This window comes from Delphinapterus leucas, chromosome 6, assembly GCF_059928025.1.
Source record: "Delphinapterus leucas isolate spDelLeu-1000000601 "Yukka" chromosome 6, BTC_Dleu_Yukka2, whole genome shotgun sequence".
Classification (NCBI taxonomy): Eukaryota; Metazoa; Chordata; class Mammalia; order Artiodactyla; family Monodontidae; genus Delphinapterus; species Delphinapterus leucas.
The window spans coordinates 12,669,222-12,741,310 of record NC_143134.1 but is presented as its reverse complement, the minus strand read 5'-3'; the positions used below and the strand labels follow the sequence as shown (position 1 = coordinate 12,741,310).

The 72,089-nt window shown below is 37.2% G+C and overlaps 1 protein-coding gene across 1 annotated transcript; it reads right to left on the bottom strand.

Annotated features, from left to right (window-relative positions):
• Nucleotides 1-15,193: 15,193 nt before the first annotated feature.
• GALNTL6 (polypeptide N-acetylgalactosaminyltransferase like 6) lies at nucleotides 15,194-52,640 on the bottom strand. The gene is made up of 2 exons (XM_022594886.3): nucleotides 52,174-52,640; nucleotides 15,194-15,986 (listed from the first exon to the last, which is right to left on the bottom strand). The coding sequence occupies exons 1-2, from the start codon at nucleotides 52,356-52,358 to the stop codon at nucleotides 15,770-15,772; spliced, it is 402 nt and encodes a 133-aa protein (XP_022450594.2). The 5' UTR covers nucleotides 52,359-52,640; the 3' UTR covers nucleotides 15,194-15,769.
• Between the last annotated feature and the right edge of the window lie 19,449 nt (nucleotides 52,641-72,089).

Sequence of the window (72,089 nt, the reverse complement as noted above, 5' to 3'; positions counted from 1 at the left end):
GAGTGAATTACAGCTACTTTGAATGGAATTAGAAGACAGGATGGCTTGAAAAGTACTCAGGAGGCACTCTGGGCAAGATTTGCTCCTTGACTGGATGTGAGATGTGGGCAAGAAAGAGACTTCACAGGAATAATTCTCAACGATTTAGAAGAGTTTGGATGAACAATGATGTCATAAACTGAGAAGAAAGAGAGAATTAAAATTGGGAGAGTTCAGACACATTGAGTTTGAGACACCTGTGGGTCATTGAGGCCCAGAGGTCCAGTAGTTTTTGAATATTCAGGTCAGGAAACCAAGCAGGACCCATGGGGCTCCTGGGCACAGAAGCATTTCTGTCCCCCGCTTCTTATGTCTAGGGAATAGACCCCAGCCTCCATGACCTTCCCTGAGTTCCAAAGGGCAGATTCGAATGGTTGCTGATCACGGAAGGAAGGGGATACAGAGATAAGGGAGGCGCAGCCAAGACACAATAGTGCAGCCTTGGGGCAGGTCCCGGTTCCCCCTCAAAGGGTACACAGAACAATATCTTTAAGCTCTTTTTTTTTTAACATCTTTATTGGAGTATAATTGCTTTACACTGGTGTGTTAGTTTCTGCTTTATAACAAAGTGAACCAGCTATACATATACATGTATCTCCATATCCCCTCCCTCTTGAGCCTCCCTCCCACCCTCCCTATCCCACCCCTCTAGGTGGTCACAAAGCACCAAGCTGATCTCCCTGTGCTATGCAGTTGCTTCCCACTAGCTATCTATTTTACGTTTGGTAGTGTGTATGTGTCCATGCCACTCTCTCACTTCATCCTAGTTTACCCTTCCCCCTCCCCGTGTCCTCAAGTCCATTCTCTACGTCTGTGTCTTTATTCCTGTCCTGCCCCTAGGTTCTTCAGAACCTTTTTTTTTTTTTTTAGATTCCATATATATGTGTTAGCATACGGTATTTGTTTTTCTCTTTCTGACTTACTTCACTCTGTATGACAGACTCTAGGTGCATCCAACTCACTTAATAACTCCATTTTGTTTCTTTTTATGGCTGAGTAATATTCCATTGTATATCTGTGCCACATCTTCTTTATCCATTCGTCTGTCGATGGACACTTAAGTTGCTTCCATGTCCTGGCTATTGTAAATAGAGCTGCAATGAACATTGTGGTACATGACTCTCTTTGAATTATGGTTTTCTCAGGGTATGTGCCCAGTAGTGGGATTGCTGGGTTGTATGGTAGTTCTACTTTTAGTTTTTTAAGGAAACTCCATACTGTTCTCCATAGTGGCTGTATCAATTTACATTCCCACCAACAGTGCAAGAGGGTTCCCTTTTCTCCACACCCTCTCCAGCATTTATTGCTTGTAGATTTTTTGATGATGGTCATTCTGAAGGTGTGAGGTGATACCTCGTTGTAGTTTTGATTTGCATTTCTCTAATGATTAGTGATGTTGAGCATCCTTTCATGTGTTTGTTGGCAATCTGTGTATCTTCTTTGGAGAAATGTTTATTTAGGTCTTCTGCCCATTCTTGGATTGGGTTTTTTTTTTGATATTGAGCTGCATGAGCTGCTTGTAAATTTTGGAGATTAATCCTTTAGCAGTTGCTTCATTTACAAATTTTCTCCCATTCTGAGGGTTGTCTTTTCGTCTTGTTTATGTTTTCCTTTGCTGTGCAAAAGCTTTTAAGTTTCATTAAGTCCCATTTGTTTATTTTTGTTTTTACTTCCATTTCTCTAGGGGGCGAGTCAAAAAGGATCTTGCTGTGATTTGTCATAGAGTGTTCTGCCTATGTTTTCCTCTAAGAGTTTGACAGTTTTTGGCCTTACATTTAGGTCTTTAATCTATTTTGAGTTTATTTTTGTGTATGGTGTTAGGGAGTGTTCTAATTTCATTCTTTTATCTTCTACCTGTAGCTGTCCAGTTTTCCCAGCACCACTTACTGAACAGGCTGGCTTTTCTCCATTGCATATTCTTGCCTCCTTTATCAAAGATAAGGTGACCATATGTGCGTGGGTTTATCTCTGGGCTTTCTATCCTGTTCCATTGATCTATGTTTCTGTTTCTGTGCCAGTACCACACTGTCTAGATTACTGTAGCTCTGTAGTATAGTCTGAAGTCTGGGAGCCTGATTCCTCCAGCTCCGTGTTTCTTTTTCAAGATTGCTTTGGCTATTCGGGGTCTTTTGTGTTTCCATACAAACTGTGAAATTTTTTGTCCTAGTTCTGTGAAAAATGCAAGTGGTAGTTTGATAGGGATTGCATTGAATCTGTAGGTTGCTTTGGGTAGTATAGACATTTTCACAATGTTGATTCTTCCAATTCAAGAACATGGTATATCTCTCCATCTGTTTGTATCCTCTTTAATTTCTTTCATCATCGCCTTATAGTTTTCTGCATACAGGTCTTTTGTCTCCTTAGGTAGGTTTATTCCTAGGTATTTTATTCTTTTTGTTGCAATGGTAAATGGGAGTGTTTCCTTAATATCTCTTTCAGATTTTTCATCATTAGTGTATAGAAATGCAAGCGATTTCTGTGCATTAATTTTGTATCCTGATACTTTACCAAATTCATTGATTAGCTCTAGTAGTTTTCTGGTAGCATCGTTAGGATTCTCTATGTATAGTACCATGTCATCTGCAGACGGTGACAGCTTTATTACTTCTTTTCCGATTTGGATTCCTTTAAGATCTTTATAGAATTAAAACCCCCAACAAATGGAAGATGTTAGCATTCTTCATTCCAGATTAAAGGAACCAGAGAAGCTCTTCAAGAAGGCCACGTGAGGCCAGATTAAAGGAACCACAGAACCTCATCAGAACACCTGAGACCAGATTAAAGGAGTGCAGGCCCTGCACACAGCCTAATCTTATCAGCAACTCCACCCTTGAACTTGCTATAAAACTCATCAAATCCTCCTGGGTTGGGAAGTATAGTGTTTGAGGGCACAAGCCCGCTGTATCCCCCTTTACCTGGGAAAGCAATAAAGCTCTTCTTCTCTACTTCATCCAGAACCCTGTCTCAGAGAGTCAATTTGGGACCAGTGCACAGAGGCCAAGCTTTTGGCATCAGAAGCAAGAGAAGAGTTTACTTGTATAGAAAGTGGGAACAGATCACTCAAGCTTAGTGCACACAATGGCGTGAGCTGTGGGTGGTGAGTAGGGCCCTGAAGATCACCAATGTTCAAGGAGAAAGTTGAGCAAGGGACATCCATGAAAAATCCTGAGAAAGAATGACTGTAAAAGCAATCCCCAGATAAGAAAGAGGAGGTATACAAAGAATATCAAATGAAGCAGAGAGGTCTGACTTTAAATTACTAGTACATGATTGAATTGAACTAATGTACTTTCTTCCCTAAGTAAAATTATTTATTTAATCAAATTTTAAAATATTTATTTACTTAAAGTATTCAATTAATTATTCAATTCTCATATACGGAGCTCAATGGATTCTGCAATACTCAGAATTACAATTTTCAGTGGTAGTTGTATAGCTTCAAAATCCTCTTGATGAAATCATAGGGATACCAGAGGCCCCTGAAGACAGTGCGTTTGTCCTTTGTCGAGGTTTAGGGACTCTTCCCACCACTGTGTTGCAGCTATTCTATGTGTCCAGTTTTAAAGGAAACAATTACTTGTTTAATATTTTTTTAATAACCTATAAAGCATAGATACTAATTCTGTACTCAAAATTCTTTGAGATAGATTTAGAAGTCATCTAGTTCAATTCCAGCATTTTATAGCAAAAACAATAATAGCCTAAATTTAATAAGTGCTTACTTTGTACCCATCAAAGTTCTAATTGCCTTATATGCAGAAACCCAATTTCCCAACATGGATGGGACAAGTGAGATAAATAGCTTGTTCATGGTGACAACATCAGTAAAGGTAAAGCCACGATTCACACCTACGGTGATGCCCAAATCACCTACTTAGCCGCCCACTCTTGTGGCAGAGGAAGGAAGGAGGCGGCACTGGCTGATATGACTAGTTGGTTATCAGAGTGCAGCGTAGCCCAGGGCCCTTCCTCAGACGCGATGCCCTGTCGTCTGCCCCTTCTGACTCATTGTTGATAATGTAAGAGAATTAACCACATTTTCAGAAATTGAAATGAACAGGAGATGCTGATACTACTCACCAAGCATTGTCTTGGCAAAAGCTTATCCTGGGTTCAGTGTTTAGGCCAAGTATGGAACCCTAATCCATAAGCATCCTTCAGTTCCAGCGGGGATGAAGCCCAGCATTCATGTGAGGCACTGTGGCAGCTTTCTCACTGGACGCTTTAGATTTCAGCTCCCTTGCAGATATTCCCTGATCCTCAAAGGGACAGTGGCTGAAGGAATTTGAAAAGACCATTTGCTATATCTGTTACTAGTGACACCCTGTAATTGACATCTCTCACCAGAAAAGCCTTCACCATACTGAATCATCAGAAGCTCTCAACCTACAGTGCCAAGGGATTTGAATTTACTATAAAATATTAACTAGTCTGTAGTAAAGACTAAGAGTTTTCCCTAAAATTACCAAAATAGATAACCCTTTTGAATTCTGAAAGAGGCTAAAAACACATTTTAGAGATATTAAGTGGCCAGCATTCCTAAAACTTGAAACATACGTTTGACATGAGACATTCACTTGCTGAATTATTTTACACACTACCCTTAACCAACAGGTGTCAAAACATGAAACCACAGAGTACGTTCATTCCTTTCAATTACAAGGAGAGACAGAGGAAGAAAATTAGGAAACGAGCTGAAGATACTGAATGCAAACTTCTATTCAGGGCTTGAAAGTAATTGCCTCTGGCCTGCAGAAGAGTTCAGTCTTTGATACCTGGATTTGAGCTGAATAATTACACATAGTAGATTTGCCTTTGGGACGACAGTCTGACATGAAGGAACTACATCTTAATTGAAAGTATCTATTGCTATTCTCTTTCAAGTTCTACCAACTAGTAATATCTTACAATTTTTACCAAGAGCAGTGCAATCATTGGCAGTTCTGAAATAGGTTATACAGTCAAGTGCGATAGTATTTTGATTTTAGTCCCCTCCTTTTCCTAAGTGGTGTCTACTTCGTGGTTCCCCTGTACTTGATGATTCAATTTTAGGAATCAATCCTCAGTTCCCTGATCCCTAGTAAGTGTCGCCTTATTAGACTTGGCAATAAAGCTGCTCATTTAGGAGGAGCAAGACATCTGCACCCTAGAAATTAAAAGGATCGGCATTGGCTCCTTTGACTTTTTGACTAACTCTACAGTTTAACTACACTGTGTGCTTTTGAAATGTGTCATATCTCTGCAGATGAATATGTAGTTCCCAGGATACCATTCGGCGAAAATTAAGGTAGTCATCATAAAGTGTACCTTATGTATTAGTACCACTTGCCAGTTATGAGAAAGTGTTCCTGCAGGAAGAAAGTACACACCTAAGAATACATCCCTGATGCGCTTATAGCTTTTAGTATCTCCTATTAAGCTGACTGTCCGCTATGTAGAAGCTACAGATATTTAAATGAAGATCTGGTTTATACGTCCCTGAATCTTTGTCCATCACAATGACTTCTCCTTTGGATTCATAAATCCTTTTGCAATGAGGGACCTATGGGAGTTTATAAGACAACCCTGTCGCCTATGGTCTTAGGTAAGTTGTCAGGACTGCCAAGCCATTTGGGTCTCCTCAGGGCTTCATACTGATGTATAGGGTAAAGGAAAACGCAAAGATTATGGCCAGCAAAAATATGTCCAGGGATTCCCAGGAGCTTATGGTACAACCAAGAGTCATCTTACTAGGGCATCTTGGGCTCAGTCCAGCTTCTATTTCCATGGAGACACCTCCACTCGTGTATGTTTCAGCTTTCATAGAGAAGCGTGAAAAAGTGGTTTAGTAGGTGAGCATGCACATAGGCTGCTTGGTGCCATGCGATCTGGGGTGACTCCAGATGATTATAAGAGTGGTCTAGGAAAGCTATCTGATGCACCTGGGAGCCAAGGGACAGTTTGGTCCATTCGGTCTCAGGAGATATTATATTATGGTCACTCCTGGGGGTGGGGAGGAAGTCCCAGGTCTAAGAGAATCTGAGCTTGGAAGTCATACCCGCCTGGGGATGATGTCTGACTGAAAGTTAACAAACTTGTACTGACTCCTAGTGCTTCATGCTACTATGGGTATTACTATGAGCATTACTATTATCCAGAAATGTTACTTAAAAAGCACTGATGCAATTACTTTAAAAATTTTGCAAAGATCAAAAACAAGTGCACTGAACTTTGGAACCTGAAATGTGCCCTTTTATCGATACAGACACTATATTTATCTGACTCCAGTCTTGGGAAGTTATTTCCTTCATCATCATTTCATGAAGATTATTCACGGTTAAAAGGTAAATTTTGTAATTTCTCCAAGCACATGGCAATCGTTTAGACCTTCAAGCACGAACTTATTTGAAGTGGTCACGGATTATCCTGCTATCTCCTCTCTATAGTGAGCGACGTGTTTTTCCTAACCTTTCAGTTTAGAGAGATTTTTTTTTTTGAAAGTGAAAAAAAATAGTGAAATTGCGTCTTGTTGTTTCTGAAATCTAGGGTCACATCAATCCTTTCTAAGGTCTCCAGGCCTGAAGTGGCAGAGCTGAGACTTGGATTCAAGACTCTAACACATAGGTTGTTAACTGCTCGCAGTATTTGTATCTGTTCCATGAGTCCATAATTTTATAACAGTACTATAAAATAAACAAATATCTTTTCTTCATAGAGCCTTTATTTTCTAAGAAACAGTGCTTAAACTGAGCAAAACTAGAGGAAAAAAAATGTACCCAACCTGAAAAAAATCAATTGCTTAAATTTTACTTTAAACCCTAAGTGTATCTCCATTAGGTTGGAGGTGGCCTTAATTTATCCTGCAGAAATATGCAAAACTCAAAATTATAAGTTACGGAGCTTAAGTTTATTCAAGACATAAAATTAAGCTTCCCTTTTCACTGTCCCCCTACAGTGTTGGGGTCAGTGTTTTCTGAGCTATGAGGCACCTACTAGTTTTCCAAGTGGCTTGTAAACATAAATATATTCCACTTAGAGTTTTAGTAGATAAGACAAAAATAAATAAAGGGAAAATCAACAATGTGTATCTAATGAGTATCCAATGTTAGATATTTGCCCATTCACCGCTACCCCTTCACCCCCAGCCCAGCTGCTCTGTCTCAGAAACACTCTCATTTTCTGGGGACATTTTACACAAGAGTGGCCCCGGCAATGTCAGAAGTGTCTTGGTTTCTGTGAAGTGAGGCTGCCTAAATCTGGAACAGTACATCCAGAGTAAAGACAGACTCAGATGATCTACAAGAGGACAGCCTAAAATCCATTCACTTACCTCAATAAATTCTACTTTGAATCAGCCTGGGAAGCCACATGAAACATGTCTAACTATGTTTTATGCCCTATTTCATTACTTTGTGAGCCTTTCAGAATGTTAGAAACACTCTTTTCTCCAGGAGGAAAGCCCTGATTGGCCCCCTGCAGGGCTAAAAGGCCATTTGGACACTGGGATTTGTGTGCTCAAGTCATTACTTTTCTCATGAATTCTTCATTCTACTATGTGTGTGTACACAGTGAAATGATGGTTTCTATTACGACCCTGCTCCTAAGGCGAGAAAATGGGTAATAAATTAGATTCAATTATCTAGAGTATCTATGTAACTGTAGTACAGTTTTATCAAATTGAAGATAGTATCAGAATGGTTCTAGCTTCTCAGAATTAGATGTCTGAGAAAACTACAGAGGAGAGGAACCCTGCATGTCTAAGCAGAAAAACCATCCATTTGAGGTTAATCTAGCATTTATCTCAGCATATTAAGTTGACCTAGTGTGTGACCTAGGATGTCACCTCCCCGAGTCTCCATTTATTCATCTATAAAAGGGTACAAATGAGCCAGGTCACCTGCAATTTCCTTCATCTCAAAGATCTTACCAGTCTAATGTGGAATTGTTCCTCAGTTGACATAAAAGACAATTCTTATTAGGAGAATTTTGTTAAAATGTGTTTTATCAATACAGATGCACTTGATGTTTAAAACTTGTCAGCTTATCAAAAACCCTGACTGATGAGAGTCTGATCATTTTCTAAGGAAGTGTTATAATTCAAGATAAAGGAGGAAACATTTGTGTTTTTTTTCATTGTGTCAATGCAGTGATTTTTTTAAAAAATTAAGAGCAGGTGGATCTTTAGGCATCAAAAAAGGATTGTTTGAAATACAAAACATTTTATTATTAAAGCTCACCAGCTGAAGTTTGCTGACAAGAGAAATCATCATACAACATAACCTTTTATTTCATCAGAGGAAGTCATCCCTACCCAAGGTCTGAAGCCCCAGATCCACAAAATGGTTTCATATGAGTGACAATCCTACTCAAAACAGCTGTCTGCAAGGAAAATAAATGGGATTTAATCTGCCATAAAATGAACTGCACAATTTATTTTTCTTGAGGAAGTCATGCCTTGTGACATTGGTGAGCTGTAACAGTTTTGCTTTGAAAAGAAACATCCCCTTCTATGCCAAACCCATATGAATTCATCCATGTGGAGTTTTCATCCAGAAAAAGCAACTGGAAAGCCAGATGGGCTTACCCACCACCTGAGGATGGGAGCTGCCCTTCCCTATCTTTAAAAGGACTGATTTCAAACATGAGCCCTAAATAATTATTCAATTCAGAGAGAGGTTTTAAGATGGTTGGTTATTAAGGTTGAAATATATAAAATGATCAGCCAGCCATTAATGTTCTACAAAAAATGACCATTTCATATGCCTCAAGCTAATATTTAAAGAGAACTGTAAAATAGCAAAATGCTAGTTAAAAAAATGACAATTAGATGAGATTTATCATTTCTTCAAAATGAAAATATTTTTTAAAAACTTAAAAGCAACCAATAGAAGAAATATAAATACTTACAACCCCTAAATTGACAAAATTTTCTGTGTGGGCATTTTTAAAGACCTCACAGGAATTAACAGTATTTTAAATTTATCTCATTCATTCAAGTACACAAAATATTTTTTAAATGATAAAGAAAAAGAAAGCAGTAACAAAATTTTTCAACTGTGAAATATGCTTTAATATTATATATGATACCTAACTACAGCCCAACTAGAAAACAGAACTTAAGTGTGCCTCTTCATTCTATTTCCCAAGATACTTATTTTTGTGTTCAAAATTCATCTAGAACTGGTCCATTCCAACACTCTAGTCTCAAATTCTACATTAGAACATTTTAAAAAGTTTCTAACACCACATAAAAATGTCTATTTGTGTGGAAGTTTCAGCACATGTATCTTTATTCAATTAAATATAAATTTTACTGAAATTGAACTGAAACAAATAAATTTCATCAAATTTGATATATTAGGACTTTATTGAGAAGACAGAGAATATAATCCCCAAAATTCTGAACCTTCCAGTGCCAGTCTTATAGAGGCTGATTCATAAAACAATTCATCAAGAAAAACATATACCTTTACAGAATCTGAAGACCTTTTACCCTAATCTGCAAAAAAAGGATCTACTTAAAATAGGCTGTTTCTACCAGAATAAAGAAAGTGGTATTCATGAGGATCGTGACCCTCGCGATTGTGTGTAATGCTCAGTAACAGTCCTGAAAACTGCAGGGATTATTCACATTTGCTCTACAGAAGAAAAAGGAGAAAGCAAAGTGCTGGTCTAAACAATATGGCAAATATCAGGCTCAGCAAGGACGCATAACTCGTTATTTTGTCAGATACGGTCCTTTGTTTACACAGACATTTACAACACGTGAGACTGGAGTTTTCGTTTAAAAGTAAGAGGGAGAGAATTCCAGGAGTGCTTTGCCTTCCGAGACAGCTTCTATTCAAAGCATATTCTGCTACTGATGAGTAGGACTCATATTTTACAAACACATAAAGACATTTTTATGAGTTGATTTTGTGTTTTGGAACTTGCAGAATGTACGCTTTATAAATTGTCTTCCTTATTTTCCTCTGACTTTGAGAACATATAACTCTTCTACGTTCATATTTACGACTCTATGCCCTGGACTCCCTTCGGCGGCAGACACAAAAATAATTGCTAAAACAGAACAGTTTTATTAAAACTGTACATTTCATCCTTATGCGGCATGATATGCAAATTTATCACCAGAAATCAATCAGCTTTCTTTCACTTCTATAGCAGGTGATGATAAATTTCTAAAAGTGTACAGTTGAATTTTATAATATCTTCTTAGTTCCTGTTACTTATTAGTATTTAATATTGTATTTTGATTTTAAAATGCAATTATCCTTACAACTTGAAATCTGAATAATATATCTAAGCAATTCCAAGATTTACTTAGAGTGACCGGCGCTCAATAAATCTGAGACATAAAAATGGCTTGTCTTACGGTCTAGTGGCCTGAGGGAAAACCAGCACAAAGGCATTTCCGTTGACTGTCACCTCTGAATCTTTATATGCACTTTAGTGTTAGTATTTTATCATTTAAGACAGAAATGCACTACCATTCTTCATCTGTTTTACAACCTTTTCACACCAATGATACCTTCCAGCTTTGAACAGTTGTAAAACTTGTGCCAACTGATTTGTCTGGTTATGGAAACTTTCCTTAATGGTATACTTGGAGACTATCTGAGTAAAGTAGAACCTGGAATTCAAGACTCATCATTACCACTTGTGAAATGACTTAAAATATTCTCAGTATTTTGAAGATTTATAAACACATTTATCTATGTGAAGAGTCTAAGATTTTGATGGTAATATGGACCTTTAAAGAAATTGTGTGTGTGTATGTACACACATACATGTGATTTCTGAATTTGGCATGAAAATTATTAAATGATTTCAAAGCAAATTAGATCTACAAAATATTGGAAGGCACATTGGTATAACAAAGAAGGAAAATTGGCAAAGGAGGAGTAACAGCAGTAACCTGAAATTCAACATAAAATGCTACAAAATGAGTTCATGAGAAGGCATAGTAAATGTCTATAAACTTGTGAAAATGCCAACATTTATCAAAGAAATGTTATCACAAACGTCACATAAAATAATGTAGAGGTAATACTATCGAATTCCCATCCCAAATTTCCCCTTGCAGATTTATAAATCCAATATCAATTAAATGCTAAATAATAAGAGTAGAAAAATGTACATCAAAATACTATGGAGAAGACACAGGAGATTTTGGAAATTAAGCTATTTATGCATTTATATTACTCACTGAAGCTCCAACCCCAATTCTGAGACACAGGACAATTATTCTGAAACCCTGATTTGCATAAAAATGACACATAGGTTTTGTTGAAGTGAAGATTCTGATACATCTGGATGGAGCCCGACAGTCTGCATGACTGATAAGCCTCAATGTGATGCTGACGTTGCTGATCTATGGACCACACTTTGAGTAGCGAGGATCTATGCTCTCTGAGGAAGAGTAAACTAGATTTCTCTAAAGTGGCTGACTTTGCTAGATCGGAAGGATAGTTTTAAGTTTGTGATTTTCCCTCTAACTAGAACATGGAGAATAAGAGGTCTTTGTGAAACTCTAACACTCAGCTCCCTACTTTTCCTGTCCAGGAAGTTTGAAACAAGCAGGGGCGAGAGTGAGTTAGTGTGCATGTGTGTGTGTAAGTACACACACATCCAGGGCACAATAGTGCCCTCACACCTGCATTAAGGGAAGTGTATCAGCAACTCTCCTGTGAGTTCCCTCGGTTTAAACTTGAATTTCTCTAAGCACACAAACTTTAGAGAACTGTCAGGTTCAAATCTGCCCTGTCTCTGAGGCTAAGCCCCAGCTTAGTTCACACATTTCAACATTTTCCGTGTGGATGCCGTGAAGGTTGCCTGGAATTTGGAGATAAGCCCAGGATTAGTCCTGCTTTAAAGTCATCATGAAGTCTTGTTAGAAGCCTCAAGTTAAGTTGTTAAATGTATTTCTGAGAGCTTACTGAAAAAATATATATATATTCACTAACTTTGGTAAGTGTCAGATAGCAAAAACATGGCGTTGGTTTTGAAATTTTACCTGTAGGCCTGCACCTTCCTGTTTTTATAGACAGTAGGCTTATGTTCTGAGGCTAAAACAACACTCTGTTTACCAAGCTCATTTCAGGAAGAATATCTAAACTGAGAAGTGCTGGGATGTTCATTTTTTTAAAAGCATTTTGATAACTGGGTCAACTGGGTAAATTCAAGCTGATTTTTAGAAAGCACTTTGCACTGATTTTATAATTCAAAAATACTTTAGTATTTTTTTCTCTACTGCTATGAAACCAATTTTGCAGAATTCACCAATCATAGAAGGATTACATTTTTTGGTACTATGAATTCCAAGAGATATTACACTTGTGCTATTAACATGTTGGCTTTCCTTTTTTTTTTTTTTTTTTTTTTTCATGTGTAGCTATTCTACTGACCTGGAAGACATAAAATATAAAGCAGTAATGTTTGATTAAATCTTGTCAAAATTTTATCGCCTTTAGCCAAAGGACATTAGAGAATATTCAAAAGAGCTATAGTGCAAAGGTGTTAAAATGCATACTGAACAGACTTGGAACTAAAATATATTTCTGAAAATAAATATGAAGTGTAACATTTCAGAAATAATTTCCTGAAGGAGGCAAAAAAAATCCCCTATATTTTCTTGTCCTTTAAAATTTGTCTAGCCTACTTAACTTGATTTTTAAAGAACCGGTGGAAAATACTCCGATTTCTGGGTTGTCCAAAAGTCAAAAAAAAAAGCATAAAGTATAATAGCTTTTAACAGCATGGCTATGCATCATATCTGACTAAAAAGCAGAGAAAACTTCTTTGTCTTAGAGGTCCTGTAAATAAGAGATGCCTGGAAATATCTTCCTTCTCTTACAATAGTAAAAACAATCCTGAAAGAAATTTTTGATAAACATTAAGGTCACTGACATAATTTAGGGAGGTGACATGTTCTATTTACCCTCCTTTTGTTGAAACTCTAAAATTTCATTTTTCTTCATTACCCGTATAAACTACCTGCTTATTAGTAAAACTGGAGATTTAAAAAAAAAAATGTTAAGGCAGTCCTAATTTTTCCAACATGTTATAAATGACCACAATTCGTCTTCATATGCCTTCTATGAAGGCATGACTTCTAAATAACTTCTGTTGCAACCGGGGTTGTGGGGGCGAGGTGGTAGGTGATAGGTAGATGGGTAGATGATGGATGGATGGATGGACACATAGACAGAGGACTGACTGATTCAATTTTGTGAATAAGATTTCATTAAATTGAGAGGATCTCCTCACAAAAGTATGTAGAATATTGATGTTGTGTTTCCGGACAGTATTTGGGGAGGAGTGGTCAGAAGTTGAGAGCAGTTGCTCTCCTGTGGAGCACAGTTCCTTCAGCCATCAAAGTAGGTCTTCATCACAACCTCCCGGGAGGAGGTACTTAGATAACTAATGAGTTACTTATCCCCATTTTGATAAGGAATTTGAGACACCGCGAGGTTAATTTACCCAAAGTCATACAGTTCATAGTTGGTATCAGGATTCTAACCTGTGTTTACCACGTTGATTTTCTAGATTTCTCACAATTCAGAAAGCAGGAGTGATGCTTTTAGGTTCACCTAAACCCTAATATTTTATCTGAAGAGATTCTGTAATCTGAAACAAAAATTTGAAAGAAGGGCTTCTCTTATTCCATGCACCTTTAGAATTATGGTATATTCTAAAAGATTTGTGGAAGTATTTTTATCACATGTCTTTCAACGTTTAGTCTTACACTATCGTCAGGCTAGTAAAATGAAAAGCAATATTCAAAAAGCTTTCCCGTTTGAAAGTTTAATGATCATAAAATACGACTTTCAACTTGATAGCTCACAGGAATAGAGTAACTAAAGGAAAGATTTACGAAAGCATTAAAATAATGATTATCCTTAAAAATGTCCCGCAGGAAAGTCAAAATCACCATTACTCTCCCAACCAATCCTTTTTGTGTTGCTTCATGTCACTAACAGCAATGACATGGACCATGCAGAACACACTTCCTTCCTGGGTAACATTCTAAGCAGAAGGGACAGTCTATCAAAGTCACTACAGAAGGGACAGTCTATCAAATTCGCTTCCATACAGAGATGACAATGATTTAAACTCAAGACAAAAGGAGATGCCACTATTTTCTCCCTCTTTAAAGACTTTCAGCTGAAAAATACCTTTGAGAAATATCCAGCAGAAACTCTACAAACCACAGTGTACTGCTACCAAGTGTCTCCTACTTTATTACCCCCAGGTCAAAATTCTGCTGTAGGAAATAGTTTACCAAGACAAAGTTAATTATGTAGAAAATTGTCCACAGATACACTGTCTTATTTCTCTTGGTACCAGTCAATCAAAAAAATGCCATTTATTTGGTGATGTGTGGTCCCAGATCTTTATCCCCTTTTTCATTCTTTTATTTAAAAGCACAGTTTTAGCTTTAACACATGAAATGCCTATTTTTAGCCTGAGGTGGTAATGACTGCTTTGAAATAAGTAGCCTCAATTAGAATAAAAAAGAAATCAATGTGTTATTTAAATTAATTTTAAGTAATACATTTAATTTAGGTGCTTATTAGATACTGATTTAGATACTTATTGAACACACAACTATATAAGCAATGCAAGGCAAAAACTACTTTGAAATCAACCTAAATTACCAAGTTTGTAGTTTACTATTTTAATAGAACAATAGACAACCTTTTTTTTTTGGCCTACGAACTTCAACACATATGAATTATCGGCAAACCCTGAATCAGTTTTTGAAGTGAATCATTGCAGACAAAAATGCTAAAGGAACCTCAAAGCTAACACACCAAGCAGTTTTACTTCTACAGAATTTTTAAGTACTACGAAGAAAATGTTTGTTGCAAATGAAATTTCCAAAACCTCAATTAATCCATAGGATGTCAAGATGCATGTTCTTGAAGGCATAAGAATAACACGCAAACTCATTTCCTGCCACTCTTTCTTACACACATACAGTACAGTTAAACAGAGCTCCTTCATGCAAGGAAACAGAAGGTAGATGAATATCTTTAGAAAAGGTTTCCGCCTCTCCACTCACACCAGCCAAGAAGAATTTTACTTTCCCCTATTTAGAGTGAATATGATTTATCAAGTCCTAATCTCAAGAAACTTTCTATAATCTTATTCCCCTGACTTATAAACCAAACTGTGTTCATGAGAATAGTAAAAAAAAAAAAAAAAAAAAAAAAGAGTAGAACTGTGTCAAATTTTCTAATACACCACATTCCAGGCCTTTCTGCTGTTATTATTGTTCAGATATGATAAAATAGCTAAAATTGCCAAGTAAAAATATTTATTTGTGTTACTTATAATTTCCAGTATTTATGAAGTAACACAAGCACAGCCTGGAGAATGTATCACACTGGTAAATAACAGAGCAGATCCTTTTCAGAAAGGGGAACAGATTTTCTGGTTCTACTGGAATATTTCACCATTCATATGTACTTACCGTAACATATTTTACAATGTTTGTCCTGAAGCTGCAGGTAGAATTTGAGGCATTCTGCCAATACCTCTCTAATTTACAACAGAAATGTAATACAAATTTCTTATAGGTCCCCAAATGATGCCCATAACTTTTTGTTCAATTCCTTTCACATTTTGGTCAACATTTTATGAAATCACAGCATCACAACATAGACAAAACTTTATCATCTCCTTTCAGACAGAATTAGAAAGAAACCATCACAATGATCACCTGCTTTATTTTAAAAGCCAGTAATGATTACGTAGGTGGTAAGAGAATCACATAAAATATTATTAACAACGTCTTACCTCTATCACTGAAGTCATCGACCAGGATGATTTCTGCAATCAGACTTTCTGGGGTTCGGTTGATGATGCTGTGGATGGTCCGCAGGAGTGAAGTCCAGCCTTCGTTATGGAATGGGATAATGATGCTGGTGTTTGGTAGCCTTTCCAGGTACATCTTGTGCTTACAGCTGGAGATGACAGAGGAAGCAAAGGCTATATCAGATACAAGACTGTAATATGTCTTATACTGCCATTGACTCACTGTATTATCAGACAACTGTGAAAATTAGACTTTGCCTAGTACTTGCCCAACCAAAGCTTCTGCATCATCATACTTACTCTACCCATTCCTGGAATTCATTAATGATCTCCTTTCACATTCACTCTTAATGACATAATTATTTATCCTCTGTTATACCAATGGCTCAAAAACAAGGTAAGAAGTACACCTGTGCTTCCCGAAATTTTGTGCTCTTGTTAATATGTTCTCTAATAGTAATAAGGATAAATTATATGTATTGACATCATTTCCACTGAGCACACGGCTAATGTTAAACTTTCCGGGAAAGTTTGGAAATTCTGTACTATTTATGCCCAATTAATCAGTTTTGGTTGTGGTCTGTTTCCACAGCTGGGCAGTATTTAAGGCTCTAGGCGAGAAAAGAGTCTTAAAGTGAAATAAATGAAGATTTAATCTTAAATAGTCACACACTGATGCAACTGCATGGTAAGATTACATTAAGATCCGAATCATGACACTGCCACATTCCTAATGAAAACTATACAGAGAAATCCCATGTTGCTGTTTTCACTGTAAAGCAATCTGAGATGCCAAATAGGAAGTAGGTTTTAAATTTTGGCATAGTTTAAAGCAATTTAGTATATGTCATGGCTATTCTTTCAATATTCGTGATTTATTTAAGTAATTTATAAGCCACATCAGGGCAGAAAGCTGGTCTCAAATCTGATTTAATTCTTAGTTCAGCACTGGTCATAGTTGCCCAAGCTTCATTAAAGATAATGAATTAATTTAAGTTTGTGAAATCTTTAAGTTATTTCAAAACTAAAATAGGATAAAATTTCAATCAATTACCAAATTTAGTGATTTGTCTGGTATGGATAACATGAAAACAAACAAAAAGAGAGTGGAAATCTGGAAAGAAACGCGGCTTCTGTTTAAATACAGGAACACCTATTATTTCATCTTTTGCCAAGACACTGGCTACTGTCTAGTCCAGATATTATAGTGTGAATTTGAAGTATGCATAGATTCTACCAAGATGTATAGACATGTACCAGCATATTCAAAACATTACTTAAAATATGGTTTTTTAGTCAGTTATCTCAACACTTCATTCTACTATGATCTCAATAGGATATCTTAAATATCACTGTGGATGTAAAACAAAGAGATCTTGCCTTGCAGCTTCAGATAATAGAATATAATGTAATTAAAGCAAAAAAATTTAACTATCCTGGAAGATAAAATAAAATGAAATACGTTAGACAAATAATTTACATATAAAATATAGGCATTTCTTTTTTATCTTGTCCTTTTATTATCAATTATTTAATCTAAATTTTAAAATTTGTAACAATATTTATCAAACAAGAGATTTAGAGGTTTTCAAGTACAATGAAAAGCACTGGAAAAGACCATCAAAAGGATACCATGAAATGGACATGAAAATACTAGAAAAAAACATGAAGTTCCTTGTAGGATAACATAAAATAATTTAAAAAAAGCAATATATGAAACAGATCTGTCAGTGATTTCCAAGAGAGTGTAGTGAGATGGATGCTTTCACATCTAATGCACAAATGTGGAAAAGAGTGCTAAATTAATTCAGCACATCTCATCATAATTAAGTAGAGCCATCCATCCTTCTCAACAAAGACAAGAGCCCAAGACAAATGTGCTTTCCTGTATCAATACTCAGCATAATGCAAAACACCATACCTAACAATGCTCTGGGAACGTAACTGAGATCCCCAGGAAGGCAAATTAGTCTTTAAACATTAAGAGGACACCCTGTACATATCGCTTGCTTATTAATGAAATAGGAATTACATTCAGAGTAATACATGAAAAGCAATCAATAGGCTTAGGGCTTTAAAGAGATGTTTAACACCTATCTACAATCCATTCAGAAAAAAAGGCAGACATAAGAGAATGCAAGACTAACCATGTGCAAAAAGGGCTTTCCCTCATAAAAATGGTTTCAGTAATTTCTGTGTAAGTTCAAAGTACTACCACACAGGGGAGGTGAAAATATCCTTCTATTCATTCATGCTCTCAAGTCCCAATGATTTGCTGAGGGTTTTCTCTAAGCCAGGAAGCAAAGTGGAGATAAAAGAATGAAAAAACCCTACTCTCCAACTTTAAGATGTTTACAATACAATAGGATACACAGAAGAGTAAAGAGACAGTTAAAACTTTAAAGGGGAATCAATATGTAGGAGTATAACAGGGTGCCATACAAGCATTTGAGAGAGGCCCCTGAAGCAATTTGCAAAGTGCTACAGAAATGCAAGTGAGAGTTAAAAGTGGCCTGCAAAAGACCAGTTCGAGATATATTTAGGAAAAGAACTGATATGACTTAGTAACTTCCTGGGAGAAACAGTTAAGGAGGACTCCCATGTTTTGGACATAGGAAACTGATCTATGAAATACAGACCTACATCAGAGCACTGTGTGTAAGGGGCATTTGAGGGTTGCAAGACTTGAGGGTAAACATGAGTTCACTTTTGACCACATTAACTTTGAGGTGTCAAAATGATACCTAGTTGAACATGAAACCAGCTCTTTCGCTCCTTTTCGGTCTGTCCATTCCTGTTCCCCTCTAACCCTGAAAGAATCTAATTATAGGAATGAGATCAGTAAGCAACTGAAACCAACTCCTGACTTATGCTCTCCTGAATGCACACCATGCCTCGTCTAACCTGGTGATTCTTTTCCTAGATAAAAAGAAGAATGAGGAATGGAGTAGTTAAAGAATCACGGGCTCTCTGCCTCTAACAATCCCCTTAGGAATCCTGCTGGCAGATCACTCGGACAAGATGCCATCTGAAGAGAGAGTCAGCCAGTCTGCACGCAATGGAGATGCAGAACCCAACCTCCTGCCTCGATGATTCCCTGAGATTCTTCCCCCTTTTCTCCTGTAAAAACTGTCATGGTTGAGCAGAATCTTCAGAGCTGGTCTCTGGACACGAGTCCACCTTCTCCCCAGATTGCCGGCTTTTCTGATTAAAGCACCTTTCCCCTCTACTGACCACTTGCCTCTCGAATGATTGGCTTTTGAGCAGCGAGTAGCTGAACCTGAGTTCGGTAACAGAGCAATCGTATATATGACATACACATCTATCTGTCTATGTATGTACCTATGTGTGCATATCTATCTATCTATCCATCTATCTATCTATCCATCTATCTATGTGTATATGTGTATTGCTCAGAAAAAGATCTGCTTTACAGGAGACACAGTGATAGGCTCTAGCATTGATGCCAGGGCACTGCCACTATCTCCATAGCATCACCATCCCAAGACTTGCCAAGAGGATCCTCTGATAAGTACCAGCAGATAGCCAACTGAATGCGCACCCTCATCTCTGATAAAAGTTCAGATCAAAAGTTCTGGGGCAAACGGATGTCCCTAGCTTCAAGATGGCGGAGGAGTGAGACGTGGAGCTCACCCTCCACCCGACAAATATATCAGAAATACATCTACATGTGGAACAACTCCTACAGAACACCTACTGAACGCTGGCAGAAGACCTCAGATCTCCCAAAAGGCAAGAAACTCCCCATGTAACTGGGTAGGGCAAAAGACAAAAGAATAAACAGAGACAAAAGAATAGGGACGGGACCTGCACCTCGGGAAGGGAGCTGTGAAGGAGGAAAGGTTTCCACACTATAGAAGCCCCTTCACTGGAGGAGACTGCGGGTGGCAGAGGGTGAAGCTTCAGAGCCACAGAGGAGAGCGCAGCAACAGGGGTGTGGAGGGCAAAGCGGAGAGATTCCCGCACAGAGGATCGGTGCCGACCGGCACTCACCAGCCCGAGAGGCTTGTCTGCTCCCCCGCTGGGGCGGGCGGGGCTGGGAGCTGAGGCTCCAGCGTCGGAGGTCAGATCCCAGGGAGAGGACTGGGGTTGGCGGCGTGAACACAGCCTGAAGGGGGCTAGTGCACCACAGCTGTCTGGGAGGGAGTCCGGGAAAAAGTCTGGACCTGCCTAACAGGAAAGAGAACATTGTTTCGGGGCGAGGAGAGGGATTTCAGAGCACCGCCTAAACGAGCTCCAGATATGGGCACGAGCCGCGGCTAAGAGCGTGGACCCCAGAGACGGGCATGAGACACTAAGGCTGCTGCTGCCGCCACCAAAAAGGCTGTGTGCAAGCACAGGTCACTCTCCACACCCCCTTCCGGGGAGCCTGTGCAGCCCACCACTACCAGGGTCCCGTGATCCAGGGACAACTTCCCTGGGAGAACGCACGGCGCGCCTCAGGCTGGTGCAACGTCACGCTGCCTCTGCCGCCGCAGGCTCCCCCCGCACTCCGTGCCCCTCCCTCCCCCTGGCCTGAGTGAGCCAGAGTCCCGGAAGCAGCTGCTCATTTAACCTCGTCCTGTCTGAGCGAAGAACAGACGCCCTCAGGCGACCTACATGCAGAGGCGGGTCCAAACCCAAAGCTGAATCCCAGGAGCTGTGCGAACAAAGAAGAGAAAGGGAAATCCCACCCAGCAGCCTCAAGAGCAGCGGATTAAATCTCCAGGATCAACTTGATGTGCCCTGCATGTCTGGAATACCTGAATAGACAACGAATCATTCCAAAATTCAGGCAGTGAACTTAGTGTGATTTTGTCTGTATAGCTTTGCTCTTACCATTTGTCCTAGGGTTCTGTCTGTCCACTTTTTTTTTATTTTTTAGTATTGATTTTTAGTGCCTGTTATCATTGGTGGATCTGTTTTGTCGGTTTGGTTGCTCTCTTCTTTCTTTCTTTTTTTAATTGCTTTTTAATTTTTTCTTTATTTTTAATTTTTTTGTACTTTAATAACTTTATTTTACTTTATTTTTCTTTCTCACTTGCTTTTTTTCTCCCTTTTCTTCTGAGCTGTAAGGCTGAAAGGGTCTTGGTGCTCTGGCCGGGTGTCAGACCTGTGCCTCTGAGGTGGGAGAGCCGAGATCAGGACATTGGTCCAACAGAGACCTCCTGGCTCCACGTAGTATCAAACAGCAAAAGCTCTACCAGAGATCTCCATTTCAATACTAACACCCAGCTCCACTCAACAACCAGCAAGCTCCAGTGCTGGACACCCTATGCCAAACAACTAGCAAGACAGGAACACAAACCCACTCATTAGCGGAGAGCCCGCCTAAAATCATAATAAGATCACAGACACCCCAAAACACACCACCGGACACGGTCCTGCCCACCAGAAAGACAAGATCCAGCCTCATTCACCAGAACAAAGGAACCAGTTCCATCCACCAGGAAGCCTAGACAACCCACTGAACAAACCTTAGTAACTGGGGGCAGACACCAAAAACAAAAGGAACTACGAACCTGCAGCCTGTGAAAAGGAGACCCCAAACACAGTAAGTTAAGCAAAATGAGAAGACAGAGAAACACACAGCAGATGAAGGAGCAAGGGAAAAACCCTCCAGACCAAATGAAGAGGAAATAGGCAGTCTACCTGAAAAAGAATTCACAGTAATAATAGTAAAGATGATCCCAAATCTTGGAACTAGAATGGAGAAAATACAAGAACATTTAACAAGGGCCTAGAAGAACTAAAGAGCAAATAAACAATCATGAACAACATAATAAATGAAATTAAAATTTCTCTAGAAGGAATCAATAGCAGAATAACTGAGGCAGAAGAACGGATAAGTGACCTGGAAGATACAATAGTGGAAATAACTACTGCAGAGCAGAATACAGAAAAAAGAATGAAAAGAATTGAGGACAATCTCAGAGAATTCTGGGACAACATTAACCACACCAACATTCAAATTATAGGGGTGCCAGAAGAAGAAGAGAAAAAGAAAGGGACTGAGAAAATATTTGAAGAGATTATAGTTGAAAACATCCCTAATATGGGAAACAAAATAGTCAATCAACTCCAGGAAGCGCACAAAGTCCCATACAGGATAAATCCAAGGAGAAACACACCAAGACACATATAAATGAAATTATAAAAATTAAATATAAAGAAAAAATATTAAAAGCAGAAAGGGAAAAAAAAATAATATACAAGGGAAACCCCATAAGGTTAACAGCAGATCTTTCAGCAGAAACTCTGCAAGCCAGAAGGGACTGGCAGGACATATTTAAAGTGATGAAAGGGAAAAACCTACAACCAAGATTACTCTACCCAGCAAGGATCTCATTCAGATTCAACGGAGAAATTAAAATATTTACAGACAAGCAAAAGCTAAGAGAATTCAGCACCACCAAACCAGCTTTACATCAAATGCTAAAGGAACTTCTCTAGAAAGGAAACACAAGACAAGGAAAATACCTACAATAAACCCAAAACAATCAAGAAAATGGTAATAGGAACATACATATCGATAACTACCTTAAATGTAAATGGATTAAATGCTCCAACCAAAAGACATAGACTGGCTGAATGGATACAAAAACAAGACCTGTATATATGCTGTCTACAAGAGACCCACTTCAGACCTAGGGACACATACAGACTGAGGGTGAGGGGATGGAAAAAGATATTCCATGCAAATGGAAATCAAAAGAAAGCTGGAGTAGCAATTCTCATATCAAACAAAATAGACTTTAAAATAAAGAATGTTACAAGAGATAAAGAAGGGCACTACATAATGATCAATAGATCAATCCAAGAAGAATATATAACAATTGTAAATATTTATGCACCCAACATAGGAGCACCTCAATACATAAGTCAAATGCTAACAGCCATAAAAGGGGAAATCAACAGGAACACAATCATAGTAGGGGACTTTAACACCCCACTTTCACCAATGGACAGATCTTCCAAGATGAAAATAAATAAGGAAACACAAGCTTTAAATGACACATTAAACAAGATGGGCTTAATCGATATTTATAGGACATTCGATCCAAAAACAACAGAATACGTTTCTTCTCAAGTGCTCGTGGAACATTCTCCAGGATAGATCATATCTTGGGTCACAAATCAAGCTTTGATAAATTTAAGAAAACTGAAATTGTATCAAGTATCTTTTCCGACCACAACACTATGAGACTAGATATCAGTTACAGGAAAAAATCTGTAAAAAATACAAACACATGGAGGCTAAATAATACACTACTAAATAAACAACAGACTAGTGAGGAAATCAAAGAGGAAATCAAAAAATACCTAGAAACAAATGACAATGAAAACACGACGACCCAAAACCTATGGGATGCAGCAAAAGCAGTTCTATGAGGGAAGTTTATAGCAAGACAATCCTACCTCAAGAAACAAGAAACTCCTCAAATAAACAACATAACCTTATACCTAAAGCAATTATAGAAAGAAGAAAAAAAAAAACCCAAAGTTAGCAAAAGGAAAGAAATCATAAAGATCAGATCAGAAATAAATGAAAAAGAAATGAAAGAAATATAGCAAAGATCAACAAAACTTAAAGCTAGTTCTTTGAGAAAGTAAACAAAATTGATAAACCATTAGCCAGACTCATCAAGGAAAAAAGGGAGAAGACTCAAAGCAACAGAATTAGAAATGAAAAAGGAGAAGTAACACTGATACTGCAGAAATACAAAGGATCATGAGCGATTACTACAAGCAACTATATGCCAATAAAATGGACAACCTGGAAGAAACGGAAAAATTCTTGGAAAAGCACAAACTTCCAAGACTGAACCAGGTAGAAATAGAAAATATAAACAGACCAATCACAAGCACTGAAATTGAGACTATGATTTAAAACCTTCCAACAAACAAAAGCCCAGGACCAGATCACTTCACAGGGGAATTATATCAAACATTTAGAGAATAGTTAACACCCATCCTTCTCAAACTCTGCCAAAATATAGCAGAGGGAGAAACACTCCAAAACTCATTCTACGAGGCCACCATCACCCTGATACCAAAACAAGACAAAGATGTCACAAAGAAAGAAAACTACAGGCCAATATCACTTATGAACATAGATGCAAAGATCCTCAACAAAATACTAGGAAACAGAATCAAGGAGCACATTAAAAGGATAATACACCATGATCAAGTGGGGTTTATCTCAGGAATGCAAGGATTCTTCAATATATACAAATCAATCAATGCAATACACCATTTAACAAACTGAAGGAGAAAAACAATATGATCATCTCAATAGATGCAGAAAAAGCTTTAGACAAAATTCAACCCTGATTTATGATAAAAACCCTCCAGAAAGCAGGCATACAGGGAACTTACCTCAACATTATAAAGGCCATATATGACAAACCCACAGCCAACATCGTTCGCAATGGTGAAAAACTGAAACCATTCCCTTTAAGATCAGGAACAACACAAGGTTGTCCACTTTCACCAGCAGATTTCAACATAGCTTTGGAAGTTTTGGCCACAGCAATCAGAGAAGAAAAAGAAATAAAAGGAATCCAAATCGCAAAAGAAGAAGTAAAGTTGTCACTGTTTGCAGATAACACGGTACCATAGAGAGAGAATCCTAAAGATGGTACCAGAAAACTACTAGAGCTAATCCATGAATTTGGTAAAGTAGCAGGATACAAAATTAATGCACAGAAATCTCTTGCATTCCTATATACTAATGATAAAAAATCTGACAGAGAAATTAAGGAAACACTCCCATTTACCACTGCAAAAAAAGAATAAAATACCTAGGAATAAACTAGAACAAGACTAGTTCACAGAACTCGAACAAAACTAGTTCACAGAACTAGAACAAAAAAGTTCACAATTTGTATGGAAACACAAAAGACCCCAAATAGCCAAAGCAATCTTGAGAACGAAAAACGGAGCTGGAGGAATCAGGCTCCCAGACTTCACACTACACTACAAACCTACAGTAATCAAGACAGTATGGTACTGGCACAAAAACGGAAATATACATCAATGGAACAGGATAGAAAGACCAGAGATAAACCCACACACATATGGTCACCTTATTTTTGATAAAGGAGGCAGGAATATACAATGAAGAAAAGACAACCTCTTCATTAAGTGGTGCTGGGAAAACTGGTCAGCTACATGTATAAGAATGAAATTAGAAAACTCCCTAACACTATACACAAAAATATACTCAAAATTCATTAAAGACTTAAATGTAAGGCCAGACACTACCAAACTCTTAGAGGAAAACATAGGCAGAACACTCTATGACATACATCACAGCAAGATCCTTTGTGACCCACCTCCTAGACAAATGGAAATAAAAAGAAACATAAACAAATGGGACCTAATGAAACTTAAAAGCTTTTGCACAGCAAAGGAAACCATAAACAAGACGAAAAGACAACCTCAGAACAGGAGAATATATTTGCAAACGAAGCAACTGACAAAGGATTAATCTCCAAATGTTACAAGCAGCTCATGTAGCTCAGTATCAAAAACACAAACAACCCAATCCAAAAATGTGCAGAAGACCTAAACAGACATTTCTCCAAAGAAGATATACAGATTGCCAACAAATACATGAAAGAATGCTCAACAACATTAATCGTTAGAGAAATGCAAATCAAAACTACAATGAGATATCATCTCACACCAGTCAGAATGGCCATCATCAAAACATCTACAAACAAGAGAACAAACGTATGGACACCAAGGCGGGGAAAGCAGCCGAGGGTGGTAGTGGTGCTGTGATGAATTGGGAAATTGGGATTGACATATATACACTAATATGTATAAAATGGGTAACTAATCAGAACCTGTTGTGTAAAAAAATAAATAAAATTTAAAAAATAATTTTAAGAAAAGAAAAAAATTCTATGGTGAACTTTCGGTTGAATTAGTTCTTCTTTTATCCATAAACTGAATTAACTGGAGCCTCAGCCAAAGCTTAAAGTACCTGTAAACAAAATCACTCTGTAGAAGAAAGTGAGAAAAGCAAAAAAAAAAAAAAAAATGCTGCAAACAATAAATGCTAGAGAGGGTGTAGAGAAAAGGGAATCCTCTTGCACTGTTGGTGGGAATGTGAATTGATACAGCCACTATGGAGAACAGTATGGAGGTTCCTTAAAAAACTACAAATAGAACTACCATATGACCCAGCAATCCCACTACTGGGCATAAGCCCTGAGAAAACCATAATTCAAAAACAGTCATGTACCACAATGTTCATTGCAGCTCTATCTACAATAGCCTGGAGATGGAAACAACCTAAGTGTCCGTCATCGGATGAATGGATAAACAAGATGTGGCACATATACACAATGGAATATTACTCAGCCATAAAAAGAAATAAAACTGAGTTATTTGTAGTGAGGTGGATGGATGTAGAGTCTGTCATACAGAGTGAAGTATGTCAGAAAGAGAAAAAGAAATACCGTATGCTAACACATATATATGGAATCTAAACAAAAAAAAAGGTCTTCAAGAACCTAGGGGCAGGACAGGAATAAAGATGCAGATGTAGAAAATGGACTTGAGGATGTGGGGAGGGGGAAGGGTAAGCTGGGACGAAGTGAAAGAGTGGCATGGACATATATACACTACCAAGTGTAGAATAGCTAGTGGGAAGCAGCCGCATAGCACAGGGAGATCAGCTCGGTGCTTTGTGACCATCTAGAGGGGTGGAATAGGGAGAGTGCGAGGAAGACGTAAGAGGGAGGAGATATGGGGATATATGTATAGCCGATTCACTTTGTTATACAGCGGAAACTAACACACCATTGTAAAGCAATTATACTCCAATAAAGATGTTAAGAAAAAAAAATGAATGCCCCTAAAGCAAGTATCAAGCAATGAAGTTGGGGAATAAGCAGTCCTATGGTGAGACATATCTGAGGTGTTTTCTATAACATCTCCCAGGGTTTTCCAGTGAGATGGAGCCTCAGTTGCCCACAAGGATAAGCATCAGGCCAGGCACCTTTTAGTGGCTGCTTTCCCTTCCCTGCCTTACTTCTTCACCCTACTTCCCCAGGTTCACTCTGTGATTACCTCTTTAAAACTATTGCAGACAAATCTGTCTCAGAGTCTGCTTTAAGGGAACCCAATCTTAGACATAGGCGTATAAATTATACTACACTTGGCAAGAACTGTCCCTTGAATACAGAGTGATGGTCAAAATTCCCTAAGAAACACAATTAGTTCTGTAGTGTGATGAAACTTGTAGTTTGTTACACCTGGAGATATTTTTAAATAATATAAAAAATCTGTCACAGGTACATTCTATTCTTTCTTTGAACTTTTCAATTATCACTAATACTCTGTTCAGAGTCTACTCTATGCCTATGAAATACAGCTATCAGGACTATTTTTATATGTACAGTGTGTACACATAAAATCATGTACACAAATTACATTAAAAATAGCCTTAATTAGTAGACTATTAGTAGTAAAGTTACCTTCTTTACATAGATGTCTGTAATTAAGTTTTTCAATTAGACCACACTGAAAACTCATATTTTGTGCTTATAATTATTCCTGAAATATTGAAAAATCACACTTTATACATTAGACTATCGAGGTTTAAGTGATGGCTTTGCCACTTACTACCTGTGTGACAATGGGCAAATTATTTAACTACTATAAGGGTAGTTTTCTTATGTGGAGCAATTAAGAAGCAAAAGGTTATACCTTCTTCATAATGTGTAATAAGAATTAAATTAGATAATTTAATAATTAAATTAGATAATTAAATTAGATAATCCATACAAAGTATTACATCTGATAATAGCAAGAGTTTGATAAATACTATCATTATTACTGTTGCTGTTATTGTTACTTTAACAGTTACTGTTTTACCTGTCAAGCCCTCTGTGGAAGGAGCTAGGGAACTAGTAGAGATGGGAACTGCATGAGAGAAAGTGAGAGACACTTATGATACATAAATGAATAAATTACGGTTTCTTCCCTTAAGGATTCACAGACCGGTGGACAAATATATAAAATAATTAGACTCAAATGAGACAAGTGACATAATAGATGGCACACAGACAATGAAAAGCCCGAAGGAAGTATGGTTAACTTTGTCTGAAAGAATGAGGGAAGTCTTTATAGATGAGTCTGTATGTTGAGAACAGATCATGTACGATCTTGAAGTGATTCTAAGAGATCTGGACATTAGCCTGCAGTCAACGTGAAGTATTTCACATATTGTTAATGATGAGGAAGACAGGATCACGTTTACATATTCCTCTGGCATCCGGGCAAATGATGCACCGAAGACAGTAGAAACGAAAGGAAAAAAGATTAGAGACTGTAATACTCTGGGGAAAAACAATGAGGGTGCTGATCTGATTTTTACTCTAAGGAAAATCAGCCTGTTTGTGATGGTGCTTGAACTGATTAAATTATACTTAGTTATTCTAGCACGTAAGCTGCTCCAAAGGAAATTGAATTCACTCTCAAAGTCAGCCCATTGCATTGGCCAAGTTGTGGTCCAGATGACTGCTTCTCATTATTACTAGAAATATTGAAGAGTATCCAGGGGGTTTTATTAAGAATCTGCAACCTGTGTATTTTAGATTTAATCTCAAGTCAGGCTGAGAATGGGAAATTTGCGAAATGGGAAGACAATGTGTCACTGTGAAACTGTGTTGAAGAAATAAGTAAAATGAAGTCAGACAATTTGTATGCTTATGGTTACAAATTTATAGGCAGCAAATTTATAAAAAGAAAATAGGGACAATTTAAAACATTTGTTGCATTAAATTTATAGGAATATGGGTGAAGATGCCTGTATTATTGCATTTCATATTGCTGTATTATTTTCAAATAAATCTTCACATAAAATTAACTTGGAGTTTAGGAATGGCTCAGAGATGAGGAAATGCCTTTGTCAAGTAACAATTTATCTAAATGAATGGAAAAAACATTCTTAAATGCACCAGAGAGATGAAAGAAATAGTTTAAATTCTTAAAAAGCTACTTGTGAGAAATGACAAATCATGAAGGCATTTTAAAAGCTGACAAAAAACCAAATCAGTCTGTAAACATTCTGCTAAACCATTCACAGTAATGAAAATAAAATTCAACAGAAAATTTCTCATAGGCTTCTAAGTTTCCCCAAAACAGAACACACACATTTTCTGATATTCTCTATTGGCATTTAATAAACTGAGAGATTTAAAAATAGATTTAGTTTAACAACATTGTTTATTTTAAACATACTTAACTGTCATTCCTTTCAGAGTTACGTTAATTTATCTTCATAATTGCATTGGTTTCACAAAAAATAAGTGGTTCTTTTGACTATAGGAATAAGCCAATTTTTAAAAAAAATAGAGATACATGAAATAAGTACTAGACTTATTTGTGACTTTTTTTTGTCTAAAAGAGATATTTTATTGTTCATGCAAGAATGTCAACCTTTATACTGTTAGCGTTTAGGTAAACTTGCATTTAAGGTTCTTAAGACCTTCATAAACATTCTTTCTCACTGCCTAAGCTGAGTATTTAGTTTTGGACACAGTGTCAAAACTCACATTATAAAAATTCAAATTTTCAGACTGTAAGATTTGACTAGAATGTTTGAATAGAAGTATTTGCATATTTTAATCCTTAGATCATTCTGTTAGCTTATCTGAAGTATGACTTTATTTTTTGTTTTACTGGATTTTTCTATCTATTTATATTAAACAGATTAGTCAGGGTGTTATGTTATGGTCATAAATAACCCTAAATCCCAATGACTCAAAAAAGCGAATATTCTCTTTCTTGCATCTTCTGCTTATTCATCACTGGTTTGCGAGAGGGTCTCTGCCTGTTGTCACTGACAACAGCCAACATTTGGACCACTGTCAATCACTGTGCCAGAGGTCAATGAGAACAGTGATGGGTCTCAAGCTGGTAATTAAATGGTCTGTCTCTAAAACGACATAGTTCTCTCTGCTTACAAATAGCTGGTCGAAACTATTCACCCTGGCATGAGGGCCCAGGAAGTGCAATCCTATATAGTGCAGAAGAATTATAGCCAGAAATAGTGGGCAAACAACACAAATGAACACGACCATCTTAGTCTTCTGCCTTCTTTCAAATAAAAAAGGAAATAGGAAAAAGGAAACTGCCTGTTATACTATATTATATGGAAACATTAAAGAGATTCAGTTTCTTCACAAAGAAAAAAAAAAAAAACAAGAAAAACCTGATCATACATATTCGAGGTGCCCCATCTACAGAAGCATAGTTAGCTACAGGCACATTTTTAGAGCTGCAACCACACTTACGGTATCATCAAGTTTAGTCCCTCATTTAATTGAAAATTGAGACATGTTTTAGAGAGTTAAACAAAAATTATTTTAACAATCAATTTGGTAAAACAGTGTAGTGGGTGAAGAGGTTATACAGTCATGGGGCACTATTCCTGACTCAAAGAGTTTACAATTTTTTGAAAGGTATTTATAACTCACACAGCTGGATAACACAGAGCAATGAAGTAGAATCCGACATTCTTCAGTTTTGACTACATCATCTTTAGGAAATGCCATTCTATCACTGGCCTTTTAAGACATCTTTATATTAATGCAATCAATTAAATTATATAAATGCTGTAATATTTTAAAGTGAGGTAGGCAATTACTTTATTAGACCAAACATTTCTGTGAAATGTATTATCTATTCTCCATTAATACTTTTGGAAACAAAAGTTTCAATACACACTCTAAGAGGGCCTGGACCACTGAACCAATGGGCCATCTGGATCACTAGATTACACTATTAGGGGAATAAAACAAACAGACATTATGCCCACTATATCTAATATTCCTTTATTAGTGTTGTATATTTTAATAAAAATAGAGAGCTTTGCTATTTCTAGCTAATAATATTTCTACCTGAGATTATCACTAAGATTTCCTATTTTAACAAAGATGGAGTAACATGGACCATATGCACCCTTCCACTTGACCAACTAAACAGCTAGATTAAAAATATGAAACAATGGTTTTTCAAGACATTGGCCAAAAAATATAGATATCTTTAAGAAACAGGAAACAAACAAGTTTGCCTGCTTATACTCTAGACTGAAATTCCAGGCAATGATGAAGTTAGGAGAACCCCAAGTGGATCCAAGTGATCTCCCTAAATTGTGGAAATAAAGCCAAGAATCTAGGGTTATCAAGGTAGATAGAGTTTGCAGGATACAATTCTCTCTCTAAAGGAGAGAACTGTATAGAAAAAAACCTAGGAGATCTACAGAGTCCCCTTGAGTCTTCAGGTGAGTACTGATAAGTGCATGTGTGTGAAGAAACAACCCTGAACTGGGGAATGAACCACCAGAAAAGATTAGAGGGATCAATAACTCATACAGGGCATGAAATACTTCTTGCTCTCAGCAGGCATAATGGAAAAACTTATATCTCATGGAGAATTGGGTAGAGTATTGGAAAAAGGGTTAGAAAGGATGGACAATTAGCCCAAGACTAAATACAGTTCTGGTTCAACTTAACAAAGCTTTAGAGCAATACTTAACAGTATCAAACTGTTTCTAAGTTATTGTATTGTATCACAGGTAAAAGCTCAATTATACTTATAGGAATATCAAAATATTTTATACCTTAAAAAGTAAAATTCAAATGTCTGACAACCAAGAGAAACTACAAACCTTTCAAAGAAGCAGGAAAATAAGAAATCAAATGAAAAATCATTTAAGTGAAATTGACACAGAAATGACACAGATGATAGACTAGGCAATGATATTAAAACAGTTATTGTGGCTGTTTTCCAGATGTTCAAGAAGCTAAAGGAATACACGAACATGTTAAGAGTCACAGAAGATATTAAAAATGCCCAAATACAACTTCTAGAGGTAAAACTACAGTACATGAGATGAAAAATACATTGGACAAAATTTAAGGCAGCGGGGCTTCCCTGGTGGCACAGTCGTTGAGAGTCTGCCTGCCAACGCAGGGAACATGGGTTCGAGTCCTGGTCCGGGAAGATCCCACATGCCGCGGAGCAACTAAGTCCATGCGCCACAACTACTGAGCGTGCATGTCTGGAGCTTGTGCTCCGCAACAAGAGAGGCTGCGATAGTGAGAGGCCCGCACACTGTGATGAAGAGTGGCCCCCGCTTGCCACAACTAGAGAAAGCCCTCGCACAGAAACGAAGACCCAACACAGCAAAAATAAATAAATAAATAATTAATTTTTTAAAAATTTAAGGCAGATTAGGTATTGCCAAAGAAAATATCAGTAAACTTGAAGACATGAAAATAGAACTGTCCAAAATTAACAAAAAAGAGGAAAAAAAGAACATAAAATGAACAGAGCATCAGTATTGTGGGACAACTTCAAGAGGCCTAATGTGTGTGTACTTAAAGTATCCAAAAAGAAGGCAAGGGAGACATAAAAAAGTATTTGAAGATACATATGAAAGTTTTGAAGATTTAATGAAAATGTGAAGCACTAAGCTTCCAAAAGGTCAATGAAATCTGAGCACAATAAACATGAAGAAAACTACATTAATGCCTACCATAATTCAACTGTTAAAATCAATGATAAAGAGACCATCTTAAAAGTAATCAGAGAAAAAAGACACATAAGTCTAGTGGAAAATGGCTAATAGTGACAGCAGACTTCTTGTGAAAAATGATGCAAGATAGTATGGGAGTGGACAAACATCTTTAAGTACAGAAAAGAAAAATTCAAAAAAAGAGAAAAAAAATCAACCTAGTTTTCTTTAGTCAATGAAAATACATTTAAAAGACAAAGGTAAAATAAAAAAATTCCAGACATGCAAATATTGATCAGGAGACCCACACAAAAGTAAATGTTACAGGAATTTCTTCAGAACAATTAAATGGAAGTCTATATATAGACAAAAAATAAAAAGCAACATAAAAGAATTTTGTGGGCACCCTGGAAGAGACAGCACAGCAGAAACTCTTACACTAAATAGCTCTGTTGCAAAAGCTCCATGTCAGCAACTGTAATTAAGAGACCTAGGGCTCACTTCCCCCACCATGCCCACAAAAAGAGGGCAGGCCAACAATGTTGGACTCCAATCACCCTAACACAGCTCACATTTAGGGTGAAGGTTCCAAGGCAGACTAGTTTCCTCCTAAGATAAGGAAAAAGACAAGGATGTCTGCTCTCACCACTTTTATTTAACATTATACTGGTACTTCTCCTCAAAGAAATTAGGCAGGATAATAAAATAAAAGGCATTCAAATAGAAAAGAAAGAATTAAAACTATTTCTACTTGTATATGACATGACATTATATATTCTAAATAATACACACACGCAAAAACACACACAAACACACCTGCACACAAATTAGAATAATCTCAGTAAAGTTGCCGAATACAAGCTCAATATACAAAATCAAATGTACTTCTATAGGTGAGCAATAAAAAATGTCAAAAATAAAATTAGGATGATAGCGTCATTTGCAATAGCATGAAGAAGAAATTACTTAGAAAAATATTTAACAAAACAAGCTCAAGACTTGTATGCTAAAAACTACAAATCACTATTGAAAGAAATTACAGGGCCATCTAAATAAATGGAAACACATCCTGTGCTCTGGATCAGAAAACAATAGTAAGATGGAAATATTCCCCAAATTTGTGTACAGATTCAACACAAACCACAAAAAAATCCCAGGTGTTTTTGTTTTATGACAAATTTATTCTAAAATTCATATGGTTATGTAAGTGTTATGAATCAGCTGTATTCTCCATAAATTCATCTGCTCAAGTCTTAGCCTCAGTACGTCAGAATGTGACTGTATTTAGAAATAGGGTCTTAAAAGAGGTAATTAACTTAAAATGCAGTTATTAGGGTGGACCCTAAATCAACATGAATGGTGTTTTTATGAGACAAGAAAATCTGGACACAAACAGACATCGAGAGAAGACCAGGTGAACACACAGGGTGAAGATGGCCATCTACATGTACATGAGAAGGGTCTTAGAAAAAACTAAACCTGCTGACATCTTGACCTCAGACTATGATCCGGAATCGTGAGAAAATAAATTTCTATTGTTTAAGTCACACAAAATAAGAATTTTGTGGGAAAATGATAAAATTACTATTTTATTTTACTTAAATAATTTAAAAAGATAAGTGATTAGTCTATAGCAAATGTAATAGCAACATACTTTGACATTTATAACATGAGTTGAAACAAAATACATGGCAACAATAACATAAAGGCCAGAAGTGGAGAAATGGACGTATACTGTTGTCTGGTTCTTTTACTACAAATGAAGTCACATAATATTACTTAAAAGCAGACCATGATACATTGTTATATTCCATCAGCATTAAAGCAACACTAAAATAATACAACATAAATTAAAATAACATAGTTATATCTACTATGCCCTCCCCCAAAGAAGAATAAATGGAATGATTACATATGTAATTAATTCAAAAGAAGTTAGAAACAGAAGAAAGGGAGAAAAGGCTTAATGGTTTATAAATAGAAAAGCAATAGTAATGTGATATATTTGGGTAAAACATATCAAAAATTATATTCAATGTAAATGGTCTAAACATGCACATAAAAAGCAGACTGATCTCTGTTGCCTCCAAAACACTCATTCTTAATGTAAAGATGCAAATAAAAGTAAATGCACAGAATATATACAATGCCAACACTAATAAAAAGAAAGCTAAAGTGGCTTTAATATAGCCAACAGAATAGATTTCAAAGCAAAGAATAGTGCCAAGATATAAAAGTTTATTTCTTCATAAAAGGTCAGTTTATCAGGAGGACATAACAATCCAAATATTTATGCAGCTAATAATAGAAATATATGAAGCAAAAGTTGAGAGAACTGCAAGGAAATACAGATAATCCAAAAATTACAAGAAGTTTACTCTTTGGATTTATTTTGAAATAACAAATCTTCATAATAATAATAATAAATCTTCTTTTCCAGTTAAGGTGAAAGCTTAGATTATTGATTTAAGGCCATTTTTCATTCTTTTTACAAGCATTGAATTATAGATGATTAAAATAAGTTTATTCTAAGTACTTCTTTAAATATATCAAAGTTTTAAGAAATATTTTTATTTCAAAATATTTTCTAATTTCCCTTGAAACTTCCTTTTTGATATACTGATTACTTTAAAATGTGCTTTTTACTTCCAATTGAATGGCAATATTCCTGTTATCTTCCTGTCATTTAATTTTTAATTTAATTCTATTATTATGGGCAGAGAATATACTTTGTATGATTTCAATCTTTTCAAACTTGTAGTCTTTGTTTTATGACCCAGGATATGGCCTGACTTGATGAGTGTTTCATGCACACTTGAGAAGAATATATATTCTGCTGTTTTGAGGTTGAGTTTTTTTCTGTTTTATCTTTACATTTTATATTTTCCCTTTTCTACATTCTTTGGGTTATTTTTCCATCTTTTAGTACTCTATTTTAATGCATCCATTGTGATTTTGATGTTATTTTGCATAATATTTTAGTGGTAGCTTTAGGGATTACAAAATACATACTTTCTGTTTCAAGTCTATTTAAAATTAATACTGTACCACTTCACTTTTATATAATATACAAATCTTATTACCATATAGGTCCCTTTACACCCTCTTTTTTATGGTATAGTTGTCTTACATGTTTATATACATGGAAAACCATCAGGAATATTGTATTTTTGTTTTAAACTGTCAAACATGTTCTCAGGAACTCAAGAACTCGGCATTATTTTATTGCTATTTTGAATTCTCATGTCCTTCCCTCCTCCACCTATTGCTATTTTTTTCAACACTGTCAATTAGCTGGACCATACATCTGTATAGGTCTGATAGTTGAGTTCAGTGGGATGACAGTAGCATGTGTTTACTCCTTCTTCTCCAGAAATCAGAATGCTGTTGGCAGGCTATTAATTACAGATGTGACATACATTTTTTTTAATAAATTTATTTATTTTCTTTTTGGCTGCGTTGGGTCTTCATTGTTGCCCGTGGGCTCTTCTCTAGTTGTGGCGAGCGGGGACTACTCTTCGTTGCAGTGCGTGAGCTTCTCAATGCAGTGGCTTCTCTTGTTGCAGAGCACAGGCTCCAGGCGCACGGGCTTCAGTAGCTGTGGCTTGTGGGCTCTAGAGCACAGGCTCAGTAGTTGTGGCTTATGGGCTTAGTTGCTCCACAGCATGTGGGATCTTCCCAGACCAGGGCTCGAACCTGTGTCCCCTGTATTGGCAGGCAGATTCCTAACCACTGCGTCACCAGGGGAGCTCCAGATGTCATATACTTGATAGCTATAGTGATATTCAGATTTTCTGCTTCATTTTAGGACAGTTTCCATTGAATTGTCGAGAAAATTTTATATTTCACCTAAGTGTCAAATTTTTTGCATGATGATGTTTATAATATCCCTTTATTATACCTTAAATGTCTATTGGAAGTTGAATAATACCGACTCTTTCATACTGATAGTGGTACTTGGTAGTTTCTCCCTCTTTTGTTTTTCCTTAGAGATAATTGCTGGGGATTTAGAAATTTTATTAATCCATTCAAAATTCTAAATTTTGAAATTATAACCTTTTTGACAGTCACTGATTTATTATTTCCTTTTTTATACTTATTTACCTAGATGATTAATTTGAAATTTTTCATACTTAAACATTAAAACCTATACATTTTCCTATAAGCAGTGCTTTATATGTAAAGCCTATACACAAGCTTTGGGATGTAGTTACATTAACATTCCACTTGAAATACTTCTAAATTTTTCCAGTTTCACATTTGACTTGTAGGTAATTCATAAAGTTATTTAATTTCTAAATATTTGCAACTTTTCTGCATATATTATTATTATTGATTTTTAATTTAATTCAAATTTGGTCAGAGAACATATTCAGTATTATTCAATCTGTTGAAATTTATTGAGAGTTGTTTATTCATAAACGTAGGTCTATTTGGGTAAATATTCCACGTACCACCGAAAAACAAGGTTGATTACGAAATTATTGACTGTAGGATTCAATAAATGTAAGTAAATTAAGCCAACTTACTGATTTATATATATACACACACACACACACACACACACGCACATATATATCCTTCATGTGAAACATATAACACTTGGGACATTTTTCATGTAATGCTAGATGTACTGAAATGTTATTGCATAGTAATGATAATAATAAACAGGGAGGGAGTTATATTTTGGGCTTCCTTTAGGGCCCAACATTTGAAATATTTATGGTTTTGTTCTATTTTGTAATAATCATGAAAATCCTCTGAAATGGTGATAAAGATAGTGCCAACCCACTTCCAGTCAGTTTAACTGGGATACGTGTGGGAGGGAAAACAATTCAAAATACTACAGTGTTTGACCTCATGGCTATTGCAGACTAGGTTTTTTTGTTTTTTTCTTTGTACCTTTTGACCACCTTTTGATACATTTACAAGTGCCAGTTTACAGCACCTTGGACAGACCCCAAATTAAGTGATTTATTACCTGTCTATCAAAAATCCTTATAAAATGGTTTTCCTGAAAGATGACAATTCAGACAATTGTGTGAAGTTCTGTTTTAAACAGATTTCCTAACAAGATTATCAGAATAGCTAAGTGTATTATTGTTAGTGAACCACAATTTTTAAAATCTTATCAAAGAAATCATTCACGTTCAGGAAGGGAAGAAAACTTCTTTATTTTCTTTTAACTTTATGCCATTGTATGCCTTCTTGCAAAGCCATTTTGGTTCACCTAAAGTTCTCTCAGTCTCATTCTCAATTGTAACAGAATAAGATGTCATCCTGGCATCTGGCTACTGACAAGCAGACTATACAGCATATCTGTATGTCATTTCCAAGCATCAATTTACATAGTAATTGTTTTAATGTCAGCTTATTCAATTTTCAATGGCTAGTTTTAGTCACACTGTTTTTCTGTTCTAATCTTGCCATGCCAGTTGGGTTTGATAAAGCAATGATAACTGGTTAACTTATTTGCCTTTGACAGGCCTGAAAAATTAGTTTGGGCTGCTGAATATATAACGTGGAAGGTATGAGTGACTTGGGCAAGAAAAATGATGGCGGCATTGTAGTGTCTGGAGTCAAATTAGGGCTCTGAAGATCTGGTGGAAGCTGAGGAAATCAATATCTATTAAAAGTTGGGGCTGATTGCTGGAGGGAAACACCAGTTATAGGGGTCATTTTACACATACGGAAGTAGTGATGTTTTTATCATATGGGATTAAATTTAAGCCAGAATAATGAACTAAATATTTTTAAATATTAAGAACTAACTTCTCCACTTTTGTAGAGAAGAAAAAGAATGCTTTCCACAGCAGCAGCTCCAGATTTTTAATGGAATTTTATCAGAAAATACGTGTTTCTGTTACTGAAACAGTTGAATCTCACAAAAAAATAATAGGTACTTATCACTACACACCAGTTAGAGAACACTAGAGATTCATACTTATTACATGGATTCAGATGAGAAGGTCTACCAGAGTAATTAATCGCTTGATTTGGTAAAAACGAAGTAAATAACATTATTTGACTAGGAGAAAACTGAAAGTGATTTATCTTTTTTTCCAAACAGCTTTAGGGAGATATTCACATACCATCTAATTTATTTGTTGTACCAGTTAAAGTGTACAATTCATTGATTTTTAGTTTATCCACAGATATGTGCAACCATTAGCACAACAGATTTTAGAATATATTCATCAACTTAAAAAGAAATCTCATAGCCTTAGTTATAACTCCCCTGTTCTTTATCCACTCACAGCCCTAGAGACCACTGTTTACTTTCTGTTTCTCAGAGTTTCCTCTTCTGGACATTCATACAAATAAAATCATATATTACGTGGAATTTTGGACCTGTTTTTTTCATTTAGCATAATGTTTTCAATGTTAATCCAAGATGTAGCATTTATAAGTATTTTATTCCTTTTCAAGACTGAATAATCTTCCATTTTGTGAATATACCACATTTTGTTTATCCAGTGATTTACTGGTGGATATCTGGGTTGTTCCCACCTTTTGACTGCTGTGAGTAATGCTGCTCATTCATGTGTACATTTTGTATGGACATGCTTTCATTTCTCTTGGGTGTATTCCTAAAAGTAGAACTGCTGGGTCATATGGTAACTCTGTGTTTAATTATTTGAGGAACTACTGGAGTACTTTCCAAAGCACTGACACCATTTTACATACCCACTAGCAGCGTACAAGCGTTCTAATTTCTCCACATCGTCACCAACATTTATTATCTGACTTCGTGGTCCCAGTCATTGTAGTGGGTGTTAAGCAGTATCTCAGTTTGGTTTTGATTTGTATTTCCCAGATAACTAATGATGTGAAGCATTTTTCATGAAGCTATTGGCAATTTTCATATCCTCCTTGAAGAAATGACTATTCAGATCATATGCCCATATTTCAATGGGGTTGTCTTTTTGTTATTGAATTGTAAGAATTCTTTATATATTCTAGATACAAGTCCCTTATCAGATACATGATTTGCAAATATTTTCTCCAGTTCTCTGGGTTTCGTTTTCCCTTCCTGATTCTGTCCTTTGAAGCATAAAAGTTTTTAATTTTGATGAAGTCCAATTTATCTATTTTTTCTTTTGTTCCTTGTGCTTTTGGTATCGTATCTAAGAATCCTTCCTCAAATCATAGGTCATGAAGGTTTACTACTGTGTTTTCTTCTGAATCTTACAGTTTTAGCTCTTATATTGAGGTCATTGATACATTTTGGGCTCATCTTCTGTGGTCTGAGGTAAGGGTCCTACATCATTCTTTTGCAAGTGGCTACCTGGTTGTCCCAGAAGCACTTGTTTAGATGATCATTCTTTTCACATTGAATGGTTTTGGCACCCTTGTCAAAAAGTCAATAGATCGTGGATGTACAAAACTATTTCTGGACTCTCTGTTATATTCTGTTCATCCATGTATCTATCCATATAACACACGATACTGATTACTGTTGACTTGTAATAAATTTGAAATCAGGAAGTGGGTGTTATCCTATTTTGTTGTTGTTCTTCAGGATTGTCTTGGATATTCTGGGTCCCTTGCAATTTCATATGAATTTCAGAATCAGCTTGTTGACTTTTTTTTGTTTTTTTAACATCTTTATTGGAGTATAATTGCTTTACAATGGTGTGTTAGTTTCTGCTGTATAACAGAGTGAATCAGCTATACGTATACATATATCCCCATGTCCCTCCATCTTGCGTCTCCCTCCCACCCTCCCTATCCCACCCCTCTAGGTGGTCACAAAGCATAGAGCTGGTCTTCCTGTGCTATGCGGCTGTTCCCACTAGCTATCTATTTTACATTTGGTAGTATATATATGTCCATGCCACTCTCTCACTTCGTCCCAGCTTAACCTTCCCCCTCCCTGTGTCCTCAAGTCCATTCTCTATGCCTGTGTCTTTATTCCTGTCCTGCCCCTAGGTTCTTCAGAACCTTTTTTTTTTTAGATTCCATATATATGTGTTAGCATATGTTATTTGTTTTTCTCTTTACTTACTTCACTCTGTATGACAGACTCTAGGTCCATCCACCTCACTACAAATATCTCAGTTTCATTTCTCTTTATGGATGAGTAATATTCCATTGTATATCTGTGCCACATCTTCTTTATCCATTCATCTGTTGATGGACACTTAGGTTGCTTCCATGTCCTGGCTATTGTAAATGGTGCTGCAGTGAACATTGTGGTACATGACTCCTTTTGAATTACGGTTTTCTCAGGGTATATGCCCAATAGTGGGATTACTGGGTCATATGGTAGTTCTATTTCTAGTTTTTTAAGGAACCTCCATACTGTTCTCCATAGTGGCTGTATCACTACATTCCCACAAACAGTGCAAGAGGGTTCCCTTTTCTCCACACCCTCTCCAGCATTTATGGTTTGTAGATTTTTTGATGATGGCCATTCTGACAGGTGTGTGGTGATACCTCACTGTAGTTTTGATTTCCATTTCTCTAATGATGAGCAATGTTGAGCATCCTTTCATGTGTTTGTTGGCAATATGTATATCGTCTTTGGACATTTCTCCAAAGCTTGTCAACTTCTAAAGTGAAGTCAGCTGGGATTCTGACAGGGCTTTCTTCAAATCTGTGGCTCTGCTTGGAGTGTTCTGCCGAGTTAATATTAACTCTTCTGATTCACAGACATGGGATGTTTCTTCATTTCTGCAATTTCTTTCAACAGCATTTTGTAGTTTTCAAAGTGTAAGTTTTACATCTCTTTTGTTCAATTTATTCCTAAGTATTTTATTCATTTTGATTTTATGGTGAATTGAGCTCTTTGGAGGTATTTTCAGATTATTCACTGCAAGTGTATAAAACTAAAATGATTTTCATATACTGATGTCATACTCTAATACTTTGCTGACATTATTAGTTCTACTAGTTTTCTCAGCAGATTCCTTATGGTTTTCTATACATTGATAGAAGATTATGTCATCCGCCAATAGAGAAGTTTTAACTCTTCCTTTGCAATTTGGATCCCGTTACTTCTTTTTCTTGCCTAATTGCCTGGACTATATTGTACAGTACAATTTTGTATAGAAGCAGTGAGGCCAGACATCCCTTTCACCCCATGATCATAGGGGCAATATATCCAGTCTTTCATCACTAAGTATGCTGTTAGCTTTCCAAAAATGGCAGATTTCCCCACATTTTTAAACAAATAACCTTAACTATTAATCCTTACCTCTTATCTCATTAAACTTCCATGAGTGGAAATATTTATAATGAAGAGGGAACAAATTTAGAATTCCTACTGCAATATTAATCTTACAGAACAAAATGCATCAATACGTCAATTTCCATTTTCTTTAAGAAATTAAAATTGCGAATCTATTTGCGTTTCTCAAACTTACGCTTTCGGTTTTATTTATTTGATCCTTATCACGTAAGTTTCTCAAACGTGAGGTTTTCGTTTTGTTTATTTGATCCTTATCATGGTTACAAAGGATATACTCTGAAATTTAACAGATATGATTCTGACTAGAGGTTATTTTTGTTTTGTTTGTTTTTCTGGACTTATTCAGTGCCTAACACTTACTTAATATTAATCACGTGATGAACATTATATCATGGGTTGAAGATCACAGAAAATCAAAGTCTTATTGTCAGGGAGCCACTGTTCCAGTGGAAGGCACCAGCCAAAATTTCCAATTCATAATATAGTAGAATAAATCTAAATATTGTGTATGTGCAATGTCCTATGAGAACAGCTAAAATCATCTGGCAGGCTGCTATTAAAGTAAATGAGATTAATTTTGCAAAAGAGAGCATTTTAAAATAAATAAATTGTAGTAATTTGAAACAGTGTAAAAGTATAGATAACTTTGGAATCTAGTTGCTAATCAGGAAATGAGAGTACTCCCTTTGATAGCTCAGCTGGTAGAGCAGAGGACTGTAGCATTTCTCAGTATAGTCACCCTTAGGTCACTGGTTCAATTCCGGCTAGAAGGAGGAGTTGATGTTTTACTAACACAACATTGTAAATCAACTATACTAGAATAAAAATTTTTTAAAAAAACTTTATATATGGGAACAAAAGCAATGAGAGTACTTCAAGCATCTGAGACTTTAAAATTTCACAATGAAATTTCTATATGAGTATCTTAGTTTGTAAGTAGATAACACAAACAACTAGGCGTGGAATATCTACATAGACTCTGTTGTATCTATATTTTTTCTTTTATAGATCTAAATATAATTATCAAACAGTAGACCAATACAGAAATAACCATCATAATAAATGGCTTTTGGCCTTTGACTTTCGTCATTTTAATAATTCTGATGTTAACATAGGACTATGGTGTAAGACACCATCTTTTTTCAGTTATGGAAAAATTCCCATATCTAAACACTAAAACTCTATGATTATTCAAATGTTAAAAAATAATAATCTGATAAGACTGACTCCATGATCAATTCTGGTCTTCTAGTTTGATGTCAAACTTCCAAAAACTAGTTGCTTTTCTGTGAGCTCAATAATTTTTACTTTTCCAGTGGAACTTTAAAATTTGGATGGGGGCTTCCCTGGTGGTGCAGTTGGTGAGAGTCCGCCTGCCGATGCAGGGGACATGGGTTCGTGCCCCGGTCCGGGGGGATCCCACATGCCGCGGAGCGGCTGGGCCCGTGAGCCGTGGCCGTTGAGCCTACGCGTCCGGAGCCTGTTCTCCACAACGGGAGAGGCCACAACAGTGAGAGGCCCGCGTACAAAGAAGAGTAAAAACTGTATAATCACTATTAGTACTTGACTAATAAATACATCAATATTAAAAAAAAAAAAAAAAAAAAATTTGGATGGCTTTGCAGTCACACTGACTGGAGATGCTGACTTTGCCACCAAGGTCACACACAACCGAAATAACTGTCTCAGTTTAAAGCACATTGCTATTTCCCAGTGATGCCATGAAAGTGTACAGTGATGACTGCCTAGTGAAAACCTAGCAGTTTAACACATCTCTAATTACGATTTTTCTCTATCACTGATGTTGTGATGCAGTCTCATAGTTAGCTACTATTCTCTTGAATAGATGCGTTCAATTTGGAGCTTTATATACTTGGGGTAATAAAATTACATAAAATTAAAAATACATGTGATAATACAAAAAAAAAATATATATATATATATTCAGGACTGAAATAGACGTCCCATGAATGACAATAATGATCAATCATTAATTCATACTTGATTTTCCAGTTTCTTTGTGTAATTTAAAAAGCAATTACAGTTTTTGGATCTTAACGAGCTAGTACACCGCAACTCATTATAATTTCAACCTTTATATTTTTATCCTGATTTGAAGCAGGATAACACAGTAATAAGCGACTAGGTTTCCGAGTTTGAGAGCCCTGGTTTGGAGTCAAATTTACATCAATTACCAGCAATGGTGACATTGGAAAAGTTATATAACATACTTAGGGTATTTTTAGAAGGCTCTGTGTGTGTGCACAACTTCCCACCGCTACTCTTTCACACCCCCATGCCCTTGTGTTCGTCCACATTCTACCTTTCAACAAATCTGCTTTATGATCTGTCATTCACTCCAGAGATGAGATGTCTGACAACTCTTGAACTGTTGTCTATCCTTCGAGGATTTTCCTTTCAACAGGGATACATCTTTAGTTATAGTGGTAAAAACTCTTCCATGTCTTTCAGGCTGTAGCCAATGGAAGAGATACTTGTGTACATTTCTGTTGTTATTCTATCATGGCTTTTCTTTAATGGCCCTGAGAAACAGACGAATGTACTAATGGCTACACTAGGTTGCATAAGCCGGGTTTCAAAAAATATTCAAATAATTATTCAGTTCTTCAAAACAATTGCAGTTTTGAAAGGTTACTTCCTATCTGTTCCTGGTCATTCCTCCCTCAATCTGCTGTTTAGGAGTTAACTATTTTGTCTTTTTTCAGTTATACTGAGACATACACTACGCTAGAGCAGCATTTGATTCAAAGGATACACTTCCAGCCTCTTCCAGGGCAGTATTCCCACCTGACTGGAGTGCACAAGTCCTTTAGCTTAATCTGCTTCAGAATTGACTTGTGAACGTGTTGAAGGAAGATACTTCATCAAATTCACAAGTAAATCATAATGAAAACATGAAAGGAAGGCAGTGCCTCCCCAGCTTTTGAGGAGCCTTTGAAGTTGAGAAATTTTAAGAAAATCCTTGCACATTTTTGGATGGCTAACCTCAAACATTTCTGTGGATGAGTTCTAACATTCAATAGCCCAGAGTCAGAGCAGTTAAATCACACTTTCTATTTCACACACAATTAAAATAAATACCAACCTATCACATTCACTACACTATATTAAAATACATTGGACACACATAATTATTTTTCCTAATAAACTCAAATCTGACTCCCAAAGTTTAATCGCTTTTGCAATTTATGTGTTTGAATTGCAGTTCACTTGATCTCTTTATATTTTATCTCCTCATGATATGAATGCAAAAGGAGGAAGGAAATCAGAAGGAGAATCATCAGAAGAAAAAGAAATAACTGAATAGATCATGGTGCAGCTGATTTGGTAAAACTGACACCAATGGTATTTATCTTAATACTCTGTGAAAGACATGAAGAAAGTTAGCACCCTGACTTAGAAAAGTGGGTAAGTAGAAAATCAGAATGACAACTGCCTGGTTCAGTGTCACGGTCCAAGTCAGGAAAATTAAGTTTTTAATAATTATTATTCAACATAATTTCCAGAAGGCATGACTAGACTTAGAGTCTAACTGAAAAAGAAAAATTACTCAAAATCTGTGTATATCGAGAATTTGCCTTTCTCTTTGTATACAAAGTAGATACTGTGCCCTATTCATCCAGGGAGGAGGTCCTTTCCCTCCACAGATGGTCCCGGGTGGAGGGGCAGCTGTTACGCTAACACCCCACCCTCTCTCCATCCATCCTCCCAGACGTCCCTTCCAGGAGGAGGAAAGACACATGACTGCTGAGTTTGAGTTACAGAGTTTATCATGCTTGGCTCAGCTTCTGCTTCAGTTTTGTGCACGGGAACCCACTTGCGTGCAGAGACCAGACATCTCCCTCTGCCCTCCATGCCCGAAGTTCTACATTTGTCCTTTCTCGGCAATATCTGTGACTGGAAGGCTGAACGCGCCTCCTTCTGTTAGAAATCACGCTTGGCCCAGGTCTAAACCATGCCCACCAATAGACTCTGATCAATGATAAAGGTAAGGGCTTCCCTGGTGGCGCAGTAGTTGGAATCCGCCAGCCAATGCAGGGGACACGGGTTCGAGCGCTGGTCCGGGAAGATTCCACATGCCTCGGAGCAACAAAGCTCGTGTGCCACAACTACTGAGCCCACACATCACAACTACTGAGCCTGTGCTCTAGAGCCCACGAACCACAACTACTGAGCCCATGTACCACAACTACTGAAGCCTACACTCCTAGAGCCTGTGCTCCGCAACAAGAGAAGCCACCGCAATGAGAAGCCCGCGCACCGCAATGAAGAGTAGCCCCTGCTCGCCACAATTAGAGAAAGCCCGCACGCAGCAACAAAGACCCAATGCAGCCAAAAATAAATAAATAAATTAGTAATAATAATAATAAAGGTAATACTTTACTTTCAAACCATTTCTGAGACAATCCCTCCATTGGTTTTGAAATTGCGCAGACAGCAGGGTTGTGATAGCTTAATCTGATATATCTGCAACACTGCTGAGAGCAATCACATAATGCTATCATGACAAGAGGTTGTCAAAATTCTCCTAAATGTTTTCAAGAGATGAGATCTCTCAGAATTTTCTATTAAAATTCAATATCTTGTTTGTTTTCAAGGCATGAAGCTAAAACTTCCTTATCTTGGGAATGTAAGTTAAACGAAAAGGAACATTTAAATGAAAAGGAACAGCCACAATTCAGAGTAGAACTACTTTAACTCAAAAATATCCCAGCTACTCAGCCACCTTATAACTGCATCGTAATTAATGTGGATGCATATGAACAGGTATCTGGATTCTTTTATAAGAGCAAAGAATGAACCTTACATCAATGATGCATTTACCTGAATTCTCTGCAAAGTTGATCTCAACTCTCTACAAAGCTGATCTCAACTCTCCAATTATTCATGACTCTTATGTGTCCTAATCTCACATACTTCCTGTTTTCATAAATGTAATTTCTTCCTACACACATTAATTCTAGCATGGTTTGGGAGTACTTGTGGTAACTGCTGATACATGTATTCATATCCAGGGAGTAATACTTGCTCAACTATTCTTTAGTTTTCCCTTGTTAACAATATATTCATGCATAAGTTTATCAGAATTTCTTTTCTATGCAGGTCATCCTTCCATGGTTTTCTTCCCCCTTATTTTATATGTATTTTGTACTCTAAATACAAGTTTTAGAGTCAAAATAAGATGTTCTACAGCATACAAAGGTGTGACATCCCAATGGGTGACTGAATACAAAGAAAATGCACAGTCAAAATACAGTTGAGGGGCTTCCCTGGTGGCGCAGTGGTTGAGAGTCCGCCTGCCAATGCAGGGGACGCGGGTTCGTGCTCCGGTCCGGGAAGATCCCACATGCCGCAGAGCACCTGGGCCCGTGAGCTATGGTCACTGAGCCTGCGTGTCTGGAGCCTGTGCTCCGCAACGGGAGAGGCCACAACAGTGAGAGGCCCGCGTACCGCAAAAAAAAAAAAAAAAATACAGTTGAGGAAAAACTAACCAGGCCAGCCAGATATCCAGTGACTGGACATTTGTCATGCAGAAGCTCTCATAGTAAAATTCTTATCGACATTGCATTAGATAAAACAGAAAAAATAAGATGTTCTAAGGACAGGCTGAACTCAGGTGCTCTGAGACTGAGCCGAGGTACTATGGATATAGACATAATTAGGGAGTAACTGAAAAAAAAAAGTGAGTATTTAAACTATCAACATATAGATACTTCTCCAAAAAAGTACAAAAGTCAACCAAAAGTGTCAGGCTATGACGATGGAAGAAGAGGTAGAAAATTTGACAAGACCAAAGCAAAGATGGCATGAAAAACTAAAATGTAATTTAGAAGATAAGGGGATGCTAAAAATAACTGGAAAAAAACCACAAGAAATTCAAAATGTAAGTTAAAAGACTGAAATTTATTATTAGGATATAAGTAAAAATGTTCTTGTTCTGTATAGATTTAAATTACTGCACACATGCCAACTGACTTTCCTTTATCTATGCTTCCTACTTAATGGGAATCTATTACTGATTCAATGAAATAACAAAGCCAAAAGAAAGCTGGTCATTGTTATGCTAGTGAAGAAGTAAGCAGTGAGACAAATAAAAGTGCTCTCTGGATTGGGATTTCTGAAGTAATTCATGTTCTAAATATTCCTCACAGTGGACTAGACTGTGCACTAAGCATGTCAAAGCACCTAGAACCATGAACATTTTTAAGAATATGAAGAGGTAAAGAGCATGGGCATATACACAGAGAGTCATCTATCATGTAGAACAGTGTAGTGAGAACCACGATGATGTGTTTTGGAATAACGATCAAGTTCAGGAAAATTGCAAGATGGTATTCCCGGCTATTTTCCACTGCAAAATCCTAAAGCAAAGAAAAATAACGTCCTCTCTCCTGGCACTCTGAGCCGGTAGTTGGAATTGGCTGACTGCAAATGCAAAGTTTCTTAGAACTGTTACGTTTGATTATAAAAGTCACACACATTTTGCATTCTCTTCCATAGATTGTCAATATAAACGAGCCATGGTCAATTACCTGCAGCCTCCTTAAATTGATAACACTGGAATCTGTGTCCAGCTGCTTTTACAATTTGAAGGACAGAGTTACATACTCCTGTAATTATCTATGCCTGCATCGTGGGAAGCATAACCGAGGTCAAAAGCATAGGACTTTAAACAGCGGGATCCCTGTAAGACTTTCTTTGGCTTCCGGTTTCCTGCAGGTGGCACGCTGACAAAATCAGAGGCATCATCTCATCTCGCTTCCTGCATTACTGAGAGTCAGAAACTGGACAAACCAAGTAAATGACCATTCCTGGGATCTCACACTTAACATGCTGCTGGCATGCTTCTCCAATCTTCTGTTAAGACTGTTTGTTTGTTTGAGTTCTCTTCTTGGTATCATTTTACTAGCGTCTGTCCTATTACATACCCAGCCTCAGGAAGTAAGAATATGGTCACACACCATGTTTTAGCCATATTTTTCTTCCCTAACATTTAGAAAAATACCCTCCTATACTATAAATTTAGTAGCTCTGATAAAAGTTTCAAAATGTTTTTCTTTCCATTTTTCCATCTTCTTCTCCATTATTGCCTAAGAATATCTTTTCTCAAAAGGTGGTCGTGGCATTAAAAGTATACTCTCTGTGGAGAACGGTAACATCAGCTTTCTTTTGACTTCCATGATTTTCTGCACTGTTTTCAACTGCAAATATTTCCACCTGAATACACATGAAAAGATTAGCAATGTCGGGGTGGAGTGGATGGAAATTATGCTTTGAGCATATTTATTATGCCAATAATGCAATTTAATGCATCTTTGATGGTGTGCAATTAGGTATTAAAATTTCTCATAACTAGAAACGTTCTCGGTAGTGGGAATTACCGTAGGTAATTTCAGGTGACATGGGAATAATTTTGCTAGATAGAAGGTGTAGTCCAATATATGAAGCATTCAGCTTAGGGGAAAATGGATTTTTTCTTCACATTAATTCTTCGCTTAACACTATTGGGAAAAGCAAATTCACATAAAACCTAAGGAGCAAACCGGTAATTTTTTTATATTTTAAAAATCCCTATCAAACTACCACTGGCATTTTTCACAGAACTAGAACAAAACATTTCACAATTTGTATGGAAACACAAAAGACCCCGAATAGCCAAAGCAATCTTGAGAACGAAAAATGGAGCTGGAGGAATCAGGCTCCCTGACTTCAGACTATACTACAAAGCTACAGTAACCAAGACAGTATGGTACTGGCACAAATACAAAAAGATGGATCAATGGAACAGGATAGAAAGCCCAGAGATAAACTCACACACATATGGTCACCTTATCTTTGATAAAGTAGGCAGGAATGTACAGTGGAGAAAGGACAGCCTCTTCAATAAGTGGTGCTGGGAAAACAGGACAGGTACATGTAGAACTATGAGATCAGATCACTCCCTAACACCATACACAAAAATAAGCTCAAAATGGATTAAAGACCTAAATGTAAGGCCAGAAACTATCAAACTCTTAGAGGAAAACATAGGCAGGACACTCTATGACATAAATCACAGCAAGATCCTTTTTGACCCACCTCCTAGAGAAATGGAAATAAAAACAAAAATAAACAAATGGGACCTAATGAAACTTAAAAGCTTTTGCACAGCAAAGGAAAACATAAACAAGACCAAAAGACAAACCTCAGAATGGGAGAAAATATTTGCAAATGAAGCAACTGACAAAGGATTAATCTCTAAAATTTATAAGCAGCTCATGCAGCTCAGTAACAAAAAAACAAACAACCCAATCCAAAAATGGGCAGAAGACCTAAATAGACAGTTCTCCAAAGAAGATATACAGATTGCCAACAAACACATGAAAGGATGCTCAACATCACTAATCATTAGAGAAATGCAAATCAAAACTACAATGAGATATTATCTCACACCGGTCAGAATGGCCATCATCAAAAAATCTAGAAACAATAAATGCTGGAGAGGGTGTGGAGAAAAGGGAACACTCCTGCACTGCTGGTGGGAATGTGAATTGATACAGCCACTATGGAAAACAGTATGGAGGTTCCTTAAAAAACTACAAATAGAACTACCATATGACCCAGCAATCCCACTACTGGGCATATACCCTGAGAAAACCATAATTTAAAAAGAGTCATGTACCAAAATGTTCAATGCAGCTCTATTTACAATAGCCCGGAGATGGAAACAACCTAAGTGTCCATCATTGGATGAATGGATAAAGAAGATGTGGCACATATATACAATGGAGTATTACTCAGCCATAAAAAGAAACGAAATTGAGCTATTTGTAATGAGGTGGATAGACCCAGAGTCTGTCATACAGAGTGAAGTAAGTCAGAAAGAGAGAGACAAAAACCGTATGCTAACACATATATATGGAATTTAAGAAAAAAAAATGTCATGAAGAACCTAGGGGTAAAACAGGAATAAAGACACAGACCTACTAGAGAATGGACTTGAGGATATGGGGAGGGGGAAGGGTAAGCTGTGACAAAGCAAGAGAGAGGCATGCACATATATACACTACCAAACCTAAGGTAGATAACTAGTGGGAAGCAGCCGCATAGCACAGGGAGATCAGCTCGGTGCCTTGTGACCACCTAGAGGGGTGGGATAGGGAGGGTGGGAGGGAGGGAGACGCAAGATGGAAGAGATATGGGAACATATGTATATATATATAACTGATTCATTTTGTTGTAAAGCAGAAACTAACACACCATTGTAAAGCAATTATACTCCAATAAAGATGTTAAAAAAAACCCAAACAAACGAATTTATAAAGATACAATACGGCAACTAAAAAATAGTCCTCCAAACCACAACGTACTGTTTTTCCCTAATGGGTTAATTATTTTTGCACAAGGAGATTTACGTAATGTACATTACTGGTTTAATTTAGATTTCTAGTCCTGGTTTCATTTATGCCCTTTATTTTCTCCGATTTTCTTTCTCTCACACCAATGATTCTAAAGGAAGATGAACTGCAAAAGTCAATATACTCTATTAGCTGGATAGATTTAACAAATATGCATGACAACGCCACAACTTCAAATTCTTCCCACATTCTATGTTCTTGGCATACTTTTGGCATAGCATATGCTATTAAGAAAACCATAACAGACAAGAAAAAAAAGTACATTAAGCAATGTTAGGATTAGACAGGGGTGGACAGAGAGAAGAAGGCTTTCAGCCAACTGTAGGTAATATTCTTCTTGTTTCCATTCAGACTACAATATTTAGCTACAATTCAGTAAGAACTGAGCCCACTGTCAACTGACAAGGCACAAGCAATTCCTAAGTGATGGGAAACTGAGCAACCAAACATTACCTTTAGATTATGGATGCACTCATGTTAGGCACTTTCTAAGAAAATGTAACAACAATGGCACTGATAAGGCCGAGGTGAGAATGCAGTCGGTCAAAGGCATGCACGTGTAGACAGTTCTGACAGCACTAATTACCAGCGAAAAACATGAGCTTCATAATGTACATGATCAAACGCAAAGTTATATATGTCATCTGAAAGCACTTCGGTTTAAATGGAGATCATACCGCCAACTTAATAATGAAAATGGATATTAAGTTTTTGAGAGTCGACAGTGACTCTTTTGGAATTTTAAAGGTTATTTCAATTTAAATAAAAAGTATTTAAGATTACGTTGGTTAGTTATTTTATATATAGTAGTGTATATATACCAAACTCCTAATTTATCCGCCCCCCCCCCACCTTTCCCCTTTGGTAACCATTAAGTTTCTTTAGGGAAAAGAATCTGAAAAAGAATACACACACACACACACACACATTATACACATATATACACATACATATAACAGAATCACTTTGCTGTACATCTGAAACTAACACAACATTGTAAATCAACTATACTTCAATAAAAAACAAAAACCAAAATATATATATGATTATAGAGTATAAACAGCTTCTATAAAATTAATAGGGCAAAGGTTTTCACTGTGTATCTCACCATGATATACATCAAACATATGAATCAAAAGAGACAAAAGAAAAACCGCTCTGCACAGAGGTGAGCTGACACTCACTTTGCGTGGCGGATATCTGGCAGGGACCTCTCTAGAGCAATGTTGTTGCTGACAAAAATATTGAAACCATTTTCCCTGTAAGCTGACTCATCGTGGTCCTCTTCAGTGAGGGGGTAAGGTTTCCCATGTTCACCTTTCCCTATCAGGAGAAGAGAAAAAGGGATTACTGTCTGCGTAAAAACCATTTCATCTTCTAGAACAGATAATAAGACATGAATGCGTGTGTTTCTTTAGTTGCCTGTTACTATGCTCCAAAAACAGCTCTAGCAGCAAGATTTTATTATATTATTTTATTTCATTTAGAGAGACACTCATGATAAAAAGCAAGCAACACAGAAGTAAAAAGTATAATCTTATCTCTCAGAGAAAACCACTGCTAAGAGTTTACGTGTATGTTTGCTAACATCTGTATACAGATTCTAATATACATACTGCCTTATAATTTGATTTTCTCCAACATAACTGTACAAAAGCCATCACTTCACTGAGTTCTGCTAGTTGATATTATTTCATTGCATCCCAATTTACACTATGATGCTGAAGATATATTTTAAAATTATTTCCGATTTTACATATTATAAACAATGTTAAAATAAACATATTTGCTTAATATTCCTAGTTAGGTATACTTGGAAGTGGTGGCGGGGTGTAAATTTTATTTTACAAATAAAATTGCCAGACTACCTTTAGAGTGAGTAGATAGTTTTCACACATTCCCAGAAGCATTAGATACTATTTTGAAATTTACTGGTAAAAATATATATTAGTCACACACTTGCCTTCTCTTGACTAATAATAAAATTAATTTTACATACACTTATCATTTGTATTTCTTACATTGTAAAATGATTGTTCGGAGATTTTAAAAAACAGTTTCTTTTAAGAACAATTTACATATTATGTTTGCTAAAGCTTTCTTAATTACGTACATTGTAAATATTCTGCAGGTTTCTTTTATTTAAATCTAATTTAAGGCTTCTGTTTTCTGGTTCTGTAGGTAAGGAGTTGGAAGTTTCCACTCTGTTTTGACAACCAGTACAAAGCTGAACAGACTGAAAAAACCAACAGCTCTTCTTGGATCCAGAGGAGAGGAGAGGACACGGGGCAACAGAGACAGACGGTGGAGCACAGGAGCTAAGGCTTACCAGAGTAGGGGCTCATGAGTACAAACACCAGGTACCAGGTACCAGTGCCAGGGTAGGAAAACCTGAACTATAATTGACAAATTGCTGGGAGCTCTGAGCAGACAAGTCGGAGAAGTAAAAACCTTCTGGAAGACCCAGTCATAGAAAGGCTCCAATTTTATTGAGATTTATCTCCGGGAGCTCAACCAAGTTCCCAGAGTGAGTACTGAAGAAAAATTCTCTTGAGCTCCTGGCAGGAGGAGGAGAGAAGGAACCATTGTGAAATACGTCAGAGCACCCTGGTGTTCTCAATAAGGCCTGCCCTCAGGGGAAACTAGTTAACCAGAGCCCCACCTGCTCTGGTGTATCCTGTAGAGCCGAACTGACCCAAGAGAAGGGAAATTCCTGACTCTAGCCGACTCTAACCATTCTGCCCAAGTGCGGAGAAAAATCCTGAGAAACTGCTGAAAAATTCACAGTTCAGAAGCCCAGGGTCACCAGAAGACTGAGGTCTAATCACGAAACTGTGGGCACTGCCCTCCCACCACACCTCTACACCACATCATGAAAGGCTTATTTCCAGCGATTTCTTTCATCTGGTTCATCATGTCCAGCTATCAAGGAAAAAATCACAAGGCATGCCAAAGGGCAAAATCACAACTTGAAGAGACGGGAGAGATGGAGAAAGCATCAGAAACAGACACAGCAGGGATGTTAGAATTATCAGACTGGGAATTTTAAATAACTGTGGTTAATATACTAAGGGTCCTAACAAAAGAGTAGAGAACATGCAAGAACAGATGGGCAAGGTCAGCAGAGAGATGGAAATCCTAAAAAAGAACCAAAAATAGATTAAAAAAAAAAAACACCTTAAAAGAAATGAAGAATACTTCTGATGGGTTTATGAGTAGAAGTGGATACAGATGAGCAAAGATTCTCAGAGCCAGAGGATTTAACCATAGAATCTTCAAAATCCAAAAAGCGAATAGAACAAAAACTTAAGAAAGTAGAGCGGAATATCCAAGGGCATGGGATAACTACAAAAGATGTAACATATACATCATGGGAACAACAGAAGGAGAAGAGAGGAAGGAACAGACTATTTGAAAAAACACTGACAGAAAAATTTCCCCAAATGAGGAAACCACAAATCCAAGACCCCAAACCACAGATCCAAGAAGCTCAGAGAACACAATGCAGGACAAATTACCATAACACTGCACAGAGGCATATCATTTTCAAACGATAGAAAATCAAAGATAAAGAAAAAATCTCAAAAGAAAACAGAGGAAAAACTCCTTACCTACAGAGGAACAAAGATAAAAATTATATCCAACTTCTCTTCAGAAGCCATGTAAGCAAGAAGAGAGTGCAGTGAAAGAGTTAAAGAATTGAGAGAAAAAACCTCCCCGCGTAGAACTCCATACCCTGTGAAACTAACCTGCAGAACTGAAGGAGAAGTAAGGTCATCTCAGACAAACAAAAATTGACAGAATTTGTTCCTATTAGACCTGCCTTGTGAGAAATGTTTTAAAAAAAGTTCTTTAAAAAAAAGTAAATGATATAGGTCAGAAACCTGGATCTAAATAAAGGAAGAGCACTGAAGAAAGCATAAGGGAAGATAAAATAAAAACTAACACCCTGAGAGAGGACCTTCAAGATGGCGGAAGAGTAAGACATGGAGATCACCTTCCTCCCCACAAATACATCAGAAATACATCTACACGTGGAACAACTCCTACAGGACACCTACTGAACGCTGGCAGAAGACCTCAGACCTCCCAAAAGGCAAGAAACTCCCCACGTACCTGGGTAGGGCAAGAATAAACAGAGACAAAAGGATGGGGACGGGACCTGCACCAGTGAGAGGGAGACATGAAGGAGAAAAGGTTTCCACACACTAGGAAGCCCCTTCGCGGGCGGAGACTGCGGGTGGCGGAGGGGGAAGCTTCGGAGCCGCGGGGGAGAGCGCAGCAACGGGGGTGTGGGGGGCAAAGCGGAGAGATTCCTGCACAGAGGATCGGTGCCGACCGGCACTCACCAGCCCGAGAGGCTTGTCTGCTCACTCACCGGGGCGGGCGGGGCTGGGAGCTGAGGCTCGGGCTTCAGTCAGAGCGCAGGGAGAGGACTGGGGTTGGCAGCGTGAACACAGCCTGAAGGGGCTAGTGCACCACGGCTAGCCGGGAGGGAGTCCGGTAAAAAGGCTGGACCTGACGAAGAGGCAAGAGACCACTGTTTCAGGGTGCACGAGGAGAGGGGATCCAGAGCACCACCTGAACGAGCTCCAGAGACGGGCGTGAGCCCCGGCTAAAACCGCGGACCCCAGAGACGGGCATGAGACGCTAAGGCTGCTGCTGCAGCCACCAAGAAGCCTGTGTGCGAGCACAGGTCACTATCCACACCTCCACTCCCAGGAGCCTGTGCAGCTCGCCACTGCCAGGGTCCCAGGATCCAGGGACAACTTTCCTGGGAGAACACAGGGCACACCTCAGGCTGGTGCAACATCATGCTGGCCTCTGCCGCCGCAGGCCCGCCCCGCCCTCCGTGCCCCTCCCTCCCTCCGGCCTGAGTGAGCCAGAGCCCCCGAATCAGCGGCTCCTTTAACCTCGTCCTGTCTGAGTGAAGAACAGACGCCCTTAGGTGACCTACACACACAGAGGTGGGGCCAAATCCAAAGCTGAACCCCGGGAGCTGTGCGAACAAAGAAGAGAAAGATAAATCTCTCCCAGCAGCCTCAAGGGCAGCAGATTAAATCTCCACAATCAACTTGATGTACCCAGCAGTGTGGAATACCCGAATAGACAACGAATCATCCCAAAATTGAGGGGGTGGACTTTGGGAGCAACTGGGAATAGACTGGGGGTTTGCTTTCTGCATCTAATTTGTTTCTGGTTTTATGTTTATCTTAGTTTACTTTTTAATGCTGGTTATCACTGCTGGATTTGTTTATTGGTGTGGTTGCTCTCTTCATTTTTTAAATTACTTTTTTAAACTTTATTTTAATACTTTTTTTATTTTAATAACTTTTTAATTTAATTTTATTTTTATTCCTCCTTGCTTTTTTTTTCTCCCTTTTCTTCTGAGCTGTGTGGCTGACAGGGTCTTGATACTTTGGCCGTGTGTCAGGCCTGAGCCTCTGAGGTGGGAGAACCAAGTTCACAACACTGGACAACCAGAGACCTCCTGACTCCATGTAATATCAATCAGTGAGAGCTCTCCCAGAGATCTCCATCTCAATGCTAACACCCAGCTCCAATCAATGACCAGGAAGCTCCAGTGCTGGACACCACATGCCAAACAACTAGCAATATAGGAACACAACCCCACCCATTAGCAGACAGTCTGCCTAAGATCATACTAAGCTCACAGACACTCCAAAACACACCACCAGACGTGGTCCTGCCCACCAGAAAGACAAAATCCTGTCTCACCCACCAGAACAAAGGCACCAGTCCCCTCCACCAGGAAGCCTACACAACCCACTGAACCAACCATACACACTGGGGGCGGACATCAAAAACAATGGGACTATGACTTGCAGCCTACAAAAAGGAAACCCCCCAAACAGTAAGTTAAGCAAAATGAGAAGACAGAGAAACACACAGCAGATGAAGGAGGAAGGTAAAAACCCACCAGACCTAACAAATGAAGAGGAAATAGGCAGTCTACCTGAAAAAGAATTCAGAGTAATGATAGTAAAGATGATCCAAAATCTCGTAAACAGAATGGAGAAAATACAGGAAACGTTTAACAAGGACCTAGAAGAACTAAAGAGCAAACAAACAATGATGAAAAACGCAATAAATGAAATTTAAAATTCTCTAGAAGGAATCAATAGCATAATAATTGAGGCAGAAGAAAGGATAAGTGACCTGGAAGATAAAATACTGGAAATAACTACTACAGAGCACAATAAAGAAAAAAAGAATGAAAAGAATTGAGGACAGTCGCAGAGATCTCTGGGACAACATTAACTGCACCAACATTCAAATTATAAGGGTCCCAGAAGAAGAAAAGAAAAAGAAAGGGACTGAGAAAATATTTGAAGAGATTATAGTTGAAAACTTCCCTAATATGGGAAACGAAATACTCAATCAACTCCAGGAAGCACAGAGTGCCATAAAGGATAAATCCAAGGAGAAACACGCCAAGACACATATTAATCAAACTATCAAAAATTAAATACAAAGAAAAAATATTAAAAGCAGCAAGGGAAAAACAACAAATAACATACAAGGGAATCCCCATAGGGTTAACAGCTGATATTTCAGGAGAAACTCTGCAAGCCAGAAGGGAGTGGCAGGACATGTTTAAAATGATGGAAGGGAAAAACCTACAACCAAGATTACTCCACCCAGCAAGGATCTCATTCAGTTTTGACAGAGAAATTAAAATCTTTACAGACAAGCAAAAGGTAAGACAATTTGGCACCACCAAACCAGCTTTAAAACAAATGCTAAAGGAACTTCTCTAAGCAGGAAACACAAGAGAAGGAAAAGACCTACAATAATAAACCCAAAACAACTAAGAAAATGGTAACGGGAACATACATATTAATACTTACTTAAATGTAAGTGGATTAAATGCTCCAACCAAAAGACAGAGACTGGCTGAATGGATACAAAAACAAGAACTGTATATATGCTGTCTACAAGAGACCCACTTCAGACCTAGGGACACATACAGACTGAAAGTGAGGGAATGAAAAAGATATTCCATGCAAATGGAAATCAAAAGAAAGCTGGAGTAGCAATTCTCATATCAGACAAAATAGACTTTAAAATAAAGACTATTACAAGAGACAAAGAAGGACACTACATAATGATCAAGGGATCAATCCAAGAAGAAGACATAACAATTGTAAATATTTATGCACCCAATATAGGAGCACCTCAATACACAAGGCAAATGCTAGCAGCCATAAAAGGGGAAATCGACAGGAACACAATAATAGTAGGGGACTTTAACACCCCACTTTCACCAATGGATAGATCATCCAAAATGAAAATAAATAAGGAAACACAAGCTTTAAATGACACATTAAACAATAGGAAACACAAGCTTTAAATGACACATTAAACAAGATGGACTTAACTGATATTTATAGGACATTCCATCCAAAAACAACAGAATACACTTTCTTCTCAAGTGCTCGTGGAACATTCTCCAGGATAGATCATATCTTGGGTCACAAGTCAAGCCTTGATAAATTTAAGAAAACTGAAATCTCAAACAACCTAAACTTACACCTAAAGCAATTAGAGATAGAAGAACAAAAAACCGCCCCAAAGTTAGCCAAAGGAAACAAATCATAAAGCTCAGAGCAGAAGTAAATGAAAAAGAAGTGAAGGCAACAACAGCAAAGATTAATAAAACTAAATGCTGGTTCTTTGAGAAGAAAAAATTGATACACCATTAGCCAGACTCATCAAGAAAAAAAGGCAGAAGAGTCAAATCAACAGAATTAGAATTGAAAAAGGAAAAGTAACAACCGATACTGCAGAAATACAAAGGATCATGAGAGATTACTATAAGCAACTATACGCCAATAATCTGGACAACTGGAAGAAATAGACAAATTCTTAGAAAAGCATAACCTTCTGAGAATGACCAGGAAGTAATAGAAAATATAAACAGACCAATCACAAGCACTGAAATTGAAACTGTGATTAAAAATGTTCAAAGAAACAAAAGCCCAGGATCAGATGGCTTCACAGGTGAATTCTATGAAACATTTAGAGAAGAGCTAACACCTATCCTCCTCAAACTCTTCCAAAACACAGCAGAAGGAAGAACACTCCCAAACTCATTCTACAAGGCCACCATCACCCTGATACCAAACCAGGCAAAGATGTCACAAAGAAAGAAAACTACAGGCCAATATCACAGATGAACATAGATGCAAAAATCCTCAACAAAGTACTAGCAAACAGAATCCAACAGCACATTAACAGGATCATAATCAAGTGGGGTTCACCCCAGGGATGCAAGGATTCTTCAATATATGCAAATCAATCAATGTGATAAACCATATTAACAAATTGAAGGAGAAAAACCATATGATCATCTCAATAGATGTAGAAAAAGCTTTCGACACGATTCAACACCCATTTATGATAAAAACTCTCCCAAAAGTAGGGACAGATGGAACTTACCTCAACATAATAAAGGTCATATATGACAAACCCACAGCCAACATCGTTCTCAATGGTGAAAAACTGAAACCATTTTCACTAAGATCAGGAACAAGACAAGGTTGCCCACTCTCACCATTATTATTCAACATAGTTTTGGAATTTTTAGCCACAGCAATCAGAGAAGAGAAAGAAATAAAAGGAATCCAAATTGGAAAAGAAGAAGTAAAACTGTCACTGTTTGCAGATCACGTGATACAACACATAGAGAATCCTAAAGATGCTACCAGAAAACTACTAGAGCTAATCAATGAATTTGGTAAAGTAGCAGGACACAAAATTAATGCACAGAAATCTCTTGCATTCCTATACACTAATGATGAAAAATCTGAAAGAGAAACTAAGGAAACACTCCCATTTACCACTGCAACAAAATGAACAAAATACCTAGGAATAAACCTACCTAAGGAGACAGAAGACCTGTATGCAGAAAACTATAAGACACTGATGAAATAAATCAAAGGTGACACAAACAGATGGAAAAATATACTGTATTCTTGGATTGGAAGAATCAACACAGTGAAAATGCCTATATTACCCAAAGCAATCTACAGGTTCAATGCAATCCCTGTCACACTACCAATGGCATTTTTCATAGAAAGAGAACAAAAAATTTCACAATTTGTATGGAAACACAAATAACCTGAACAGCCAAAGAAATCTTGAGAAAGAAAAATGGAGCTGGAGAAATCAGCCTCCCTGACTTCAGACTATATTACAAAGCTACAGTAATCAAAACAGTATGCTACTGGCACAAAAAAAGAAATATAGATCAATGGAACACGATAGAAAGCTCAGAGATAAACCCATGCACATACGGTCACCTTATCTTTGAAAAAGGAGGCAAGAATGTACACTGGAGAAAAGACAGCCTCTTCAATTAGTGATGCTGGGAAAACTGGACGGTTACATATAAAAGAATGAAATTAGAACACTCCCTAACACCATACACAAAAATAAACTCAAAATGGATTAAAGACCTAAATGTAAGGCCAGACACTTTAAAACTCTTAGAGGAAAACATAGGCCGAACACACTACGGCATAAATCACAGCAAGATCCTTTTTGACCCACCTCCTAGAGAAATGGAAATAAAAGCAAAAATAAACAAATGGGACCTAATGAAACTTAAAAGCTTTTGCACAGCAAAGGGAACCATAAACAAGATGAAAAGACAACCCTCAGAATGGGAGCAAATATTTGCAAACGAAGCAACTGACAAAGGACTAATCTCCAAAATATATAAGCAGCTCATGCAGCTCAATATCAAAAACACAAACAACCCGATCCAAAAATAGGCAGAAGACCTAAATAGACATTTCTCCAAAGAAGATATACAGATTGCCAACAAACACATGAAAGGATGCTCAACATCACTAATCATTAGAGAAGTGCAAATCAAAACTACAGAGAGGTATCGCCTCACACCAGTCAGAATGGCCATCATGAAAAAATCTACAAACAATAAATACGGGAGAGGGTGTGGAGAAAAGGGAACCCTCTTGCACTGTTGGTGGGAATGTAAATTAATACAGCCACTATGGAGAACAGTTTGGAGGTTCTTTAAATCCTAAAAATAGAACTACCATATGACCCAGCAATCCCACTACTGGGCATATACCCTGAGAAAACCATAATTCAATGAGAGTCATGTACCGCTATGTTCATTGCAGCACTATTTACCCTAGCCAGGACATGGAAGTAACCTAAGCGTCCATCGACAGGTGAATGGATAAAGAAGATGTGGCACATACATACAATGGAATATTACTCAGGCATAAAAGGAAATGAAATTGAGTTACTTGTAGTGAGGTGGATGGACCCAGAGTCTGTCATACAGAGTGAAGTAAGTCAGAAGGAGAAAAACAAATACCGTATGCTAACACATATATATGGAATCTAATATAAAAAGGTTTCTGAAGAACCTAGGGGCAGGACAGGAATAAAGACGCCGACGTAGAGAATGAAGTTGAGGACATGGGGAGGTAAAAGGTTAAGCTGGGACGAAGTGAGAGAGTGGCATGGACATATATACACTACCAAATGTAAAATAGATAGCTAGTGTGAAGCAGCCAGCCGCATAGCACAGGGAGATCAGCTTGGTGCCTTGTGACAACCTAGATGGGTGGGATAGGGAAGGTGGGCAGAGATGTAAGAGGGAGGGGATTGGGGATATATGTATACGTATAGCTGATTCACTTTGTTATACAGCAGAAACTAACACACCATTGTAAAGCAATTATACTCCAATAAAGATGTTAGAAAAAAAATTAATGTTCTTATTTCAAAAAGAAAAACTAACTTTTTAATTTTTCTTGTTCTTAATATATCAGTTTATTCAATGTATAAAATCAACAATGTAATAGATTATATATGCTTATGTATAATTATATTATTTCTCTATATATTACATATATACACAGTCATGTATGCTTATGTAGTATTTGTGTATATATATTATATATATATATATATATGTACACACACTCATGTATGCTTATAAAAAAGTGTAATGGATGAAAGCAATGACAGATGAGATAGGAGGAAGGAATTACTATTTAGGATCATTTTGTTATTTTAAGGTACTCACACTACCTGTGAAGTGCTATAGTGCTATTTAAAAATAGACTTGGATTAGCTGTAAATGCATATTGCAAACTCTAGGGCAACCACTACAAAAAAGTAAAAAAAAAAAAAAAAAGCGTAACTGATATGCTAAGACGTGGAGAAAAACAAAATCATATAAAAACCTCAGTTTAATGCACAAAAGACAAAAAAAAGTGGAAGATAGACATGGAACAAGGATGACAAATAGAAAACAGTAATGAATAAGGTAGAGATTAATCAAAACTATATCAATAATCACTTTGAATGTCAATGGCCTAATCGCACCAATTAAAAGAGACTTAGAGTGGATCAAAATAAATCTAATATAGGATTTTTTCCACCCAGATTATTTTACTTTTTTTCATAATTTCTTATTATGCATTATATTTATAAGTAAACCCTTTCCTACTCCACTATTATTTTTAAAATTCATTCATGAATTCAGAGTTTTACTAACATTTTGTTTTGTTTTATTCATTAAAATTTTTGAACCATCTGGAACGTGTTCTGGTGTGAGAAGTGAGAAAAGAATCACCTTTATTTCTAAACACAGTTAGGTGTTGTAGGAATGACATTTAATGAATAATTTGTCATTTTCTTTCCTGCTTTAAAATGCCACATACAAAAGTAAAAAGAGAGTTACCATATGATCCAGCAATCCTACTCCTGGGCATATATCTAGAACAGATGAAAACTCTAATTCAAAAAGATAGCCATCCCGATGTTCATAGCAGCACCGTTTATAATAGCCAAGACATGGAAGCAACCTAAATGCCCATCAACAGATGAATGGTTAAAGAAGATGTGGTACATATATAGAATGGAACATTACTCAGCCATAAAAAGAAACGAAATAATGCCATTTGCAGCAACATGGATGGCCCTAGAGGTTATCATACAAAATGAAGTTAGAAAAAGGCAAATATCGAATGATATCACTTATATGTGGAATCTAAAATATGACACAAATGAACTTATTTACAAAACAGACACAGACTCACAGACATAGAAAACAAATTTTCGGTTACCAAAGTGGGAAAGAGGGTGGGGGAGGGATAAATTAGGAGTTTGGGATTAACATTTACACACCACTGTATATAAAATAGATAAGCAACAAGGATTTACTGTATTGCATAGGGAATTATACTCAGTATCTTGCAATAACCTAGAATGGAAAAGAATCTGAAAAATAATATATATATTTCAGTAATACCTCAAATAGAAGTGAAAACATCTTTTTTTTAAAGCTTCTGGTTTCTGCCACAGTGGCATTAACCTCAGTAGAGCCAAGACTTAAGATCAAACAGCTAGGGATTGATAAGGAATTTTATGCTCAAGAAGGAGACTAAAAATCTCTTCAATTTTAAGGGAGAGAAACAAACATTTTTAAGTGTTTCACTTTTGGCATCAAAAAAAATCAATACTGAGTCTTGTCTGATTTTGTTTTGATTTCTTAGGAGAAAATGTCACTTGCTTTTAAAAACTAAATGGTAAGTAAATGAGTCAGTGAGAAATTTCATTTGTATACCAGCTAATTCTTGAGCATCCACTAAGTACAAAGTACTATGTTAAAAAATTTTATATATATTTTTTGATGCAACACTGTGAAATAAACATAGTTTTACCCATGTTACATGTAAGTTAACAAGAGACATTGGTATTTTCAATAAACATTGCCACAATTAGCCATTAGCCATCTAACCTTGGGAAACTTTTTTTAAAATAAATTTATATATTTTATTTTATTTATTTTTGACTGCATTGGGTCTTCGCTGCTGTGCGCAGGCTTTCTCTAGTTGTGGCGAGCGGGGGCTACTCTTTGTTGTGGTGCACAGGCTTCTCATTGCAGTGGCTTCTCTTGTTGTGGAGCACAGGCTCTAGGCACGCGGGCTTCAGCAGCTGTGGCTCGCGGGCTCTAGAGCGCAGGCTCAGTAGTTGTGGTGCACAGGCCCAGCCGCTCCACAGCATGTGGGATCCTCCCGGACCAGGGCTCGAACCCATGTCCTAACCTGGGGAAACTTTTAAAAGATCTAAATCTCTCTCCCATGAGTGGCCAAACTAGCTAGAAAACGTCTTTCGACCTTATATATTCTTTGGTGTTAACTGGATTTATAGGCCACTCCGTAAATCCTATTCAATAAAAAAAAAAATCACAGTGCATAACAGTCTTCACTCTCTTTAACAAATTTTTATTTTTAAATTTAAATGCCCTAAGTGAAATGTATGCACACACCTGAGGCTTCTTTTCTGTAATTTTTTGGTAGATATTTTTAATGGTGAACTTTTAGATTCGGCCACTTTTAAGACTATAGATAGGAAATGTTAAAGCTACACATTCATTCAAACATCTGCCAGTCAAAGGGAAATTCATTTTCTTTGTATAACAATGTGGTCTTCAGATGATACATCTCAGGTGGCAAGGCTTTTCCAGTGAATGAGTGACTCTTTAGAGCTTTAAAGCAAAGCTTGTGGGTCACCAGTGAGGGCTTTCTAGAGACTTCTTCACGGCAGTTGTGAGGAAAAGTTTTAAAATTTTCTGTTCTCACGCACAGTCAGCAGTTTTTACTGCAAATGCTATCAACTCATCTTAAGTGTTAATATGTAGATCCTCAGGGTCTGTGACATCTCATGTGGGTTGACATTTCTTTTGTAAAACAACAAAACAAAGGAAACAGCTCCAATCAAAAAGCGTATGTTGAAAAATGACATTATTCAAAGGTCTTTATTAGTCTACAGATTTACCTATTTATCTTTAAAAAAAACTCTAATGTACCTTACTGTTATCACTGTGAATTCAGATTCCTTTACTTTAAATTAAAAAATAGTGCCCTATCTGCTGTGTTTAAAATAGTATAAAAGGTATAAAAATGAGGTATTTTAAAGAATAAAAATATAAAAGTTAAATACTATATATAAATGGACAGGTATTAAGCAGAAAGTTTCTAAGTCTTCCAAATATGTCTCTGATCCTACGTTATTCAAGGCAGAGTTGAAGTTAACATGGAGATTCCATTAAATTTCTCATAGTGCACCTGGTATTTATCCTCCAGATTAAGTGACATTTTATTTAGTCTGGCTGTCTCATAGATGGGTATGATTATCATTTTTTTAATGTTTATCTACAATATGCACCTCTGGGTAGGAGAAGTGAAAATGTGTATGGTATGACCCCAGGCCTGAAAAAGCTAGAAATAGATTCTGATTAGGAAGACACGGGGTGCTATAGATAACATTTGTGTCCCTGAAAAACGCATATTGAATTCTAACTCCCAATGGGAGAGCATTTGGAGGTGGGGACTTTGGGAGGTGATTAGGCCATGAGGGATTAGGACTCAGAAATGGGATTAGTGCCCTTACAGAAGGGACCTCAGAGACCCTCGCCCCTCCCACCAAGCGAGGACACGTGAGGAGACACGTCTTCTGGTCTATGAACCAGGAAGTGGGCCTCACCAGACACTGAATTTGCTAGTGCCTTGATCCTGGACTTGCCAAGCTCTAGAACTGTAAGGAAAAAGATTTCTGCTGTATATAGGCCACCCAGGTATTTTATTATAGCAGCCCAGACGGACTAAGACATGACAACCCTATAAAAATGTTGTTATGGGGCTTCCCTGGCGGCGCAGTGGTTGAGAGTCCGCCTGCCGATGCAGGGGACATGGGTTCGTGCCCCGATCCGGGAAGATCCCACATGCCGCAGAGCGGCTGGGCCCGTGAGCCATGGCCGCTGAGCCTGCGCGTCCGGAGCCTGTGCTTCGCAACGGGAGAGGCCACAACAGTGAGAGGTCCGCGTACCGCAAAAAAAAAAAAAAAAAGTGTTGTTATGGAAGGAAATGGATCCATGGAATCTAGAAAAATGGCACAGATGAACCTATTTGCAAAGGGAAATAGAGACACAGACATGGAGAACAAATGTATGCACACCAAGGGGGGAAGGGGGGTGGGTGGGAGGAACTGGGAGATTGGGATTGACATATATACACTACTATGTATAAAACAGATAACTAACGAGAACCTACTGTATAGCGCAGGGAACTCTACTCAAGGCTCTGTGCTGACCTAAATGGGAAGGAAATCCAAAAAGGAGGGGATATATGTATATGTATAGCTGATTCACTTTGCTGTACAGCAGAAACTAGCACAATATTGTAAAGCAACTGTACTCCCAATTAAAAAAAAAAAGGAAATGGAGTATTTGTGGACGAGAACTAACTGCACAATAAATCCTGCAAGAGTTTCAAGACTGTGGCAAACTGAGGAACATTATATGGCTTAGAAACTCCAACTAGAAAAAGTGACTTTTCAACTCAAACTTGAAGGAGAGTTCAAGTTTGATTTCAAAGGTCTGGGGCTGGGGACCCTGCATAAGAAAAAACTGAGGTGAATGAACTTGTACAGATAAGAATTTTGAAACATGCTATTTAAAAAATAATAAAACTATCTCAGTAGATCAAGATCTCATGAAATGGTATATTGAGAGATAAAGCAGGTTTTTGTCAGAGGAAGAAAAATTCCAGGGACAGACAACTTAAGGTATTTAAACTTCTCCTTAGAAATAATTGAGTATAAGAATAACATAAGGAGGGGCTTCCCTGGTGGCGCAGTGGTTGAGAGTTCACCTGCCTTTGCAGGGGACACGGGTTCGTGTCCCGGTCTGGGAAGATACTGCATGCCACGGAGCGGCTGGGCCCACGAGCCATGGCCGCTGAGCCTGCGCTCCGCAACTGGAGAGGCTGCAGCAGTGAGAGGCCCGCATACGCAAAAAAAAAAAAAAAAAAAAAGAATAATATACGGAAATCCCTGTTTTAACATTTTTCCTGAAGGTTCTTGAAGATAAGCAATTGGAACACTCAAGAATCTCTATAGTCAGGCCTGTGCTCAAATATAATTGTCTTGGAGAGATTTTTCATAAACGATCCATCTTAAACCAGCATTCACAGCACTCCATGCCCTCTCTAGTTCCCAAATCTGTTTTTATTTTTACTATATAGTGCTTGCTATTCTACATTTATGTTTTTACCTGTTAATCAACAATCTCCACATCAGGAAGCTTCACGAAAGCAGGGCCTTTCTCTGTGCCCCATAATATCCCCAGAACCTAGAAGTGCCTGCCACATAGAAGATAACTCAAATATTTTATGAGCCACACACAAATAAGGAATTGATACAACTGGGTTTGTTACCTAATGGAAACAAATATACTAATTTATTTATTCAAAACCACATATTAAGCACCTACTCTGAGCCAGGGCCTGGGGATTAAATGATGAACATCAGAGTTATTACCTTTGATATCATGTTTAAGAGAAAAAAGTAAAATCAGACCATTGTGATTAACATAGAAATGTGATAAGCTATGCGGTCCTTGAGCGATGGACCATGTCTTGCTATCGATGGGTCAGGAAGTCTTAGCACAGTACTGATCACATGGCTTGCCCCCCAGAGTTCCTGTGAGATGAATAAATGGGGAAATAAATGAATGCACTTAATTAATTAACACAGGAGGAGGACAGAGAATGTCTCTCAATGATATGGGACCTTCCAGGAGATGTAGGGAAGCCATCGGGTAAGCAGGCAGAAGTGTCACAGGCATGGGTCAGAGAGGAGAGTATAAAGTGTGATTGGGAATTCCATCTATGGTTTGGTATGGCTTGAGTGAGAGGCATGGTTGGAAAGGTAGTAAATTATTGGTTTTGCATTATTCTGAAAGTGGTAAAAGTCCTAATTAAAGTGAAGTGTAGTAAGTCAATAATCTGTCCTGGAATCTCTAGGGTAAACAGCTGAGAACCACGTAAGAATGTATAACACAAAACCTAACAAAGGGAAAACATAAAAATAATAATAAAATGCACTATTTATGTAACAGAAGATCCCAGAACTTATTCATCTTATAATGTTTCTGCCCTTTGACCAACATCTCCCCATTTCCCTCAGCCCCCAGCCTGTGGTAATCACAACTCCACTTTGTTTCTAAGAGCTAAGCATTTTTAGATCCATATGTAAGTGATATCATAGAATACTTGCCTTTCTCTGCCTGACTTATTTTGCTTAGCATATACAACGGGTTATCCTTCACCCATGAAAAAGAAGGCAATCCTTCTATTAGCGACATGGACAGATCTTGAGGGTGTTATATTAAAAAAATTGAAAAATCCAGGCCCACACGGATTTCCTGATTTATTTTTCCAAATATCAAAGTGAGAAACAGTACCATCTTGACATAGCTATCTTAGAAAATAGAGAAATTCCTTTTAGGATACCAGCATAAGCTTGATATCAAAAACAGGTAAGGGTATTACAGGAAAGGAATATATCAGACCTATCTCTCAGGAGTATAGATTAAAAAAAAAAAAACTCAACAGAAGATTAGCAAAACGAATCTACATTTTAAAAGATAGTATATGATGCTCTACTGGGATTTATTCCAGAAATGCAATGTTGACTTAATATTCAAAATCAATCAATATAACTCACATTGAGGAATAGGTCATCTCATTATCTCAATAGTCACAAAAGATCATTTGATAAAACTCAACCATAATGGAAATTTTCAGTAACCTACAAATAGAAGGGAATTTTAAAAAAATATGACAAAGGGTATCCACAATAAAAATGTGGCAAACATTATACAACATTGGTGAAATAGTGAACACTTTCCCCCCTAAGGTTGGAAACACAACAATGATATCAAGTGTTACTACTTCTACTCAATCCATGACCTTGATCCTCTCTATCTGGGCCAATCAACTGAAATAAGCCATGAAGAAGAAATAAAAGCTGTAAAGTTTGTAAAGGAAGAATAAAAACAATTTTTTTTTTTTTTTTTTTTTTGCCATGTGGCATGCAGGATCTTAGTTCCCTGACGAGGGATCGAACCTGGGCACTGGGAGTGCAGAGTCTAGGCCACCGGACTGCAGGGAAGTCTCAAAACAAATTTATTTTAAATGACATGAATGTGTACAAAAAACTGACAAAATTGAAAAACTAGGAAAATTGATGCTACTCTGTCAAGGTTTTTACTGATAAAGATCAATATAAAGTCAACTCTATGTACTAACAACAAATTTGAAATAAAATTTTTAAAATAGCTTTTCAAGTAGCATGAAAATATCAACTATTTAGGAACAAACCTAACAAAATATGTACAAGGCTGCTCTTCATACTGTAAATAGAAGAAACATTGTTGAAAGAAGTTACTGAATAACTAAATAATTGGAGTGATACATCATGATCTTGGATTCGAAGAAGTGTTTTTAAGTTGTCAGTTCTCCAGGAACTGATCATTTATTTGCCTACAACGTAATCCAAATTGAAATCTCAGAACTGCTTCCTCTGGAGTGGTGGGGGGCTCAGTGTGCTTGTGATTGGGGTGTTCTGTGTAGTGCAATGAGGAGCTGAATTAAACATGTATTTGGAAATACAAAATACCTAGGATACTCACCACAGTATTAATGAAGGAGGACATAGCTGAAGAAAATTAAACTAATACACATTTGGTTACAGGATAAACCAATACTAAACTGGTTACATAAAAACAATAATGTGATCTATAGTAATAACCATTCATTACTGATAATAATATTACATCTCCATTGTCTGATTATGAAAACATTTTTAATAGTTGTCTAATATGTCTAAGATCTAGAGATATGGCTATTTTTTACATTAAAAACCTTATATATGTTTTGATTTAGCCTATAAGGAGTTAAATAGCAAGAAGTATTTATATTCACTCTGAGCACCGATCTTTAACGTGGAGATAGAATAAATCTATGTACACGAATTGATGTTGTTGGTAACAATTTGTTGTGAATGAAATTAAGGATTCTCTATGTTTAAAATCGGCATGTTTGTATAGAAATCTTAGTGTTCTATCAGTTTTCAGCTTTCACGTGGGCTCGGGGAAAGGTTTTATCGTCTAATTGTGTAGTTATTCTTCAAATAGTCATGAAAAGCTTCACTGTCTGCAGACAACGCAGGAGGAAATCATGTTAAGAAATATTTTGCCTCCCAATCATTTAAACGTGTATTTTTACGGCTGAGTAATATTCCATTGTATATATGCACAACATCTTCTTTATCCATTCATCTGTTGATGGACACTTAGGTTGCTTCCATGACCTGGCTATTGTAAACAGTGCTGCAATGAACATTGGGGTGCATGTGTCATTTTGAATTATGGTTTTCTCAGGGTATATGCCCAGTAGTGGGATTGCTGGGTCATATGGTAATTCTATCTTCAGTTTTTTAAGGAACCTCCATACTGTTCTCCATAGTGGCTGTATCAATTTACATTCCCACCAACAGTGCAAGAGGGTTCCCTTTTCTCCACACCCTCTCCAGCATTTATTGTTTCTAGATTTTTTGATGATGGCCATTCTGATTGGTGTGAGATGATATCTCACTGTAGTTTTGATTTGCATTTCTCTAATGATGAGTGATGTTGAGCATCCTTTCATGTGTTTGTTGGCCATCTGTATGTCTTCTTTGGAGAAAAGTCTGTGTAGGTCTTCTGCCCATTTTTGGATTGGGTTGTTTTTTTGATATTGAGCTGCATGAGGTGCTTGTAAATTTTGGAGATTAATCCAAAGGTAAAATAGATAGCTGGTGGGAAGCAGCCGCATAGCACAGGGAGATCAGCTTGGTGCTTTGTGACCACCTAGAGTACAGGGGTGGGATAGGAGGGGTGGGATAGGGAGGGTGGGAGGGAGACACAAGAGGGAGGAGATATGGGGATACATGTATACGTATAGCTGATTCACTCTGTTATACAGCAGAAACTAACACAACATTGTAAAGCAGTTATACTCCAATAAAGATGTTTAAAAAAAAGTGTATATAGTTTGATTCATCACTGGTACGTATGGGTTCTACTTACACAGATATAAATTTAACCTTTTCTTAATCATTAAAGACTAATGATAAAAAGCATTTTTAAATGCAAAAAGTATCTGTAATTTACACACAATAGGATTTCTGCCTCCTATTTCTCCCTTTCCGCCCTTCCCCTTTAAGGGGAAGTGCTTGATTTAATTCCCATGCAGTGCATTCCCCAGGAAGTGACAACTTTTTTTTTTGATGGAACATTACTGTTAAATCTGTCTGATGTGGTCTGTTAGCATCTTCCTTTGTGTAAAAATTACAGAGTGTCAGAGTGTCATGGCTTGGACATTTTTACCCCTTCTAAAACAGTAAGGCAACACAATCACAAAGCATCCCCTATGTCATTTGAAGCATACAGAGAAGAAGCTGAGATCAAAACCATCAAAGAGAGTGGAAAAAAAATCTAAAGAAAATAAAGAGGCCACTGGTTAAGAGGCAAATTGGAACGAAAGTAGCAAAAGAAAGAAAGATTAGCAAAGAAAACACTAAGTGAAGGTAAGATTTTGGGGGTAGACTCTTTTCAATAAATTTATTCCTTGCAATAAATAGAAGTCTTATTAACAAAATAATAGTTAACTTTGTCATCTGTTATTACTTACACTGTGTATAGCCTAAGAAGACAACTGAAATTACATTATACTATACAATAAGGAAAACATATAGGCTGTGATCCTCAATAAATTCAAAAAATTACTTTAGTTAAATATTAACAGGGACCCTGACATGATCTTGGCTTTTAGACTGAGTGATAAATATGTGTATATGTCAGATTTAAAATAGCTTCTACATAACAGCAGCATCTTAATTTTGATTATGAATGACAACAATGCCTTACAGAGCATATGCTATTTATGATAAAATTTTACAAGATGCTGAGGAAAAGTGAAATCTTATTCAATAGATTATAAAGGAAGCTTTATGAATGAAAAGAGATGAAAGAATGAAAAAGGATGATACTTGCTATAATCATGAAGAATAAAACCACCGCAGATATCACATCCTCAGTCAGGGGAGTGGTGGTGAGGTGATTTAATATCAAATGGACAAAAGAAGGCAATTCCTGAAAGTTTGCACTAAGGACTGGATGTAATGTATAATTCTTCTTTTAAAG

Bases quoted from the DNA above. Each gene is read 5' to 3' on its own strand.
- GALNTL6 (XM_022594886.3), bottom strand. From the start codon at position 52,358: ATGGTTTTTACGCAGACAGTAATCCCTTTTTCTCTTCTCCTGATAGGG. The intron at 15,987-52,173 runs GTGAGTGTCAGC...TGTCATCTCCAG, and splicing joins CCAGATATCCGCCACGCAAA to CTGTAAGCACAAGATGTACC.